General features: G+C 40.3%; 1 long non-coding RNA gene across 1 annotated transcript; it reads right to left on the bottom strand.

Annotated features, from left to right (window-relative positions):
* Positions 1-4,925: 4,925 nt before the first annotated feature.
* Positions 4,926-45,366, bottom strand: LOC116915202. The gene is made up of 3 exons (XR_004389854.1): positions 43,209-45,366; positions 7,095-7,166; positions 4,926-5,627 (listed from the first exon to the last, which is right to left on the bottom strand). It is a non-coding gene; the product is annotated as an uncharacterized LOC116915202 (long non-coding RNA).
* Positions 45,367-72,089: the final 26,723 nt, after the last annotated feature.

Below are 72,089 nucleotides of genomic sequence, written 5' to 3' on the forward strand. Positions count from 1 at the left end.
CAGAAGATCCTGGACTGATGTCATACAGACCCTAAGAGAACACAAATGCCAGCCCAGGTTATGATATCCTGCAAAACTCTCAATTAACATAGATGGAGAAACCAAGATATTCCATGACAAAACCAAATTTACACAATATCTTTCTACAAAACCAGCCCTACAAAGGATAATAAATGGTAAAGCCCAACACAAGGAGGCAAGCTACACCCTAGAAAAAGCAAGAAACTAATCATTTCGCAACAAAACAAAGAGAAGAAAAGCACACAAACATAATCTAACTCCAAATACGAAAATAACAGGAAACAACAATCACTATTCCTTAATATCTCTCAACATCAATGGACTCAATTCACCCAATAAAAAGACACAGATTAACAAACTGGTTATGCAATGAGGACCCAGCATTTTGCTACCTAAAGAAAAACACACCTCAGAGACAAGGACAGACACTACCTCAGAGTAAAAGGCTGGAAAACAACTTTTCAAGCAAATGGTCGGAAGAAGCAAGCTGGAGTAGCCATTCTAATATCAAATAAAATCGATTATTAACCAAAAGTCATCAAAAAACATAAGGAAGGACATTACATATTCAAAGGAAAAATCCACCAAGATGAACTCTCGATCCTAAATATCTATGCTCCAAATACAAGGGCACCTACATACATAAAAGAAACCTTACTAAGCTCAAAGAATACAATGTACCTCACACAATAATTGTAGAAGATTTCAACACCCCACTCTCATCAATGGACAGATCATGGAAATACAAATTAAACAGAGACATAAACAGACTAACAGAAGTTATGAACCAAATGGACTTAACAGATATTTATACAACATTCTATCCAAAAAAAAAAAAAAAAAAAGGACATGCCTTCTTCTCACCACCTCATAGTACTTTCTCCAAAATTGACCATATAATTGGTCACAAAACAGGCCTCAACAGATACAGAAAGATAGAAATAATCCCATGCGTTCTATCAGATCACCACAGGCTAAAGCTGGTCTTCAATAACAATAAGGAAACAATGTCCACATGTACGTGGAAGTTGAACAATGCTCTACTCAAGGATAACCTGGTCAAGGAAGAAATAAAGAAAGAAATTAAAGACTTCTTAGAATTTTATGAAAATGAAGGTCCCAAATTTATGGGACACAATGAAAGATGTGCTAAGAGGAAAAGTCATAGGTCTGACTGCCTACAAAAACAGGAGAGAACATATACCAGCAGCTTGACATCACACCTAAAAGCTCCAGAACAAAAAGAAGCAAATACACCCAGGACGAGTAGAAGGCAGGAAATAATCAAACTCAGAGCTGAAATCAACCAAGTATAAACAAAAAGGACTATACTAAGAATCAACAGAACCAAAAGCTGGTTCTTTGAGAAAGTCAACAAGATAGATAAACCCTTAGCCAGACTAACGAGAGGACACAGAGAGTATGTCCAAATTAACAAAATCAGAAATGAAAATGGAGACATAACAATAGAATCAGAGGAAATTCAAAAAACCATCAGATACTACTACAAAAGCCTATATTCAACAAAACTTGAAAATCTGGAGGAATTGGACAATTTCCTAGACAGATACCAGGTACCAAAGTTAAACCAGGAACAGATAAACCATTTAAACAACCCCATAACTCCTAAAAAAATAGAAGCAGTCATTAAAAGTCTTCCAATCAAAAAGAGCACAGGTCCAGATGGGTTCAGTGCAAAATTCTATCAGACCTTCATAGAAGACCTCATACCAATACTATCCAAACTATTCCACAAAATTGAAACAGACGGAACACTACTGAATTCCGTATATGAAGTCACAATTACTCTTATACCTAAACCATCAAAGACCCAACAAAGAAAGAGAACTTTGGACCAATTTTCCTTATGAATATTAACGCAAAAAAGCTCAATAAAATTCTTGCATACCAAATCCAAGAACACCTCAAAACAATCATCCATCATGATCAGGTAGGCTTCATCCCAGGTATGCAGGGATGGTTTAATATATGGAAAACCATCAATGTAATCCACTATAAAAACAAACTGAAAGATATAAAACACATGATCATTTTATTAGATGCTAAGAAAGCATTTAACAAAATTCAACACCCCTTCATGATAAAAGTCCTGGAAAGAACAGGAATTCAAGGCCCATACCTAAACATAGTAAAAGTCATTTACAGCAAACCAGTAGCTAACATTAAACTAAATGGAGAGAATCTCCAAGCAATCCCACTAAAATCAGGGACTAAACAAGGCTGCCTACTCTCTGCCTACATATTCAGTATAGTTCTCGAAGTCCTAGCAAGAGCAGTCACACAACAAAAGGAAATCAAAGGGATACAGATTGGAAAGGAAGAAGTCAAAACATCACTATTTGCAGATGATATGATAGTATATTTAAGTGATCCCAAAAGTTCCACCAGAGAACTACTAAACCTGATAAATACCTTCAGCAAAGTGGCTGGGTATAAAATTAACTCAAATAAATCAGTAGCCTTCCTCTACACAAAAGAGAAAGAAGCTGAGAAAGAAATTAGGGAAACGACATCCTTCATAATAGTCCCAAATAATATAAAATACCTCAGTGTGACTTTAACAAAGCAAGTGAAAGATCTGTATGATAAGAACTTCAAGCCTCTGAAGAAAGAAATTGAAGAAGACCTCAGAAGATGGAAAGATCTCCCATGCTCATGGATTGGCAGGATTAATATAGTAAAAATGGCCGTTTTACCAAAAGCGATCTACAGATTCAATGCAATCCCCATCAAAATTCCAATCCAATTCTTCATAGAGATAGACAGAACAATTTGCAAATTCATCTGGAATCACAAAAACCCCAGGATAGCTAAAACTATCCTCAACAATAAAAGGACTTCCAGGGGAATCACTATCCCTGAACTCAAGCAGTATTACAGAGCAATAGTGATAAAAACTATATGGTATTGGTACAGAGACAGGCAGAGAGACCAGTGGAATAGAATTGAAGACCCAGAAATGAACCCACACACCTATGGTCACTTGATTTTTGACAAAGGAGCCAAAACCATCCAATGGAAAAAAGCATTTTCAGCAAATGGTGCTGGTTCAACTGGAGGTCAGCATGTAGAAGAATGCAGATCGATCCATGCTTATCACCCTGTACAAAGCTTAAGTCCAAGTGGATCAAGGACCTCCACATCAAACCAGATACACTCAAACTAATAGAAGAAAAAGTGGGGCAGCATCTCGAACACATGGGCACTGGAGAAAATTTCCTGAACAAAACACCAATGGCTTATGCTCTAAGATCAAGAATCGACAAATGGGATTTCATAAAACTGCAAAGCTTCTATAAGGCAAAGGACACTGTTGTTGTTAGGACAAAACGGCAACCAACAGATTGGGAAAAGATCTTTACCAATCTACAACTGATAAAGGGCTTATATCCAAAATATACAAAGAACTCATGAAGTTAGACTGCAGGGAGACAAATAACCCTATTTTAAAAAATGGGGTTCAGAGCTAAACAAAGAATTCATAGCTGAGGAATATCGAATGGCTGAGAAGCACCTAAAGAAATGTTCAACATCTTTAGTCATTAGAGAAATGCAAATTAAAACAACCCTGAGATTCCTCCTCACACCAGTCAGAATGGCTAAGATCAAAAACTCAGATGACAGCAGATGCTGGTGAGGATGTGGAGAAAGAGGAACACTCCTCCATTGTTGGTGGGATTGCAGACTGGTACAACCATTCTGGAAATCAGTCTGGAGGTTCCTCAGAAAATTGGACATTTCACTACCTGAAGACCCAGCTATACCTCTCTTGGGCATATACCCAAAAGATGCCCCAACATATAACAAAGACACGTGCTCCACTATGTTCATAGCAGCCTATTTATAATAGCCAGAAGCTGTAAAGAACCCAGATGCCTTTCAACAGAGGAATGGATACAGAAAATGTGGTACATCTACACAATGGAATATTAGCTATCAAAAACAATGACTTTATGAAATTCATAGGCAAATGGAGGGAACTGGAAAATATCATCCTGAGTGAGGTAACCCAATCACAGCAAAACACACATGGTATGCACTCATTGATAAGTGGCTATTAGCCCAAATGCTCGAATTACCCTAGATGCACAGAACAGGTGAAACTCAAGAAGGATGACGAAAATGGGGATGCTTCACTCCTTCTTTAAAAGGGGAACAAGTATACCCTTAGGAGGGGATAGGCAGGCAAAGTTTAGAACAGAGGCTGAAGAAACGCCCATTCAGAGCCTACATATACAGCCACCAAACTAGATAAGATGGATGAAGCAAAGAAGTGCAGGCTGAGAGGAACCGGATGCAGATCTCTCCTGAGAGACACGGCCAGAATATGGCAAATACATAGGCGAATGCCAGCAGCAATCCACTGAACTGAGAAGAGGACCCCCGTTGAAGGAATCAGAGAAAGGATTGAAAGAGCAGAAGGGGCTTGAGACCCCATATGAACAACAATGCCAATCAATCAGAGCTTCCAGGGACTAAGCCAATACCCAAAGACTATACATGGACTGACCCTGGGCTCCAACTGCATAGGTAGCAATGAATAGCCTAGTAAGGGCACCAGTGGAAGGGGAAGCCCTAGGTCCTGCCAAGACTGGACCCCCAGTGAATGGGATTCTTGTGGGGAGGGCGATAATTGGGGGAGGATGGGGAGGGGAACACCCATATAGAAGGGGAGAGGGATGGGTTAGGAGGATGTTGGCCTGGAAACGGGGAAAAGGAATAACATTTGCAATGTAAATAAGAAATGCACAATTTAATAACGATAGAAAAAAAGGTAAAATAATAAATCATTTTCTAATTTAAAAAAAGAAAATGACTTTGCAACGAATCCTCAATTCTGCCATTTTCAGAATAGCAAATTATATGTATTATTCAGTCAAATATTGGTGATGTTAATATGTATCCACCTTTAACTGCCTTATTTTTATTTAATCAGCAAGATTTTATAAATAAATCCAATGACATAAAAAAAGAAAGAAAGAAACCTAACATCTTAATCCTTGGTGATAGGAGTAAGAAAGCAAGCATGTCTCAATGTCCTTCCTTTTATCACATCTCACGATCAAGATAGAATTACTCATTCTCTGCCTAGAATATCTGGCTTTAAGACAACAGTGCAACAACGTTAAGGGGTAAATTCTTATCATTGGACATGCATCCCTTTCTAAGTTCTCCACACTGGAGGCGTCAGCTGACCAAGAATTACAGATAGAACACTGTAAGTTAACAGCAAATGTAGAAAGGACCCTGATTCTAGGACAATCACCATTTATGCGCGCAAATTCTGAGCTTAAGGACCAAGGTCTTTGGGAACCTAACCTCTATCTCCTTCAGTGCCAGCCCTATACTTGAGGGAAAAGACTTCCAAAGGTATCCTTTGCCCATGGGCTGGTCTCTCTCAGGAATGCAGGGCTCACCGAAACGAAAGTAAAACAGAGGCCGGTTCCCCGCTGCACTGGCCGCCCGCTCCCGGGCCGCAGCTTCTCGGATGTCGCACACCCCGATGTGGGCAGAGCGGAAAGGTCTCCTCGGAACGCCTTCACCGGGCTGCAGTCTACACCGAACCACGGCAGCTCCATTCGCTGCTGTAACAAGTTGAAAAAAAACTAATTAATTCAGACTTTAGTTTTTTTTAAATTTGTTACAGCGCTGAGCAGAGCTGCCGACCCCATGCAGAAAGAGCACACAGACCACCAAGGGCTCCAATAGGTGCAGACACCCTCTGCCCCCAGCAAGTCCCAGACCAATGAAAGGCGTCAGAAATATCCCAGGTAAGCCAGTAACTGCCCTAGCTTCACTTGGGGTTGGTATGGCAAACAAATCAACATCCAACATCATCAGCAAAGATCCCAATTGACCAAACAGCCTTTCTCAAAGACAGGGCAGACACCCATAGACACCAGCGAGTGACCAAGCCTTTATGACAATCACAGCATGGGGAGACAATGGTGAAGAAATACCTTCCCCAACACTTTGCCTTAAGCCTTTTACCAGCCTATTTACTCTTTCTTCTTCCAAATAAAACCATGCTTTTTTCCTTCACAAGCCAGACCACAGGACAGCAATCCCTAACACACACAGGACCACTTTTCCATCTTCTTCCTTAAAAATCACATAAAAAGATACAAGCAAACACCAAAATCGCAGAACTACAAGCACAGCAGACTCTTGATAGCAGGTTCAGTTGCCACAGAGATTTGGTGTTGTTGTTGTTGCTGTTGTTGTTGTTGTTGTTGTTTTAATGCCAAGTCAATTCTGTAATACTGGGGTATCACAGCCTGGAGAACAGAAATGGGATGTGTGCGCATGCAGTTTAAGCTTTGTAGGTTTTCTTTCATTCACAGAGACTGCAGTTACAGTTCTCACCGTTAGTATGTGTGCTACTTGAGGTTAGACATTGCTCATGTTCCTTCTCCTTGAGCCTAGCAAAACCTCACGGTTATTTCCCTCCACACGAAGTGAGCTAACACAGGAATCCACACTGGAATGCCAGTGTATCTCCATTTTCTTAAAATCTGTACAATCAGCTCAAATGCAGGAATTCTCCAAAGCCTCAAGTGTAACAATAGTGGCAGGAGGTGGACATTGTACTCCACATGTACCAGTATGCATATTTCACTGGCACCACTAAAAACACCAAACCTTTATAACCATACTCCCATGTCAGGCTATCACAGCATTTTCTAGTTATATCGAACCTTCTATTAATTTAGATCATAATCCACAGCAATAATTAACTCACCAAGTCAAAAAATCATTTAAACCACAAATGCTCCTATTTTATGATTATAGTGTTTCAAAGAAATCAATATATTATTGCTCTCTACCTACAGATAAAATATATATTAAATTGTATTAGGTATGATTATAGTAAAGTCACGTATGCCTTCAACTTTTACAAAATCTATGAGTAATTATACAAAGAAGGTGGTGTGGAATGCAGATGTCAAATGTGCACTCTTTAGGCAGATTCCAGAATGAGAGAAAGCTTCTTTCGAACGTGGCTATTATCTCTTAAACTAGACAGCTAATGCTATTCAAGGTTTACGTACTTGGAGGCTGGGGAAGGTAGGCTCCAATTAATTTTGACCTCTTCTTTTCATATCCCTTTTGTGTAATGTCACCTGAAAGAGAGCAGAAAAAAAGAAAGCATTCAGAATAGTTTCAATGGATAAAGTTAGTCATTTAATGAAGTATGACAAAATATACTAATACTTGTAACTATCTTTTATTTGCTTTATAATTAGAGATTTATAACAACCACTGTATATCATTTACTGTCAATTTTCCTTTACCCTCAAAAAACTTACAGTACATAATGTATAAAAAAGTCATTTTCTCAATACATGTTCTTCTCTGACCTTCAGGCTGCGTTTCTACCCTGAGGGTCCAAAATTAGATCTGTGCAAATTTCTCCACATTTGCAGGCGCAGGAAGCCTGTTCAATCTTCAGGAGCTCTCATCAACTTAATCAACAATGGATTGCACAACTGTCTGGCCTGGGAAGCTAGCAACACCATTATAAGACAGGCATTGCCTCCCAGTAATGAGATTTTTTTTTCCTTCCTAATCAGGCATGTAAGTCTTAAGGACTTTAAACTGCTAGGGTATATTTGAAAAGAAATGACCAAGACCAAAGGAAGCATTAGATAAAACCAAGTGAAAGAACAAAGGACCCACAGAGATTTATTTAAAAGATGTTCACTGTTTAAATACAAATTCAAAGGTTAAAGCCAAAGATTCATATATAAAGCCAAAGGAAGTTAGACCTTTCCCTAAGATTTAGGTCAGTAAAGATACAACCAAAATTATATTTACATGTAATTGTATTTCCTAATTGTAAGCTCCAAAACACAATGCTATTTTTGCCCTTTGTTTTTAAAAGAAAAAATACACACATGGGCACATGCATGTGTATACACACACATACACACAAACATATACACACACATACATATATACATCACAGACTGTCCTTGAACTGGGAGGAGGGGTAGAAAACTGATATTGCCCTTTAATTTCTTGAGGGTGTCTTGCATTCTTACCTACCTCTTCAAAGAGAGAAAATATTTGAGCTTCCATGAAAAAAAAAAAAAAACCAAGGAATAATTAGTAGTAGGTATGGACGTTGGTAAATTAGCTTATTCTAAAGATATGTGCTTGACTATGACCAAATGAACGTAAGGTTTGAAGGTCAATTCTAGTATTCAAAGCTTGTTTGACACACCTTTGTTTAGGTTAAAAAACAATTAAAATGTGAGCCATAAAACAGTATGGAGATACAGAATACACATTCCCTTCTCAATTGCTAAGTGGTTTTATGTTAAGTGTATTTTATTTCATCATGATGAAAGAAGGGATTTGTATAAATATTACACAAAGACTAAGCTAGCATATCTGACTATACTTTGCAACCTCGACCATCAGCTAGGTGTATATCACAGAGGCTGTTGCATTAACGTTAAAAAAAAATTCCCCTAAATCCCACCTTTTACCACCATCACAAGTATAGGTATGTTGGTGTACTATGGGATATGTTTTGTAATTGATCAGGAATACAAGGGAATGAAGTAATGGATTATAGGCTGGCTGTGAAATTAACTTTTGCCTCCTTCACATTTGCTTATGCCTATATATTACTACAAGGTGTAAAGAAACGTATGGCTTTGAAAAATAAAAAGGTTTGTAAACAAAACAAAATCTCTAGTGTCCAGTTCTGTGACTTGAGAGCAAGAGACTAGGACCAGTACCAGAGGAGCACACCTCAACATTTCTGACAGGAAAAAGGAATGGGTTGGGCCCTGGCACCTATTGTGGTGGAGGCACCTCATTCCTCCTCACAGGAAAGGCAGGGCCTTCAGTTCCTAGAAAGTAAAGCAGAAGCAACCCCATATGCATAGATTCTTGAGTAATACCCAACACGGCTTATGAAGAGCATCGCAGAAGCACTGCTTTACAGCCTGTCTTCACATGGGCCATGGTAAGCCTGACCAGTAAGCAACAGCTTTTACTAACAGTAACCATTCTTTAAGCGTAACAGTCCAACTGAAGAAGCTAGTTTTCATGTTCATCGTAATGCTGCATAATCCATCTCGCCTGTGCCTGAGACAAAACCCAATCCACAGCCTGCTCAAGTAAAGGGGAAGGCAAGCCCATAAGAACATGAGAAGGAATAAGAAGAACAAATAGGGCTACATGTAGAAAGCCGCAGTGAAGAGAGCCTCATTTGAGTCTCAGGCAAGATGCCATATTTGCACTTTTCTAGCTACAGACCATGTCCAGACTAAGGAGCTGCTTTGACTCTTACTATCAAAATTCTAAGTCCTGGTAAACCCAGAGTCATTCCTCCTGTTGATTACGCCCAGAATTTCATTAATTTCTCAACTAAACACTTAACAACCAGAGAGATTCTTCTTTGATTTTTGCTTTAGGCCAACTTCAAAGGAAATGAACTTTGAACACTGTCCTACTTCAGAATTGGTGTTATTTAGTGAGGTTCCAAAGTCCCTGCTTTAAGGCTAATAAGATAGATCTAAGGACATTTTTCTCCCAGTCCTGAATTCTCTCCTAGACTCACTCTCACACACACACACACACACACACACACACACACACACACACACACACTCTCTTGCTCTCTCTCTCTCTCTCTCTCTCTCTCTCACACACACACACACACACACACACACACACACACACACACACACACACACACACACACACACACACTTCCCTAATCAGGATATTGAAGAATTCAAGGTAACCACCACCTCGAAAACCCAGGAGTAAAAGAAGACAATCCAGAATGATGTCTACCTGTACCTCACAGTAGCCACACAAGGGTCAGCAAATGGTCACCAAAGACAAAAGAAGTTCTCTGGTCTGTATACTTAAAACAGGCTTCAGTGACTGACAACCTGCTCCATTATCTAGGTCACTATGTTACTTGCAAAGCCACGTCTGTACATTAGGTGGCTCTTTAAAGAAAGTCTCGAAATACTGTGTCCCAAATATCCTAAATGATCTCTTTTATTCCTAACAACAACTCATTTTAGAAGGGGAAAGTAAATCACAAATACTATTTATAATTCTCTACTCAGACTTTGGATATAGGGAAAAACATCAACACCAATGTTTACTTCTTTTATAATCATGCCTAGTATTGCCGTGCTCTGGCCAAAGCTGGGGTAGAAACTGTCCCCAGAAGAGATACTGGCATTCCTGACTGTGCTAGTGGATTTTTTACTAGACCTCTGAATGTCTGTCCATTCTCATTTCTGGAGAACAACCCCGCAAACAGTTTCCTGTTAGACTCCTCCCAATCCCTATCCAAGGAGGATGGCACTTGCAGGCTCCCGGTATAAATGATGACGATCCAGTGATGCACTTGTCTATGCTTCACTTGTGTAACATATTTACACGTGGCTGATCCTCAAATCCAGAGTGTTAAGTTTTTGTGAAAGATTCCTTATCTTACAGAACTCAGTCTTGACCTCAGTATTTTCCCACTCAAGGACTACGAGTTGATCGATTTTTCACACAGGTAAGAGATGGTGAGAAACACCCGTGTCTATCTGACAGAGCTAGAATTGGCAGCAGCACAGAAAATTACACACAGACATGGGGTAGGGGCTGTTAACTGGTGATTCTGTGGGGCAAAGGGCAGAGGGCAGAGGGGAAAATCCATACTGACTTTGCCATTAAAGTATGCCACACAACAGATCAACTTGTAGTTTCCCCCCTCCCTGCCCAAAATGCCACTATCTGTAGCACTGAGACTGGACTCAGCTGTGGCCTCAAAGCATTGAGGCTAAAAATACCACTGCTATATTCTAAATCCAGAACTACTTAAGCATCTGGTAGCCAGAAGTCCAGCAGATTATGATCAACTTCCCCTGCAAATTTACAGCAAACTTTGCAGCTGAGCTTTCTGTGTCTTGTAGTTTTCTGAAACCAATGATTGTTGTACTAATGAAGATACAGACAAATAGCTATAGATTATCTGTGGAGATCTGGCTTCTGTTGTGGACTTAACCACTGCCAATGCTCTAGTGCTACTGGAGAAACAGAAGACTCTCTTGCAAGTACATGTAGTTTTCCATTTTATATCAGTTCAGGCTAAACATAACCCATTCACTGACCCCTTTCTCTCCTTCTCATAGTGGATCTGTGCTACATGTACAGTCTTCAAGATGAAGCCACATAAATCCGAGGCAGAAAAATGTTATAAGAACAAGGAAGCAAATCTTTAACTCGTATTGCTAAGTAAGGCTTCATTTTCTATGTCTCATTACAAAGCAAACCATCCCATGATTTAGACCAGATTAACTAACATTCCTTTAATTTGCAAACTAAAGCAGTATCATTCAAGGCTATTTTGAAAGTCAACTCCAATCCATAAAAGCTTCTTAGGTGATAAAAAAAAAAAATTTCACTGGTTCTAAGTGTATATCTAAAGAGGTTTCCTCCTTCAAAAAGTGGTTCCTTGTGCCGAAGAGATGGCTCAGATGTTAAGAGCACTGGCTGTTCTTCCAGAGGACCTGGGTTCAATTCCCAGCATCCACAAGGCAGCTCACAACTGTGTAACTCCAGTTCCAAGGGACCTGACCCCCTCACAGACATACCTGGAGGCAAAACACCAATGCACATAAAATAAATCATTTTTTAAAATGTGATTCCTCATATTGAGCCTTAAAGTATAGAATTCTTGTTTGTTTTCCACAGAAACTTCCAAGTAGCATACTGTTATGTTTTAATTCCCAAGATACTAATTTATTTACAAATAAAATAGGAAAGAAGTTAGTGCATAAATTTTAACCTCAGCAAGGATAAATTAGAAGTGATTTCTTGCAATGGTGGCCCATGCCTTTAATTCCAGCACTTGAGAGGCAGAAATGGGCAGATCTGAGTTTGAGGCTTGTCTGGTCTACAGAGTGAGTTCCAGGACAAGTGATGTCTTGAAAATTCAATTTCAAGAACAAGATTCCTTGTTATTTGTATGTTCCCCAACACTTGAGATTCAAGCACTGTGGATTAGGGTTTTTTGTTGTTTGTTTGTTTGTTGTTTTATTCTGTTTTTTTTTTTTAATAAAGATTCAGCTGGGCTTGGTGTGCAGGCTTGGAACTTTAACAACCCAGGGAGCCAAATCAGGAGAATAACAAGTTAAACCCAGCCTGGGATACGCACACAGTAAAGACCCTGTCTCAAAATAAAAAAGTGAAGCAAAACCTGGGAATAAATCTAAATGATAAAGTGCTTGCCTAGCATATCCAAGGCCAGTACTACAAAAATATAAGGTAAATCCCAAATTCACAGACAAAAATACAAGCAAAAAACATGTAAGGTTGAACAAAGCTCTGAGAAAAGACAATTTCTCTCCCCACAAAGAGAATTCTCTTATTTTGTAGACTAGTGTTTAAAAAAAAAAAAAAAAATCAAGTCAGAAAAGTAACAGCCTCACAACTGCAAAAGTTACAGTGACCAAAGGGACAGTGTCATTGTGGCCACAAAGCAAGTTTGCAAACTTTGACCCCATGAAATTGGTGCAGAAGCAGCCTAATTGCTGCCTGGCTCTAGACATGAAGTCTTCACGAGCCCCTTGGTTCTCCAGGATAAAATGTGTACAACTGAGCTACTTTCAGGGCTAGGATTAGTTCTGAGTAAACAGACAAGTTTAACAGTGATCATTTCCATTCTTGGTGTTGGGAGTTTATTTTATTATTTAATGCTGGAACGAATGCTTTATGTAACAAAGACATCATTTCCATGTTTGGAATTTTATGGTTGTCAGAAGCCTTCCTAAGGCTCCCCTCTTTAATCAACTACTTTATACAGCTTTAGAGGCATAAAGGCTCCAACCCTCTTGTACAATTAGAGTCCTTAGCTCTATAAGCTTTTCTCCAGAAACTAGAATTGATGACAACTTTTCCATCATTATCCACCTGCCTGGGACCTCTTCTCACCCAAAGCAACCACACTCAACCTAAGCCACTGGGTAGACCACATAGTGTTTCTTGGTTCTCACTAACAAGACAGAGGTGATGTATGTTAACTTCCCATCAGCTTTGGAAATAGTAATATGCAAAACCTCAAAGTGGGGGGCCACAGAGATGGCTCAAAGTTTGAAGTACTTTTCAGGTAAGCATAGGAATCTGAGTTTGGATCCTCAGAAGTCACAAACACCCAGCTACAAGATCAACCCTTTTAATCAGTACTCCCACGTAATATAAGACACAGGTACTCCCAGAAGCTTACAGGAGACTAATCTGCCCTGTAGAAGTAATAGTAAATGATACAGAACAAGACAAACAAAGCAGAAGTCTAGGACCCATACCTGAGACTGCATTCCAACCCACTGTTTGCCTCAGTACATGTGTGTACTTGCGCGCGCACACACGCACACACACACACACACACACACACACACGCACACACAAACAGGCACATATGCAGAGACATCATAAACACACACATACTTTTTTCAACAAATAGTTCAATTAGCTATGTCATATTCTAACTTACGACCAACCTTACAATAAAGTAGGAGAATATGTGCCAGGTACACTAGTAAGTGCTAAGCATAAAGGGACCTACACAATTATATTGGTAATAGACCAGTCCCTTCGGGGTATAAAGTACAAAGAAAAGCTACCTGAATACTAGGAATTGTGAAGAAGTTTAGAGTCCTGTATTTCTTTGGTGCTGCTACCATCCCTGGGTGTTACTTATTGTTTACCTTGTCCTGTACTTTCTACAGGTCTAGCAATTGTAGGCTTTCCCATACATCCCCACTCAGACAGATAGAACACTTTCAAGAACGGAAATGTGACATTTACCCAGTTTACAAATTAGCACCTGCAGGCTTCCCCAAGCATCTCCACTTATCAGCCAGAGAGAGATTTTTCAAGAACAGGAATATAAACATGGGGACTACCCAGACCTCTCACTGCTGTGACAATGACCCCTTTAGAGGGTCACAAGAGCCTACCCTACTGTCTCCTTGGTTACTGGTCATAACAAGTCACAATCTACCACATCTTCCCTTTACTTTCACCCAAACCGTTCTATTTATCACTGAATTCTTATACTCACACCATATTCCCAATGAGAAACAGGTACATTAAAGGTAACGAAGGACATTAACACCTGTGTTAAAAGGAGAAAATTACCAAAGCTCACCCAAGAGGGAAGGAAAAACATTCACAATCACTACAGATGAACAGGACATGAGACTTCTGTGTGTGTAAGTGAACTAAGAGAATGTTCTCCCTAGCACTTAGACAGACGCAGAAAGGAAACATTTTAAATATGCTACTGGGTGCGTTTTACTTTAGCCAGACAGGTCCAAAACCACCTATGGTTTATACTCTTTATGATTATCCTTTTGTAGGTCTCCGGGGACATTTCTCTTCAGTATGTCTAAAACGCCAGTTATAAGAGGAACTTAAGGGACAGCTTGTGCTCCACTTTGAGTAAAGGGACAAGTGCTGTGAAAGGGAAAAGTCTGCACAAGTTCCATTACTAGGTGGGAGACTTGAAGACAAGCTTCTTATGACTAGGAAGTAATTCTGCACCAAATCCCTACAGATCCTAAGGTAAGAATTCCAGTAAAGCGATTTCCAAATACCATTAGGGCTGGTGGAGTTACAGAATGGTGGTCTGAGTTTGTACTAACTTGCACTATTGCTGCACCAGGCAGTATTAACGTTTAGCTTAAGGATCCTGAAGAAGTTAGAACAAAAGGGGCTCTTTTATTCATTTTCTATTGCTCTTTAGGAGTGTGTATGTGTGTAAGTCTTGTCTGTACATGTGTGTATGAGTTTTTGTGTTTGCATGTATAATCTGTGCATGTGTACATGAGTGTACATTTACATGTATGATCTGTACATTGTGTATGAGTGTATGAGTATGTATTTGTGTCTCTGACCTATATATGTGTATCTAAGTGTTTGTGTGTATATGTTTGTCTATGTAAGTATGCATATGTGGAGGTCAGAGATTGACAGTGTCATCTTCCTCAGTAGTTTTTGCCCTTATATATATATACAGCTTTCAGATTCAGGTAGTCTAGCTAGGCAGCTTGCTCTGAGACTCTCATAATTGCCTTCTTAGTCCTAGTATTATAGGCAGGATGTCATGTTTACAAAGCGACCCTTTATCCACCTGACCAATGCCCCAGCCCTGAACAAGAGGGGCTTCAAACAAGGCCCATGAGACATCCAGTGGCCACTTGGCTAGTCAGTCCAGAAGGTTTTTAAGTGATTATTTCATAAGAACTGCTACAGTAACTTGCTCAAAACCCTATAAATATTGCTTTTTAATATTGACAGAGGTTTGGATATACTCTCTTTAATCTAAAAGAAATCTATAGGGTTAGAGAGATGGCTCAGTGGTTAAGAGTACTTGTTGGTTGGGATCTCAGCATTCACATAATGGCTCATATCAGAAGTCTCTTCTGACTTCTATGGGCACCAAGAACATACCTGGTACACAGACATACGTACAAGTAAAACACTTATATATAAAAAATAAAAATAACTAAATCCATCGCTTCTCAGACTTTTTGCTAAGATCAAGCATAGTAAAAAATAACTAAATCTTTTTATCCCAAAGGGAACCTACTACTACCACTAGCCCAGCCTAGTTTCTAACTAAATTCTAATACGTATCCTCATACCCACAGACAAGTGTAGCTCTCGCCCCTCATTAAAGAAGCTTTTCCTTACAGTAAATGGAGACCATTGTGGAAAACCACAACTGGACACAATGCAGACTGAGATCAACAGACCCTGGGGAACCCAGCCCCAATCGATACTTTCATAACACAACACAACAGGGAATATATTATGGAAGAAGGGAAACATACACTAACTGTAGTGAGTATTTTACTTTAGCCAATCCGGTTTAAGACCACTTATAGGCTTACTATTCTGTGTGTTTATCCTTTTGTATGTATTTTGTGACATTTTCTCTTTTTTTAATGTCTAAAACTCCAATTTTTACTCAAAGATATACTTAAGAAAGGCGGGTCGTGCTCCACTTTCAACAAAGGTGTCAAGGAAAGGGAAAGACCTTTTTCACAGTAAGAGCCAGAGTACCAGGAAGTCAGCTGCGAGACGCTGTTTCCTAGAAACGTCTGCCTAAACAAGATCTGACAGTGACCGACCACATCAAAAGGGGTAAGATCTCATGGTGTCCAGTTCCTAGACAAAGACGTAGATACAACCAATAACCACTGAGAAAGGGAGTATTAGCCTCGAAGGATTACCCACTAATTGGTTATCCAATACAAAATCATCAGCCCTGAAATTATATACATATAACAAAAATGGATACAGCAAGTCATATTTATATATTTGTGTGTAAGACACACACACAACATGGGAGGGACTGGAGGAAAGAAAGGGAAGAGAAGTGATATATTTTAATTAAAAAATGTATTAAGAAGAATTTAAAAATCTAACAATATCTGTAATTTTTAAGAATTTAGAAGGCCATGGAATCACTGTCCTCCTTTCCAGTGTGGCATACTGAATAAAACTCTAAAACCACCCCTTTCTGCTTTTCACTATGAATTAGTCTAACTGGCTTATTGATAGCTGTTTCTCAGGGCTTCGAGGACATGGGCTCTGACACTAATAACTCCTGTAACCAAATTGCTTTGTCATCTAATCACATAGAAAAAGAGGAAGATTGCAGAGTTTATCAAAAATCTTCATCACCCTGACAACAGGAAGAAATAGGCTAACACTAGTAAAGACAAAAGTTCATTACAATCCAGAAACTCAAACAGTAAGAGTGCACATCTGAACAGAGCACTGTGGATACTATCTGTAAATGTCAGGGTAAGGAATGCAAACAATGGCTGTAACCTGGCCTCTAATTTGATGCTGCTTAATTAAAAATGTCTACTGTATATGTGAACACATTTGTACTTTAAACAACATGTATTCAAACCACGTTTTCTCATTAAAGAAAAAAATGGCACCACCATAACCTGCTGTGAATTTTAATCCTACTCACTGGTTAAAATGATACTTGAATGAGCACACACAACTGTGAATGCTCATAGGAAAATGTAAGATACTTTACAGAACAGGTTGGAGACTTTCTTTTAAAACCAGAACAAAGATTACAGGTCAAAGTCTAAATCAGAGTACTAATAAAGCTTTCAACACGTAGTAATATTGCCAAGTCATTTGTATAAAGAACCATTTCAGAGAAGTGAGGGGATTCATATCAACATTTCAATGGCATTTAACACAAATCTCAAGCAAAAAACCCTAAAATACTTAGCAAATTATTACATGTCAGGCACCATTTCAGGTATTAGTATCAGAAAATAAAAAAATAAACAAGACCCATGTGCTTATATTCTAGTCCTCGTGTATTAAATTGCTTTTAATCAGTGGTAAAGCTCTACACCAACCATCTGCTTGATAATTCAGTTACCGTTTGCTGGTCAGGGCAGAGAATTAAAAATATTATGAAGCTAATGCAGGACATAGATCTGCATAAATTTAATATTATGCTTTCTCTTAAACCAAATGTACTATGTAGCCTTAACTAGTTTCAAACCTCTTACTCACTCGGCTTCTTCAGTGCGGAAGTTATGGACATACTTGAACAAACCTAGTTACAAGGTCTCATTTTGATCAAAATGTAAAATGAGACTTGAATGAGCTATACTACCAACTATGGTTCACAAAGAAAACGATATTCTCAATTGAACAAAAATACAAAAGAAAATTTCATATGCAACCAATCAGTATGTAGTAATAAAGGTTGACATATGAAAAACAAGACAATCAAACCATGAACCACACTAAAGCCAAGAATGAGAAGAATGAGACAATATCAAAAAAATTTTAATTGAAAAAATAAATATCAGTAATACCTAAACCCTACATAAGATATCCTAAGGGACTTGGCAATATTAATGTCTAGATCTAATCACTGAGCTTAGCAAGGTCAGGGCACACAAAAGTAAAGTCAAATTTCAATATGCTAGCAATTATTTAGAAACACAACTAAAATCATTATCACTGAGAGAGAGAAAGCTCAGCTATTAAAGGGCACTTGCCACAGTTCCACAGGACTCAGGTTCACTTCCCAACACCCATAACACAGGCCCACTTTAAAACTCCAATTCCAGAAGATCTTCTGGCCTCATGGGCATTTGCACACAAGTGGCATACACTCAGACACACACACATATACATATAAATGAAAAAAATTAAGTAAAAATAATATCATTCACTTTACAATAGGAAGAACAAGGCACCAACATATCAAAGACGTGCAAACTAGTTACAAGATATATACATCTGTGAGAATAAAAAGCTGATGAAAGTCAGATCTACATAAATTAGCATAACTATGTACAAAGATAAGAAGACAACATAATAAAAATGCCAAATTTCTCTAAATTGGTCTACAACTTTAAATATATATCCAATAAAAACCCCAGGGGGACTTCTGAGAGATACAGACTAGTTAATTGTAAAAGTTATAGGAAGAAGCAAGGAAACTAAAGACCATCCCTGGCCACAGAGCGCACACAATGTAGTAAATTTGGTATGGCATACAATGCATGATTTAATATTTACTATAAAGCTGTAAAAATCAAAACAATACGGTATCAGCAAAGAAACAGATGAAAAAGCAGAGAATCTAGGAGTAGACCTATACTAATATAGTTGATTTATTTTTGACAAGGGTAACTGGAAAATATATTAAAAGGAAAAAGATCCATGCCTTATACAACACTAAAATAGATGCCAGGCCTAAGTAAGAAACACAACTATTTAGACAAAGTACAGGCTAGTAGAAGGGTTTGGCTCACAGGTAGAATTGACCAGCATTCATGAAGTACCTGTATCCTCAGGTACAGAAAGAAACATTTCCTTTGAGGCTGGAGAGAACACTAGGCAGTTAAGTATGTATACGGCTCTCTCAGAGGACTGAAGTTTAGTCCCAAATACTGACATTGGGCCACTTACAACGACCTGTAACTATAGCTCCAAGTGATCTGATATCCTCTTTTGGTGTTTGTGTGTGTGTGTGTGTGTGTGTGTGTGTGTGTGTGTGTGTGTGTGTGTGTTATTTTAATAATAAACTTTTAAAGAAAATACACATTAAATATTACCTCAACTTGGGAGTAGGTAAATAATGTCCACTGCAGGAAAAGCATAAGCTATTTAAAAAGAGAAGAAACTAAATGAACTGAACATAAGGACTTGAAACACTTGGAAATATTTCCTACAAACTGCATCATTAAGACAGTAACACCAAAGATGGGGATGAAGCTCAGTGACAGAACATTTTCCTAGTATGAGCAAGGACTGGAGGGGAGGGGAAGAAAGTCAAATTACTAACTGGCAGAAGTTATCTTCAAACCACATATTGGCACTAAGTGCAACACACATTCCATTCCAGAGTTGCAGATACACTCTAATGAGGTAACTAAATGCTTTGTAAATAAACATAATAAAAACACACTGTTCACTCAAAGTTGATTTTACAAAACGTAGATTTTAAAAGAAAACCAGGGAAGAGCAATGGAAAGGGAAGCATGTGCTACAAAGCACAGATTTTAAAGATGAGCAGGCAGCTGTGGAAGGCTACCATCCATCTCTCCCCTCCTCTCATCAAGGAGGGGAGATTACCAACATCTGAAAATGAGAGCCACTAACTAAAGCTTATGCACAATGGAGTGGTGGAGGAAAAAAAAAAAACATCAAGCGAATAAAATGCTAGGGAGATGGCTCAGTCAGTAAAGTGTCTGCCACACAAGCTCAGGATCACTTTAAGTCTCACAAGCTCTCATATAAAGCAAGGTGCAGTGGTGCAGGACTGTAACTCCAGCCTTGAGGGAAGAGTGGGTATATGGAGAGGTGGGTCCCGGAGCTCACTGGCTAACAAACAAGACCATGGAGTCAAAGAGATGTGCACATATAGACATTTGTAGACAGAGGTATGAATATTTTCAACTCAAAATAACATATACTCTTTATCACCACTTCCTATTAACCTCTTGGTAATTTATAAATGTGTCTTGGAAAGTATATAAACAGGCTAAGATTCTCTCAGGCAACAAACTTTGGCAATTCTTCCTCATAAGGAAACACTATGACATGATCAGAGCACTTCTAGAGTTGGGCTGTAATATCTAGGAGCCAAGAACTTCATTAAAAAAAATACAGTGAAAAAAATTAAACTCACTTTAACCCCCTAAAATACTTTACTAACTCTGTCCCATAATTACTGTGTATTGGGAACCATAGTGTTTTAAGATATGAAAAAGAAAAATAAAGCAACCATACAGCCTATTGGCTATACTATACTGTTGCTGAGTTCTGCTTGGCCAGGAAGGGACAGTGTGATATGGTTTCCTGCCCCTAGAACAAAGCCAACAGGGTGTGGGTCTCCAGGAATGTTGATGATTGCTGGGTGTGAGGTCTGTTTGTATAAATTTTATATAACTTCATGTTCCTCCCTCAGGAAATATTCTCCCTGTCAATGTTAATGACACCATGATAATCAAAGATAGCTGAGTCTGCAAGGCAAGGCTGTCTAGTATCTCAGCAAAATGGTAAGTGCTGAGACTTTAAGGACAGCCCTTAAGACTGTGAAAAAGAACTCTGAAAAACCTGAGGTTAAAATATATCCTATCTCAACTATGCAAAATATAAGGATGCAATGTGAATTGTATAAGGAGCTTCAAGGTCCTAAAAGACAAGAGGCAGTTGCACTATGAGCCAGTTGGTGAGAAAGATACTAACAGAGATTTGGGGAATGGTCGCCAAAGGGCAAGATCCCACCCAGCTAAGTTTATTGTTTTTGCTTACAAAGGCAGGCAGATTCCTGATGTCCAAGTTTGCCTGGGATAGAGTGAGGTTAGGCCCAGGTATGATAGAAATGGCAATCTCAGGGTGAGATCCCATACAACTAGCATACTGTCTGGTCTTAAAAAGGCAGGCAGATCTCTGAATTCATTTGCAATGTTAAGAAAAAAGAATGTACTTGCTGTTTTTTTGTTTTGTTTTGTTTTGTTTTGTTTTTTCTAAAAATCAAGAGGAGGCTGTGGTCAGGGATGCTGATTTGTGCAATAATCCAAGTGGAAACTGGGCTGAACAACTGAATTAATAAGTAAATAAAAGACTGGGATTTTGGTGTACAAGAGATGAGCTATCTAGAGAGTTTTTAGAATTTTTTTTTTTCCAACAAAAGAGTTCTGCCTCGGGGCTGGAGAGATAGCTTAGCAATTAAGAGCACTGACTGCTCTTCCAGAGGTCCTGAGTTCAATTCCCAGCAACCACATGGTGGTTCACAGCCATCTGTAATGGGATCTGATGCCCTCTTCTGGTGTGTCTGCAGACAGCTACAGTGTCTATACCTTAAATAAATAAATCTTAAAAAGAAAAGAAGAAGAAGAAGAGGAGGAGGAGGAGAAGGAGGAGGAGGAAGAGGAAGAGGAGGAGGAGTGCTGCCTCAAGCAGAACACAGGCCATCAGCTTGTACCCCATGATTGACTTCAAGTCATTTTTTTTGTCACTTTCAAACACTCCTTCCCTCAGAACCCCTTCTCTAAGCTGAGGCTGGTCCTTGGCACACCATCAAAGTAAATATACCTGAAAATGGAAGCAAGGGATACAAAGAGACAGCCTACCCCTCAGTGAGCACATTCACCTCCCCAAGACCTAGAAAGCACTCAGATACATGAGCATATGAGCACACATACTAATTCGAAGCACATTTTTGAAGGATTCTATGAAATAATTCAAGAAGTTCAAGAGCATACTGATAATAAAGGCTGAACCATGACTTACAAACCAAGCTTAATATTTTTATATATTTCTCTGTCATATCTCTATGTATAGCACTCTAAATAGAATAACTTTTGCTTAAAAGAAAAAGTCAAGATATACTGGGTTATCCCAACATTGTTAGCTGTGATAACAAGGAAGGGAAATAAAGTGCAGGAGAGGAAAGCTCCTGTTAAAGGTCTTCCTGCGGAAGACACTGGAGAGTCAGAACAGGGAGATGAGCAATGCAGGAAGTCAAGCAGAGAGGACATAGGAAAACAGTTGTGGGTGAGGACATGGAGCTTCAATTTTGCTGTGATTGTCTGGTAGCTGATGAATGTCTTCCCTAGAGCCTCAGTTCGCCCTCAGAAAAACTCATCAGTCCTAGAGGATGAGGTGGGAGGGGAATGGAACAGCCTGGCCCTAAATGGAGCTCCATTTTGGAAAAAATAACATTCAGGTGGCAAAGCTATGTGCACACACCTATATACTCCAATAAGTACGTCAATCTCATCACACAGGCCAGTTCCACCCTACTCCTGTCATCTGTAAGCTGACTGTAGGAGTGTCAGGGGATGGAGGGGACTAGTCATGGCTACTGCCATACACATGGACAGGCCGTGAGTTCAATCTCTACCACACACTGCATTTGCATGTAGACGTGTGTGAGTGGGCGGACAGGCAGGCAGGTACACATGCATGTACCCCCCAACACACACCTCAAGATTTCTTTGTTACAGTAATAGTAAGCATCACAACATTTATCTCCTATAGCCACCTAAATTAGAAAGGAGGATGCCACATAACTAGTAGATGGATAAGAGCCGTTCAAATGGTAAATAACCCGATTACCAATTCAGGGCTCTCAGCTATAATGGAGTCACCCTTTCCCTGAAAGAGCTCGATTCAATGTTTTTCTATTTAATAATGTACATAAACAAAAATCACATCAGAACAAGGGATGTACTTGCTTTAGCATTGGTAAGAAAAGATGTTTTCATCATGCTATCAGGATTTTTCTTACACCCAGAACTATGAAGCAGGTGGTGATACAAATCACACCCACACAGCTGTCACTAGACAACGACTTAAATGTATAAGCTTATTTAGTCTCTCCAACCAACCCATTCTGGAAGTGCAAGTACCACTAGTACCTTACAAAGAACATCCCATGAGGTTAACAGTAGAAATCTTCTATGAATAATAAGTAATAAACACAGAAGGCAGGAATGGAGACTGATGTTAATACAGTTAACCAGCAATCGCCCACCTAACACACTCTCTTGAAGACTCTGGCTCCCACTTGTTGCATCCTACATGTGTTTACGAGACAACCTGCCACTCCAGTATTGTTAATCTTCCTCACAGGAAACCAATGTTCAAGGCACTTTGTACCTCTGTAATCAAATCACCAAGGGTCTCAGAACCAGGTTCACCTCAAAAGGGCTCAGGCTCTATGTTCTCCTTTCCCAACAAGGCAGTGTCCACCATTCTTGACGGGAAATGCTCTATTAAAACAGCAAGAGCAGTATTTTTCAATCCCCAGCACAATACAAACTAGGCAGAGTGGTAACTTGCCTATTTTTTTGTTGGCAGAAGCAGGAGGTTTAGATGGTCAAGGTCATCTTTACTACAAAGTATTTTGGAGACTTGGGTTACATGAAAACATCTCAAAAACAAATAATAAAAACTCACAAGCAGTAAAAACTCAATAGGTCATAATTATCCATGATTTTTAAAAAGATAATTTGGGGCCAAAAGGTAGCTAAATGATTAAGAGTGCTTGCTGCTCTCTTGGATGACTCAAATTAGATTACCAGAACCTACATTAGCTGTCTCACAACCAGCTCAAGGGGACCCTCTGTGAGCCAGCTTGCTCTCCCTCCTCACTCACAATCTCTCTCAAACACAGCATAAACACATAGACATACATATATACATAGATTTTAAAATGAAAGAGATGATTTTTGAGAATAAGATAATTAGGAACTTTCATTTTAACTCTGAAGGTAATGCTAACTTGTTCCTGGAGACAAGTTGCATATACAAAACCACCACTAATTTGCCTCGTTTTGACAGTTTCTGTCCCTTGTATGTTTACCCTCAACAGCTTTTCTCATGTATAGCCAGGCCTGAGGATCATACTGCAATACGTACAAGTCATAGGAAAGACCATTTTTAAGAATGGAAGCATACTGATCTATTTATAGTCCCTTATTCCACCCTTTCCAGAGCGTCAGAACTACACAGCATACGCAGTCTTCTCACAGCGACGTCTTTCGTCCCTGCAACTGTGCTGTTAGAGAGCTCTTTCCTTCGTCTATTTGAACAGTACTGTGTTACACGGGGGCTGCAGTTCTGGTAGCCATCCACTCATTGAAGAATATGTCAGTTAATTTGGGGCATTTCTAAATAATATTCCTACAAATGTTTACATTAAAATTTTTGTGGCTATGTCTGCCAATTGCTTGGGTAGCTATCCATTTGGGGTTTAAGAGCTATCTCCTAAGATAAAGAACTTTTAATTTTATGAAACAGAGTCAGCATGAAAGGCAAGTTAAATGAAGAAGCCCAGCAAGTGTAACCTTCAAGTAGTGGGGAGTGTCAACTTCCTTGCTTATTTAATGTGTTGACAGATACACCCTTGATGTAATGAAAAGGTCACTTGGCTTCCATGGCCTTCCTCCCCAGAATCTAGAATATCAGTCTGACCACGAGTAAAATACTCATAGATTTCTATTGAGAAAACACTATGTTCTCAAAACCATCAAGTCATCAAAACAAAATTTAGAAGTTTGAGAAGGACCTGAAGAGATGAGTCAGGCTATAACAAATCCTGTTCTTTCAGAGGACCCAGGTTCAGCTCCCAGCACCCACATGGTAGCTCACAACAATCCATAAACTCTAGTTAAGTAAATCTGATGTCTTCTTCAGACCACCATGGGAGTCAGGCATACATAGTCTGAGAAATTGTCACAACTCAGAGCAGTCTAAAAGAAGCAGTGTTATGTAAGACCCTGGGTTGAAAAGAGCTATCAGGAGAAAAAAAAATCAAGAAAATCTAAATACATATAATTTGCAGTTAATAACATCAATTTTGACTTCTCATAACAGACATATATACAAACATAAAATTTGAGTAATGGGGAAAATTGAATATGAAGGAGGACCATAATCTCAATGATTTTACAACTTTTCTCTAAATCTGAAAGTATTCTGAGTTCCATTCTGGTTGGGAGGGTGTGAGAAAACGTATCACATAGCCTGTACACTTTAACCTCAACTCCCATGTAGCTGAGAATGTCCTTCCACTCCTAATCCTGACTCCATCTGAGTGCCAAGATTACAGATACACACCTCTACACACGGTTTTTAAAATCTCAACTAGTCTAAATTTTTTAAATATAAAAATTTATTTCATATGAAAATGAAACTATTTTAATGAGTTCTTTGTGCTTGACTCTAAAAATATTAAAGAGTCAGTAGTAGAGGTAATAAAAAGCAAGAATGACATAATCTACTGTGTCTATTTTATGAAGTCATGGGTTCCAAAGGAAGGGTCTTTGAAAATAGGATGAAATGGTAATCATATGGTCCTGTATGCTCAAAAGGAACTCACTAGAAAGTTTTAGAAAACTCAGGAACATTCACTGACAAGTACATAATCTCTGAGGCCATGGTAGACAGGGACAAGCTTCAGGTCCCTAGTGCTGCCCTCCCAGCACTGGCTCAGGCTCCTTCGGCATCAGCAGAGTCAGTCAGGGAAGAGAAACAATGTAGGTGCTCTAAGAGTCATGTCACAGGGATACTCATCTACATTGAGACATCCCCAAGTCCACATTCCAGAACTATACCCTTCCAGTTGGGGCATGTCCTTTCCTATAATCACAAGCCTCCCATGGGAATATCTAAGTGTCACCCTGTGGTAGTGCATCTTGATTGTCAATACGCCACTGGGAGATCTGTAAAGCACAGTAGGCTATGTCTATGACAGTGCTTCCAGAGACAATTCAACCCAGGGCTGGGATCTAATGAGATGGTTACTCTCTTGATGGATATGAAGGCATTATTTGGGTGTGGAGGAAGCTCAGAAGCAGGGCCTGTTTGGAAGAAGTGGGTAACTGAAAATGGGTATTTGGGGCTACACCTTTGGCTGGCCTCTTCCTATTTCACCATTTCTTTGCTTTCATGCCGCCATGATGTGAATTGCTCTGTTCAACTATGACTCTCCTGTATGGCTGATACTTCTGAAAATGTACACCGAGACTGACTCCTCTTCCCTTCATTTCATGCCAGGTATTTAACTGTGATAAAAAGCTTAGTTCCTCTCTTTCCTTCTTGGACATTTATCTGAGCACTAGCAGAGTACAGGATGCTGATGTGGCCTCTACAGGTATGCCACCCTTAGGTTTATGCCTTGAAAAATCATAATGATGCCTTCCTAAGGATGGGACCTAGCAGATTTCATCATCCACAAGGACCTAGAAGCTCGTCTGACATGTGCCTGCAATCCAGAGCACAGCAGCTTCTATCTCCTGGATCCACTAACAATGGCCACTGTCAGACAGGTTCACAATGTAAATTTATGATTAAATTTGACCCAGATGATCAATAATGTGCTACTATGCCACAGAAGAATTACCTAGTTCTCATGGAAGGAAAGTGCCAATGGGGAGCCATCTAAATATGAGCATATGCTTACATATTTGTGTTTCAGGGCTGAGTGCAACATTAAGTTAGTCCTTAGCCCAAGAGGTACCTGGCTACCTCCTTCTATAAGTATCCTGCCTCTGATACATGAAATACCCTCAAACCTTAACTACCTCAGGCATACCAGTCCTATAGAGTTCAAAGCCAACTCTCTCGGGAAAGCTTACATCACCAGTGTTCTTTCTGTTTCATACCAAGGGGGATCTTCTGTCCTTCTATATAGTTACATGTACTGAGAAGTCAGAACCATGAGGGCAAGCTATGGCTCCTAGGCAAGAGAAGCTGTGACTGCATGCAAAGATGAAATGCACTACCTCGGGCTCCCTGCCCCCATGCAACGGTCTCTCTTAGGAACAAAAGTGAGTGAGCTACATATGATTCTTGAATCCCTCTCATCAAACAAGCTTCCCACCAGCTGCAGCGTCATATCCACATGCAACTAGAAACATATGTGATTATAGCACTGTGACCTCTTGTCAGAACTGTCTCCGTGAACATCTCCAGAGGGAACACTTTGTGCTCCCTCAAGAACTTTTAAAATCTTCAGATATTAAAAAAGAAAAAAACCCGTTCCCTCTTAAGAAATATTATAGTGCATACACATTTGTTTTAATACACAGTATAGAGAATCCTAGAGTGGAGAGCTCTTCTTCAGCCTCCACCCTCTGTTCTGCAAATAAAACCTTGAACAAATAAATTTCAGAAACCACCATCAGTCCATGGTAGACCTAAGTCAGAGACACAAATGAGATGCTAAACTGATAATGTCCATAAAGTTACCCAAACAACTATAAAGAAATTTAATGTAGGCCAGTGAAATAACTCACAGTAAAGTCACTTGCTGCCAAACCTTGCAATCTGAGTTCTATCTCCAGGACCCACATGTTAGGAAGGAAGTGACCTCAGACGACCCTCTGACTTCCACACATGTACTGTGGTATGCATGAACACACAATAGATAAATGCTAAAACTTATTCTTAAAAGAGCTTTGTGCTTGAAATTTTAAGATTGAAACTCGGAGACAACCTGTATTGATCTCAATCAAGCGAATGCGGGGGGCTGACAGAGCCCAGCTTCATCCGGGGGAAGTGGTCAACCCAAAGCATCTGAGTCCATCCACACCACAGATCAGCAACCCTGATCTACCACTTCCTTCCACACACTGCTCACAGCACTCCAGAGTCATGGTGAACAATCAATGGGTGCGGCATCTCAAGCAATTTTCTATTATGACACTACAACTCTCAACACGACATTTAAGACATCAATTCTTTCCTCCCATCCTGCCATTCCCAAAGAAGAGGCAGAATAAATTCATTTTCTTTCCTAAGTAGCTGATATTAGTGCCAATGACCACTGGTGCTGTTCCATGTGCACTTGATTGGAGAAAACCAATGAATCAAAGCCCCGGTTTCCATAAAAGCCAATGCTTTCTGACATAAATGTGATGATGTAAGTTTAAATAATGAAGCAACATTTTACTTCCTTTTTATTCTTTCCTTCTTACAGTGGTGCTGGGGTTTATATCCAAAGCTTTCAATATGTTGAGCAAGCATTCTACCACTGAACTCTTACTTTAAAAGGAGGTATATTCCATTCATTCTACCACAGGCATTCCTGTGGTTAACCTGTGGAAGGTTAACTGTTTGAAGCCTGGAAGCCCAGGCTCCAGTGTTGAACCAGATATATTACCTTGCTCCTCCTGACTTCCCATGGTGTGACATTCTCTCTACTCACCACACAACATCCAGTCAACTCACCCAATCCAGCACTCCAATCCCAGCCCCTTTCAGCACCTTCCCCTCAAGGGGACCCTTCCTGCCAACCACACAAACTCACTCCCTGCCCTCAATCACCCTGTGCCATTCCTCTACACTGACACCTCTTCTGAGAACATCCATTGTCTACGACAGATTCCGCCCTTTCCCCAGAGTCCACAAACCACCTCAGACTACACACAGTCCTGCTGCAGCCAAGCCTTGCTTAACTCTTGCACCACCTCTCAGCAGCCACGAGCTGGGGCCTAGTGGTATCCCTCCACCTGCTTGCATTCTGTGTCTTTTGTTCTGGCACCTTTCTTCTTTTCTCTCAGAATTAGTGACCACAAGCTGCAGCACTCACCTAACAGGGAGCTATTTAACATATCATCTGGCACAGAATATTCACCCAATTAATGAGCACCATTGCTGTGATGTTACTGTTTGTATATGCTCTTTGATTGCCTATGAGCCTTCAAGCTCTGTACAGAAGAGGCTACTCACAGAAGTCAGCTGAGGGCCCAGTACAGGGCTCACCCTCCATGTACTTAGTGGACAGACAAGTAAGTGTCTGACAGCCACACGTGGTGTATAATGAGATTACACTTGATAATTCCATTTGCTTTAGGCAATGGTCAGAAGTAATGTCTCAGGTGCTTGGTGTCTGGTGGTCCCAATTTCCAGGGGTTTAGAGCCATTCACATCTATTCTACATACTTTGCAATCAATTATAGAGGGCCCAAGATAGGTGAAATACACAGGTATTTGGGATTTATTAATTCATGAGACTGCACAACTTTATTCTACAAGTGCCATCTTGGAAAAGAAAAAAAAAAAGGCAATGGTTGAGCTGGAGGGAGGAAGACTACTGACTGAAGACATAAGCCTTGCCCCATATTCCACTCAAAACCATCCTACTCCAGCATCGTGTTTGGATCCAAGTGTCCCACACTCAAGGTCAAGTGTTGTCTCACTGAGACAGATACCAAAGAGCACTGTGACTGAGATGGCTTCATGTTCTTTGTTGGTCTGAGCACCCTTGGTAGAATAAATAAGTTCTCTGCTTTCAACCTCTCCTTCCCAGAAATCCTGATATCCATACTTCAATAGGCCGAGCTAGCTCACTGAAGGAGGCACTGTAAAAACTAAAGTAGAACAAAGGCCAACCCATGGTGTTTCTTGGAAAGGACACTGTGTTTTATCATAAAACCAGGAGTGAGGGTGTGCATTGTTGGCTCAGTAACATTTTAGTTGCACCCACATATCATGCTTCGCCTAATGGATATGAAGAAGAAACTGGAGATTTTGAGCACTTTCCAGCAGCCAAGCTTTTCCATACACACTAATAGCACTGGAGTTAGATGATGAGATTTTTGTCTTATAGGTGAAAAAAGTGATATTCATGAAATTTGGACTGAGTCCAAAATCAGCAATATGTACTTGAAGCTACCAGGATTCATTGAGGGGTTTCCATGAGCTCCTCACACACTGCAGCAGTTCCTAACAAGCAAATAGCAGCTAAATATTTACACACAATGCAAATTATGGACAAGAGCTGGCCCTACAGGTGCAAACCAAACAGAGCCTGCTTCATACTTGGTGGATGGCTCAGTGACTCCATGTATTCAAATTTGCAAGTGTGACTTCATTTCAGACTCAGAAACCTGGGCTACCTACCACGTCAGTGGAAGAAGGGCACCTGAATAAACACATTCAGAATGAAAGGCCCAGACCCACCTATTTCTTCATGAACTGTGTGGAAGCTCAAAAAAGGACTGTTCATTGAGCCTTCATCAACCATTAAGCTCCTGAGTCCTCCAGTTCTCCATCACCTTCTCCTCCTAATCTAGTAGCCTGATAGGATATTGTTACTCTCATAAATGGGTCATAGTTGATAGGAATGAACTTAGTGAAGATGGTCACGAGTAGGCTTCTTGTAAATGAAATTGGAAGGTCACTGCCATTAACTTTGCACCAACCAGATGCACATCACTGAATAGTGGAAAGAGCTATTGGAAATCCTGAGATGGTTGTTATGGGCTCCTTAACTCAGGGTTCCTGACAGACTCCTTGCATCAGTCTCTTCCTGGGTAAGGGTACTGTGCACAAAAGGTAGGGGTGGGAGAGACATAGATAGTGCATTGTGAGGAAGATCCAATGTGCTTCTTGGTGACCATTATCTGTCATAAGATGTCACTGAGTTAACTTGCATTGTCTCTGCCCAGTCAGTATACTGGGGTGTAAGACAAAGACTAATAGGAGTAAGGATGAAGGCTCTTTAATAGAAGGTTCTATAAAGGACAATTAAATACAGTACTTGGCACCTGAGAGGACAGTCTATAAACTTCACAATTTTACTCTTAAGATTAGAAATCATGTAGGAACAGAGAGAACTAAGACAAGTTCACTTCCTGCAAGTTTACAGCCCTGTCAGAGGCACAGTCAAGTAGATCCTTCTGTTCTACTACAGCATTTTCCTGTTCTTTACCCCAAAGTGTCTAGAGAGGAAACATTTGAAGTCCACTACTTCCTGGGGCCCAGTTTTCTTATTCAATAGCTTCAAGCACAAATGGTAACCAGTTAGCTTAGCTCTAAAAATCCCTGTAAATAAATCCAACCAACTGAAAACCGAGTTACCTGTTTAACATTCAGTGACATCTTGTAGATGGACACGTATGTAGCATTCATGGGTTTTTTAAAGATTTATTTATTTATTACATATAAGTACACTGTAGTTGTCTTCAGACCCACTAGAAGAGACCATCAGATCCCATTAAGATGGTTGTGAGCCACCATGTGGTTGTTAAGGTTTGAACTCAGGACCTCTGGAAGAGCAGTCAGTGCTCTTAACCACTGAATCATCTCTCCAGCCCAGCAATTGTGTTCTTATGGGAATCTTTAAAACATTAACAATAGCAAACCTTATTGACCTCTTACCTTGGTTCTAGGTGCTACACTCAACCATAATTACATCCATGGCTTCATTCAACAACTATACAAGTCACAGTGACCTCAATGTTACAACCAATAATTCAAAGGAAAATAAACTGGAGTTTGTGCATAAAAACTAAGTCAGATTTGGATTTTAACCTGCTCACTGTGTTCTGGAGTCTCACAAGGGTTGGTTTGGTTTTATATTCTTAAAAAAAAAAAAATTTCATTTAAATTTCTACCTTTGTAAATATCCCATTTAACCTGAAGTTCTTAACTTTCGGTTCTTTGAACTAGATCACAGAAACCCTGTGCCCTGCCATACAATTGTACCAGGCAAGCTTGGAAATACATTGTAGTAAAATCACCATGGTGTCAAAGCTCAGTGATGTCTGGAATTTTAAAGTAGAATAGAACTGCTTAAGCAAGGATAAATTGGATAAAAGCTTTTGTATTTTAGTGCAAACAACGGTCTCAAATATGTAAACGAAGTTACCACAGAAAAGACACACATATGCTAAAGATTCTACAAGGCTGATTAACTAGGAGAGTTGGTAATGTTACAAATCTGCCAAAGTTTCTTGAGCTGTGCCTATCATTTAGTAGCATTGTGTCTGACCTAACAGTGCAACTGTTAGGTAAAAACTTTCGGACTATATTAATTTACTAGACCAGTAGCTTCTGAGCAACACAAAAGCAAAAAAAAAAAAAAAAAAAAACCAAAAAGTCATCAGACAGCATCTTATTTGCCCAATTTGAGGTAGACCAGTGTATCTGAAAAGTGCCTTGAGAGGCAAAGTTTAGACCAGAGGCTGAAGGAACACCCATTTAGAGCCTGCCCCACATGTGGCCCATACATAAACAGCCACCAAACTAGATAAGATGGATGAATCAAAGAAATGCAGGCTGACAGGAACCAGATGTAGATCTCTCCTGAGAGACAAAGCCAGAATACAGCAAATACATAGGCGAATGCCAGCAGCAAACCACTGAACTGAGAACAGGACCCCTGTTGAAGGAATCAGAGAAAGGATTGAAAGAGCTGAAGGGGCTCGAGACCCCATATGAACAACAATGCCAACCAACCAGAGCTTCCAGGGACTAAGCCACTACCCAAAGACTATACATGGACTGACCCTGGGCTCCAACTGCATAGGTAGCAATGAACAGCCTAGTAAGGGCACCAGTGGAAGGGGAAGCCCTTGGTCCTGCCAAGGCTGGACCCCCAGTGAATGGGATTCTTGTGGGGAGGGCGGTAATTGGGGGAGGATGGGAAGGGGAACACCCATATAGAAGGGGAGGGAGATGGGTTAGGGGGATGTTGGCCTGGAAACCAGAAAAGGGAATAATATTTGAAATGTAATTAAGAAATACCCAATTTTATAAAGATGGGGGGGGAAGGGGCCTTGACTTAAAATCTCTTGTTGTAAAACTACAAACAACTTCATGAAGTTGGTAACGATTAATGAAATCTAAAATGATCTAATGACCATATTTGGATCATTCAGAGGCAGTACACAGAATCATAATGGGTGGTCCTCAGTCATCTGGTAGAACAGAACACATGCCACTATTTTGTCCCTATTTTCTTCACATCTGCTTATCAAAACCTACTTTTTCTCCTCAATGTTAACTGCTAGCATAGTTAAGTCTCTTTTTCTTGACACATTTTTGTATCAAGTTGTAGTAAAGACATTTAAGACTACTTAAAACTATACATGTGCACACACATGTACACACCCTGCCTACCTTTCTTTTACTGAAATCTAATGTTTGGGGAGGAAAAGCATCATTGCTCCAACAGGCAACCCAAGAAGTTAGTTCTCAGTTAACCACCAGGGGGCAATAAAGAGCAACAGACGCTAGCGCTGTGTCAATAGAAAACCACTATGGGTATTTTCTAAGTGTTTACAATCACAGTAATGCCACAATCCTCATGTAGAAGTTCAAAACCTACAGAGTGCTCCTACAGAGGTGAAGGTAGGGTTCCATTTCCTAACATTTTAGCTGTACCCTCATTAGCTATTGAACTGCTTTCAAACTGCTCTGCTAATGCAGCTTGAATGGACTTCTAGATTCAGTGTAAAGTAGCCGGCCATAATATGCTATTATCATGTTATCCTACAAAGCTGGTTAAACGCAGAAAAGAAAAATCAGCATGGTATTTACTTAGAAAACATCTTTCAAGTTCTTACTCTGCCTAGGTCATCAGTATTTGCCATTACGGGTCTTTTTGAGAAGCAGACTAGGAAAACTGGATTGTAAGTCTTATCTAGATTCCTGGGTAAGATACTTTCTACAAAGGATTATACCTACTCAAAGCTCTGCCACATCGGCGTGACAACAATTATGTCATCACTGTCAATCTCCTTGCACAGAATTTCAAATTGGAGATGGAGAAGGAGGGGTGCTGCTGACACACAATTACTTTAATCACTAGCGAAGTGTAATGAATTGGTTTTCTGCATATTTTTCTTGGAGAAATAATACAAATTGTGTGAATGGTGAATCTTGGTAAGGGTGGCTATTTCTGTGTTCTGTGGTTAGGTTTAACTTTCAAGATGTAGGAGTAGAATAATGTATAGGATCCAAAATGTAAGAGATATAAATTTTGCTTTTTTGTTGGAACAAGTGGTTAAAATCTGTATACAGGGGCCTACTCCTTCTGAGCCCAGGATTATGAATCTGCAGGGAACAAATACAGAACAGAAACACTCTTCTAGAAATCATCCTTTAAGGTGAGGGCAGCACTCAGTGAGATCTTCAGTTTTCCTGTCATTAATTCCTTAGTGTATTTCTTTTATCAAAATCTAATCACAAATTCTAAAATCAGTTTCTGAGAAGACACTTAACTAGGGTGCAACTGTTCCTGAAGGACAGTCTGCTGACTCGCATACAGACCCAGATGACTGGGCTTAAGACCTAGGCTAGCACACTCTTAGAGGGTACAGATGCTGCTTATGGTGTAAGTACATATAAATGATGTCTGTTTTCCTCTATCTTCTTAGTCTTGTAAAAACTCGCAATTGGTTGTAAGGGTTCATACCTGTCATCCCAGAATTTTACAAATGCTATGCCAGGGGAATTGTGAATTTGAGCCCAGCCTGGGCTGTATTTTAGGCCAGCCAGGGCTTCTTGCCCAGCTAGTTCCAGACCCTACAGCTAAACAATGCAACACGCATGTGCAAGAAATGTTGTTTGGTTGCTTTCTGTTTTGTTTTCCTATGTCAAGGTCTCAAAGATCCCCACAAAACAAGCATCCAAATACTAAGCTCCAAGAAAATATGTTGTTATGATCATTTAGCCTGATCACTATTAAGCAAGAATTATCCCAAAGATACAAGTTGATCATGTTATCATGCTCACAAATTAAGAGGCACATAGAAAAGAACATTTAATGGAAGGGAATGTTTCATTTTCTGGTTTCTAAATGAAAAAAAAGTTGCTTTCTGGCAAACCAACAAACATTAATTAGGTAACTATACATAATGCCTCCAGAAGATTTAACAAATAATATAATCCAATTAGTTCTATAAAGTGCTATGAATGTGCCTGAGTTGTAATGGTAATTTGCCCATAATCAAAACTGTTACAAAATCATTTAAATTTTTAATCCCAAAGCAACCATAAATGGATGGTAATACAAACAAAGGTGTTAACATTTGGCACCATTTTGTCTGGTATTTTAATGCTCGGTTACTGTTTTCTTGCAGAAGGATATCCCTGTCCTAGGTATTTCAAAAGTGATTTTTCAAACACAGGATGACTTTTAGTATGTGAAAGCAGTTTTAAAAGATGTCTATGGCATCTGAACATAAAAACTTAGCCCTTAAATAATTCAACAAGCCTCTTCCCAGGAATCAGCCTGCAATGAAACCTCACTGCCTTTGAATACTAAGGCAAGCATTCATCATCAATTAAATACAAAACACAGAATTAAAGGCCCTGGCTGAGTTGAATTAAGAAGCTGTGCCAGCATAGACTATGCTCAATATGAGGATAGGGCAGGCATAGGGCAGGCACCTCAGAGATTCTAACCAAGCAGAACGGCTTCCATTTCCCAAACTGAGTAGATGTTCTGAAAACGGCTAAGACTGGAGATGGAGCTCCTGGTCTGTTCTATGGCCTCCTTGTAACAGGATGACAGTGTGAAGAATTAGATGAATATGAAGGTGGCTTCCTTCTCCAGTATCCAGGAAGGAGTGACAGAGATAGCAATTCAAAATGGTTGCTGGTTCAAGCTCTCCATGTTTAACAATTCATGATAGGTCTGGTGTCCTTGAAAATGGACAAGCAGTGCCACAGTCAGGTGACAATCCAGAAGAGTACATGACAGGATAAAAGGGCACCAGGATCATGTCCATTGCTGTGTAGGTTTGAGCCAGTTGTGTTTTGTGCCCAGACCTCACACTGCTATGTAACTGGTGGGTGGCCAGAGTTGACCAGTAGCTTTCAATCTGAGAACCAAAAAAGACTATCCAAGGAGAAGTGCCATGGCAACCCACACCCCTGCAGAGCCTACCATGAGACCCCAGGAAGCACACATTGCTTCTAGCCCTCCTGCTGCCAATGTCCCCAACTTTTGAATGTACTTCTTTGTAGCTTTAAAAAAAATTCTTAAGGCAAGAAAACAAATCTAAACACTAATTTTTAACATGACTCTAGATCCTACATGAGAATCATACATTACTCGATAAACTACATGAATAGATATTTATCCTTATTACTAGCATGCTTCATTTGAAAAGAAAAGTCTCCAAGAATCTTGAATCACTGGCAGCTGAGCAGCTCTGAGCCCTTCATCACATGCATGAAGAAAAGAGAAATGGGAAATAGGTAGGTCTGAGCACCATACAGTGATGCAGTCTCGGCCACCCCTGACAGATTTTTAATCAAGATATTCTTAACATTTTATATAAAGCAATACAAGTTTACCCACTTCCTGAAACACATTGGCTCAAGTGATGGTAACTGCATAGCCACTGTAGGCCCAGTCAGCACCGCCACTGCACCTATTCACATCACCCCCAGTGGCTTCCCTTACAAGTTGAACCTCTGTTATCTCCCAGCTTCTCAGCCTCTTGCTACTGCGCTCCATCTTTCCATAATGAGCAGAGCTGGTCAGAGTATGTAATAGCCATTCTTAACACAGTACCACTTTCCACTCGATGAAACCCAATGGAGCTGAAGGAGCTGTATAAGGTTTACAGCTCCAGTGTTACCTCACACACAAACAGAAAGCCAGTCATGTTCTCAATCTTTTCATCCTCACAGGAAAAACTTTGAAATGTGAGCCTTCTATGGTATCAGGAGGCCAGGGGCCTTAAAAGAGGGATAGGTCATGAGGGTAAAGGGCCGCGCCTGTACTAGTTACTTTTCTGTTGCTATGATAAAATGTCATAACCAAAGAGACTCAGGGAAGAAAGAGGTTATTTTGGATTATGGTTTTAGAGGGTAAGGGTCTACCAAGTAAGGAAAGCATGTAGCAGGCAGGCATGGCAGTACAGCATGGTGGCCAGAGCAGATAGCGGAGACTTTACATCCTCAACCATAGCACAAAGAAGAGAAAGCAAACTGAAGTGTGGTGAAAGGCTTTAAACTCTCAAATCCTATCTCCAGTGATCTACTTCCTACACAAAGCCACATCTAAATCCCCCAACAAATTGCCACTAACTGGGGACTAAGCTCAAATGTCTGAGCTCATGGGGAATGCTGTTCATTCACAGTCCATGAATGGAATCATTACTCTCACAGAAAGATATCTAGTCCCTGCCATATTTCCACATAGCAAAAGTTAGTCCACCTGACCTGGAAGATGCTCTAAGTCATCCACAGCCCTCTCAGGCGTCTACCCAACTTCTGGTGATTTAGTCATATGCCCATGCATATATCTGGGTACTCCGTGCTTCTTTGTTACAGAAGCCTCAGCACATAAGACCTCTGAGTTGCAGTATTCTGAACATGGGACATGACTACTCTTTCCCAGAAACTGAGACCTTAAATAGTTTAAAACCCATGTATAGGGACTGTGTTTTGATTAACCCATACCCACATCTGGATGTGTACAATCCTTTCAACAAGTATCTATTAAAATCTACCAGAATTTAAATTTTCTGTTAAAATATTTTAGTATGTGTGAGTGTGTGTGAGCATGAGTGTGTGTCACACATATGCATACATGTTCATATTAGGCAAGCACATATGAATGTATGTGCACATGCACGTGGAGGCCAGCAGACAACTTCTGGTGTAATCCTCATGAATGTCAATTCACCTCCTTTGAGATAAAGTTTCTCACTGGCTTGAAATTCACCATTTAGGACAGACTAGATGGCCAGAGGGCCTCAGTGATCCTCCTGTATCAACACTGGGATTGCAGATTCACACCACCACAGTCACTCACTCACACCACCACACACACTCACTCACTCACCACCACACTCACTCACTCACTCACACACACCACCACACTCATTTTTTATGTGGGTGCTGGAGGACTGAACTCAGTTCCTTGTGCCTGTGCCATCTCCCCATCACTAAAAGTTTTTAGCAAGATTCAGAATTAAGTAAGTTAATAATTTATAACAAAGCCCTTCTAATGTTACAATGATATCCAGACTTGGCCTTCATCTTTACACTCTGTTGGCAAATGGCTGTAATGATTAATTGAAAGAGAGATCATTTAAGACCAATATACTGTCTAAGTCTAAGGAGGGTTTCATCATTTCTGCCTATGTCAATAACCTAATGCCTATGCTTGACACATGGAATTAACAGTACATGTTTAATTGCTCATGCAGTGCCTACTTATTTCCTATTTTGCTACTAGCATGCAAATTTTCCTAAATATACATCATCTTCTTGCAGCCAAACCAGTCATAGTGAGGCTAGTCTGTAACCATAGGAATGGCTTCCCATACCCAAGGCAGTATAATGAAGCACCTAATGTTCTCTTGGCCCTAGTGCAGGCATGGTCCTCTGTCTGGCACTAAGCCCTCCTCCCCAGTCTACTTCCCTGGGTCCTTGGAGGAGACACAGACAAAGCATGTTGAGACTGTTGGTGGTATACCATGACAGACACGGGTGAGCAGACCCCAGGGAGGGAAAAACAAAGTTAAGTGCAACCTCAGAGATTGAGGGGTAGGTGTTGAGTTACTGGACAGTGATAAACTATCAGTTCTGAATTTGCCAAGGTCATGAATCGATTTGTTTCTATCACTCTTCACCCAGTGAGTGTTTCTGGATGGCCCACCTTCCCCAGGCATCAGGAATACAGTGACAAAATGAGGCTTGCATCCAACAGAAAGACAACAGCTACAGAGCCATGTTTGCTGCTCCCTACCATCACAGGGTGCTCAGGAGGTACAGTATCACACAGTGCTGCTGTCCATGGCCTCTGCAAGGAACCTCTTAAAGCTCCTCCACTGTGAAAAGTTCAACCTGAGTCAGGACTCCATACAAATCTGTCTTCTCTAGTATACAATGGAGAGGTTAAGGACAAAAACTGGATCTTATTCTCCCTCTGTGCGTGCGCCAAGTTACAGACTGATGCTGCAGCTATGAGTGCTTATCTTGAAGAGTCCAAGTCTCTTCAGTGCTGCTGTCTGATGCCATTTTAGAGCTAAATGGCATGTGCTGACACTGGAACCTAGAGTAGACAAGACATCTGTCAATTGTTACTTCTGCCTCCATGGTCTTGTTCTAGACTTGGAATGTTACAGATGGAAAGTGTGAAATTCAATCCAGGATGGAAAGAGATGGTTTTTCCTATAGTAAACACACACACATAACAAGGCCACGATGAGCACACATCACGAGGTAAAATTACATTAGTAAATTATACTGAAAGGAAATGGCCATGCAGTAAACTTCCAAGGCCATATGACATCTCAGTGAGCCCACCATTTCTGATTAGATAGAGCAGCAAGGACTTATACCCAGCACCTGCATGTCTGCACAGCAGACCCTGGCTCACGCAGACACAACTTACACTGACATCGGAGTGGGCGATGTGGAAAACCACACAGAAATTTACCACTGACAAAATCATCACAAGTCAAACTGAAAAGAGGAATGAGAGTTCAGTAACAGAAAAACTAAAAATTAAAATTCTATTTTTGTAATATTACCACATATGTGCCCCAAATCATGTGATGAAAATGAAAACAGAAATAAGCTTATATGTGACATAATGTAATTGATAATCATAAGGGAAGTGCACTGGTAACACTCAATTGTGAGCACATTTGACATTTTAAATTGACTGAATTTAGGCAAACAAATTTAAACTTCCTGAGAACTATTAATTAAATGGTTGTAATATACTTATCAATAGTTATAAAACCCAGAAGAGTTTAATATAAATAAAGCTTTAAGAATTTCTACAAAATGAATGTACAAATTTATCCACGAATGCTTAAACTTCAGCTTTTTTTTTTTTTCTGGAGCTGAGGACTGAACTCAGGGCCTTGCACTTGCTAGACAAGTGCTCTACCACTGAGCTAAATCCCCAACCCAAACTTCAGCATTTTCAAATATTTCAACCCCAATTATCTAACTTTTATAACTGGAAAAAGTGAATATTTGCATACAATTTTCAAAACTGCAGGATTGAATGGTACTTAATTATCAACAGACCAACCTGGTCAGTATAGCCATGAAACTTGACTAGAGACCAACTATCCTTCTGTAAATACTTGCTGAACATGAGAAGGTATAAACGGCCTTTTGTTTCTAGGATACTCCTAAAAGTAGGCCTCCCAGCTGGCCAAGTCAGAACGTCCTTCTAAAGCACTCGCTGCTGCTGTGGCAGGAACTAGTGGAGTCAAAGACTGGCTCATCTAATTAAAATAATAAAACAACTGGCTATCGATTTATTCCTGACACACAAGGAAAGCTAAGAGTACTGGCTGCATATCCGCCTTACCCTCAGTACAGTTCTACTGCAGCTGGCCCTGTGACAAAGAACGTCACCTGAGCGGTAAGGTAAGAGGACAAGAGAACAGCATCTTAGCCTGCAACAAATCTGAAGCAAACTGATACTGTGATTAACCTCTCCCTCCATTAGTTAAGGGTCAGGTTCAAATGATGAATAATTTAAATATCTGTATGTCAACAGAGAATCCTGCACACACTGGCCACATCCACACAGATTTTATCTGGCTAGCACTATGGTCATACTTTCCTTTCTAAATAAACTTTATTTTTAAAGCAGTTTTAAATATATAGCAAAATTTACTTCAAAGTGCACAGTGCCCATACCAATCTTGTGCTATAGAACAATTTCCCTGGTAACCCACACCAGAGTGGGGTTGTGTATAAGTGACGAGTTCACACTAACAAGCATACCATCCCTGCCTGTAGATTATATCATAGCTGTTGTTTAGCTGTTTTGTTGTAGTAGTAGTAGTAGTAGTAGTAGTAGTAGTAGTAGTAGTAGTAGTAATTTGAACAGCCCCTGAAGAAAGAGAAGGGCTCATTCAAGATTCAAGAAGATTATGGAATTCATAAACATCAAGAATTTCCTGGAAGTTACAAGATCAAAAGTTGTATAAGCAATGACAATGGCTGAGGAGAGGAGACTCTCCACCAGTCTTGCAGCCAAGCTTTCTACAAATCATGCAGCAGTTCCAGGAGCCAGATTTTACAAGTTGTCACCGACACTGGGGTGGGCTTTCTTGGATGTAGGAACCTTTGAGTCATCTCTGCTCCTGTAAATAATCCTGAGAAACTCACTAGGCCAACATGGTGCTATCATTTCTTTGATCAGCCATCAGTGCTCTATGAGGGATGAAGAAACATTTGGTTCAACATTCCCAAGGAAACTCATACAATAAGGGCTCGAAAACCATAGTAAATACACAAGAGTTTTCTTCATATTCTCTAAAACTTCCTGGATTGAAGGCTTGGTCACAAGCTTTAAGTATTATTGTGAAGTGGTACAAACTTTAAGTAGAGCCCAACTGGAGAAGATCACTGCGGTCATGGCCTTGGAGAGTATATTGGCCCCATTCCCTCTGTTTTTTGTTTTGTTTTGTTTTGTTTTTTGCTTGCTAGCTTCCTTATAAGATGCACAACTTTCCCCTCACAAACATTTCTGCTAGCATATACTGCCAAGTCATAGACCTTAAACCAAACGAGACGACTGCCATGATCTAAAAGCATGCATTAAGGAATTTTCTCATTTAAGTTGATTCCTCTGGGTATTTTATCAGTGCAATAGAAAACTGATAGCGCACTGCATTGGTGTGGGCAAATGTACAATACCAAATACAATAGCAAAACAATAGTTTCATAGTCATAATATTCCACATTTGACTTACTCAATCCTCTACCCCATTAGTTCACAAAGCCACTCATCTATTGACTGTCCCTGTGTACTTCTGCCTCTTTGAGAATGTCACAAATAGTCACAGTTACTACACTGCAGATCTGATGAAATATTCCCTTACTGCTATGTGCTGGGATTACAGATAGACCTGAGCCACCATTCCTGGATCCAGAAGTACATTTTTTTACTGTAAGTTTTATAAAAGACAGAAGAAATACAAGAGTGGATTCATCTTATTAATCTCATGAATGAAAATACACTTGTGATAATCACTTGAACAGATCAGGTGAAATCTACATATCCCTCATGCAGTGAGTGAACCTATTACAGGAAGAGTCTTACCAGCTATGAGAGCAAAGGAGACAAGAACAGGACACCCTGAAGACCTTGAATGCTTCCAGGGGACTTTAGCAGTAAATCACATTAAGCATCTTGCTGCCTACTTTAGACAAGAGTTACAGCAACAGACACCTTGCTTTGCAAACGTGCTGAGAACCTGTGAGTGCGCCCACCTAGCTACACCATTTAATCTTCACTATAGTGGATATTAAGTTCTTAGAGGAGATAAACACTAAGGTTTAAGTCATTTGTCTTGATTTTGGATTCTCATACATGGGGCAGAATTTTCTGGAGGGGAGTAAATTTAGTGCCCTCAAACTCCACCTCAAATTGCAACCCCTCAGGGGTCTACATCTAGGAATCTGCATCCCCAAGCTGCTGCTGCCAGAAGCTCTGATGGAGGTGGCAGGAGGCAGAGTGAACACTCCCACACACTACCTCCTCCCTGCAGCACCCGGTACTGTGATCCCCTTAATTGCCTGTACCACTCTGTTGAGCTCCTACTACTCTTTCCTGTGTGCACTGAACTTACAAATAAAAGCAGAAGTGAATGCAGACATTCTGTAAGTTTATAAAAAGAGGGTTCACCTGAAGGAGAATTAACTGGAACTAGGATTATCAAGAGCAGGAAAATGCAGTAGAATGTACCTCACGAACAGCTCCCTGCTGTTGAAGGAGTCAGAGCCCTAGTTATCACTGTTACCCTACAGCAATTTAGCTTCAGTTTGCAAAGCTCACTGTTGGGCATTAAGGAGATGCCCTTCAATTGTTTTTATGCTAATAAAGTTTTATTTGTTATATAAATGAGTTATATAAGTAAAAAGTCTACTTAGCATGGAGATGTGAACATGTGTCTATTTATATGCTAATTCGGAAAAAAAAAAGCCCAGGTGTTTTAAGTAATACCACTGTGAACATGATTACATTTCCTTTCCATGCAAACACAAACTGCCGATGAACCAGCATTAAACAGATCCGTTACCATATCCACAATTTTCCAATCAATCTCCAGCTCTAACCACCAAACTGAAAACCATAGCATTTAATACAAATACTTATTTAAAAAAAAAAAAAAAAAAAAGCAGGTTTGCAACATTTTTAGAAATAACCCTGCATTCTATCTAGAGACTACCCCATACAGTGCATGCCAAGTGAAATTATTCTATCATATCAAGAATCCAACAATATGGCTTTGACTATTTCTACATGAGTAATTTTCCAAAGGTATTTCATTTCATGTAAATACCTAAACTCTGAAACTTTCATTCTTGAATAGTTCACAACTCCTTACTTTCCAACTCCCCCAGGAAGGCAGCTCAATGCTGATGCTCTGAGGTGTGACTCATTCAAGTGGTTCAAGTAACATTGTGTCAGGTGAAGGGCTCAGATGCTAGGTTCTAACACTGTCCAGCTGGACAGTATGAAACCAGAAACCTCCACATAAATATCTCGTTAAGAAGCACAGTCCTGGGACACCTAGAAAGTGAAAGGAGGAAGGTCATAGAGAACAGGGATTAGACAGCATGATGCAAGTCAGTGGGGCAATGAAAGGGTCCCCTGGCAGGCAGGCATTCCTTCCATAGTAACTTACCATGGCATGAGGACCCACCCAAAGTGCTGCCACCTCACTACATCCAGTCCTCTGATCCCAAGAAGCCTGGACTCTTTTGCATCTTTGTAGCCTTCACAAGCTCACTGCTTAGCTCGCAATGACCTCTGAGGTGTGCTAAAGATGGCTGCTTATCTTGTGCACATTTATCTTGCCTTCCAAACGTACTTAGCTCTAGTGGAGCCAGTCTTCACCTCATAATGCTTCGGCTTCTGGGATTCTCAGCATGTTGCCTTGCTATACACATAAATACCGCTGATTGTCAGAATCAGTTCCTACTTTGTTGACCAGATTTTGCCCACACTTCCTGGTACTAGATCAGCTGCCTGGTTCACATTCCAGAATAGCTAAGAGCTTCTGGTGACGCTCTGTCATACTCATCTCAGAAATTCTTAATCTTCATCTCTATCACTATCTTTATAAACTTCAGTATACTTTCTAATTTTAGTGTGACTTTTGAAAAGAAGGATTTAAAAACGAAAATTTTGAAATATCATGTTACACTTGCTTTTTTTCCCCCTATTCAAATAGTAGCAAAAATTTAGTGGAAGTAACTTCCATAGAATAGAATTCTACAAATACTCTATTATACTAGTAAATTACTACATAGATACATATACAAAGAGAGCTATATAACACAATAGTTAAACCAATTTAAGAAACATACACGTTTCTTGCTCTTCTAAAACTGGTGCACAATCCAGACTAATCATAACAGAATTCAGCAAGAAGATTAAGTCAGTTTTGAAAGAAAAAGATAGCACATCACAGCATATTCAATCTTTTTTCCCTTTCCTATCCACTAGACCAACTGTAAGAGATGTTGACAGATGGTCATCAAAACCTACTACCTGCCCAGGGACCTGAAGAAATAGTTCCACAGCCAAGGGCTTGCATATAAGCATGAGGACCTCAATTCAGATCCCCAGCACCCATTTTAAGCCAGGCATAGTGATGGGTCTCTGTGATAATAGAGAGAGAAGGGTCCTGGGGTCTCTCCTCAGCCAGTCTAGCCAACAGTGAGCTCCAGGTTCAACGATAGGCTGTCTCAAGAAAACAAGATAGAAGGCTAGAAAAAAACAGCTCACCAGTTAAAAGTACTTGCTACTTCTTCCAGAAGGCTGGGATTTCAATTTGTAGCACCCACGTGAAAGCTTACAACTCTAACTCCAGGCCTAGGGGATCAGGCTTCTTTTGGCCTCCCATCGGCATTGTATTCACATAGTGAACAGAGTATTCAGGCAAATACTCACATACGTGTGTGTGTGTGTGTGTGTGTGTGTGTGTGTGTGTTTTCAAAGTTTTAACTTATAATTATATATGTAACATATAGTATTACATATTTTTATGTATGTACAAATCCCCCTCCCCCCAGCGAGTGAGTGGGAAGCACATCTGAGGGTTACCTCTGCTCTCCATACTCACATGTCTGCACAGCAACTGTCCCATCCTCCAATGCATGGCTATTCTTTATACCTAAGCTATTTGATGGCTCTGGCTATATACTTTCCATCCATGTTCTTTTTATTCCTACCAGCATCAATGGAGCCGTCTACATTTGACCACACAAATGATAAGGGTACTCAGCTCTGACCTTAGGAATGCAGGGGAGGAATCTCTATCTTTGGATAACATTAGAAAGCAGAGTCGTGACCTAGAACACGCCCTTCAAACAATTTTGATAGAAAACTTCTGTTCTTTAAGCTACTATACTGGTACCGTTCTAAAGGAGCCTTTTGCTCTAACACAGTGCTCCTTTATTTAATAATGTCAAAATTAAATAAAAATATATTAAAGCCTTCATGCACACTAAAAATTTGTCACCATGATTCTACTGCTCATATTTATCAAAACTCAACCATAGTTAACATTTACAATTTTAATGACATGGCTTTTGCTGTTTTGTTTTGTTTTTGTTTTGCTTCATTTAATTTAAACAAAGTCTTACTCTGTAGTGCAGCATTCTAAAAAAAAAAAAAAAAAAAAAAAATGGCTGCTAGGCGGAATTCCCTCCCAGCCCCTGCCCCTTCATTCTTCCCTGTACGAGATGCCCACCGGCTGAAGAGCATGTGTGAAGTTTTTGTGTAAATACTTGCAATGCTTCTTGGCTAAAACTTTTCCTTTTCCTTTTAATTCTGACTTACAGAGAAGGAAATATCTGTGACACAGAGGTGAGAAAAGAGGAAACCTGCACCTGCACGTTCTCAAGGCAGACACTCACTGCTCACGTGCTTTCTTTCTGCTTGCTTTCTCGTTTGTTTCCATCCTCAGACATGAAAGGTTATTTCTCAACACAGTCTGCTTTACTGACACCTCTGTATACAGCATCTATAACAGAAGTCCAAGAAGCGGGAAAGCAGGGAAAAGAAAAGAGAAGATCACCAACGTACTTGAGAAGACTCCAGCTGGGGAGTCTGCCTGTCACTTCTATTAAGTTCACATAATCCAAGGTGACTCAACCTCAAAAGTAGTAAGGTTTTCATCGAAATGGCTTAAACCTGGTTTGAATGAAAAGGTTTACAACATCTTGGCTATCAAATTCCTAATGCATAACTTCACATCAATAGGTGCTTGTTTTCTAGTTATCCTCCTTGTTTCTCCCCCTAGCCCACCCTACCCCCAAGCTATTTAATCTCTACTGATGTCATTTACACTATATAGCTCTGTCCAAATTTGGCTAACCAACTCACCAGCTCTTCAAAGTCACATGGCCACTTTCAGTTGAGTCTGAATACCTCTGCCCAGCTAAACAATAGCCCAAAATACGCCTTTGACTTGCTAATGCATGTGGTATTTTACCCCATAGTCCCACTTCCCCTGCAGGATTAGATGTGACGCGTAGGAGAGACTAAAGGTGTTAGATAAGCAAATACCAAACAATCAGAGAAAATCTTAGTTCCCTGTGTTTGCTATGGTCTTGATTCAAAATAGCTTTCCAGATTCCCAGGGACAAACAATTGTCACTACTCAGGATCCCAGCTTTATTTACAGAAGAGTCATCAAGCGCGTAACTCACAACAGCTGTTCCCATCAGAACTTAAGGCCAAAGTGAAAAATAAAAAGGGGGCAGGAGAAAAAGTCTGAGTTTATACGAGGCTGACCGGTGTGCTTGAGGGGTGTCAACTTTAAAGTATGGCTGTACCAGAAGTAGTAAGAAGGTAAACTCAGATTCAATTAATACAAATAAAGCTTCGGACATTATGAAGGTAACAAGTAACCATAAGCTTCAGGAGCTCACAGTCCAGCACAGTGTCTTCTCACTGGCAAGAAAAGAGGCATTAGACAGTAAGGGCAAAGCTTTCCTCTTGAACTAATATAGTGGAATTCAGGAACATGAATATTGTGTCGGTTTATAGATATTTCTAAATCTTGATTTTGTTATTTTAATGTCCACATCTAAGGAAGGATCAGAATTGACTGTCCCTCAATAAAGTCTTAGAACAAACAGAGCAGATCTCATGATAGCTAAGCAGAGGAAAGATGAGGTAAAAGCAAGCATATTCAAATCTTATGCTAAATTATGCTTTCAAGTGGAAGAGGATAATATAGAAAGTGGAAAGGATGGGGCTGGAGAGATGGCTCAGCGGTTAAGAGCAATGACTGCTCTTCCTGAGGTCCTGAGTTCAATTCCCAGCAACCACATGGTGGTTCACAACCATCTGTAACGAGATGCTCTCTTCTGGTGTATCTGAAGACAGCTGCAGTGTACTCACATACCTAAAGTAAATAAATAAATCAGAAAGAAAAGAAAGAAAGAAGAGAGAGAGAGAGAGAGGGAGGGGAGGAGGAGGAGGAGGGAGAGGGGGGGGGAGGGGGAGATGGAGGAGGTAGATTGGCAAAAACAAGAGAATTCTAAAATAAAGTAAAAAAAAAAAAAAAAAAAAACCAACCTCAAATGACCCCATCTTGAGAATCAATAATGTCATAAAGCAATTATATTGTTTGTGTGCTGCAAGAAAGAAAAAAAGAAAAAAAGAGAAGAGAAAAGAAAAGCAAGAAGAAAAGATGGTTGCCAGATAAGTGTGATTTAATCCTAGCCCTCAGGAGGTTAAGACAAGAGAAGCAGATAGAATTTGAGGATGCCAGCATAGGTGGGTTGCAGTGAGAGATGAGAGTCTTTGTTGAGCATCATCCTTCCTTAAGAACAGATAGAAGCTACAAATAAAGATATGGAAAGCCATTAGGACACTAGAACAAAAAAGATATTAAAGACAGCCAACCTCTTTTTCTTTAACACATGAGCCCTTTCCGAATTAAATTTCCAACTGGTTGTCAGACCTCAAATCAAATTAATTTATTCAATGCTCAAATCACTTACATCTAAAATCCCTTAATGAGGCTAGCACGTGGTTTTGGAACTATGTAGTGATTGGCTTAAGAGTATCCTTGTGAATCTGTGTATTTTCTCCTCACATATCTTACCTTAAGCTACCAATGGTTTGTTTACACTATCGTGATGAGACACATATCAGAAAGAATTTAATGCCATAGTATTCTCAGCAGACTTCACTCTAACTTCTTCTATTTACTGTTTTTTTTTAAGATGAATTTTATGATTAGCCCTAATAAAATATCAGAGGCTATGTTGTTTGGGGTCAACTTGAACAACAATCTAACATTCAACCATGTATTTGGCGAGAATAATATTTGCGGGGTTGGGGATTTAGCTCAGTGGTAAAGCGCTTGCCTAGCAAACGCAAGGCCCTGGGTTCGGTCCCCAGCTCCGGGGAAAAAAAAAAAAAAAGTCTGCCAAGAAATAATATTTGCAACACAAAGAACGTGATGCTGTGTATGACTATAATGAATTAACCTCAGAAGCCTTTATCAAAAGGTAAGAATATGTGAGCATCTGACACTGTTAACATTTTCTCCCACCCTCGTGGAAACTGTGGTACCAGGTCATGATTAGAGGAGACTCAGATGTTTTCAGATGCACCACTTCCCAAGGGCCTCTGCCACAAACCAGGCGGCAGACTAGGTGTTAACACAACAGAAATGCCTTTTCTCTCAATTATGAAATCAGAAATCCAATGTCAAGGTATGTGCTTTCTTTGAAAGTCCCAAAAAATGGTCTCTTCTGATCCCTTTAGCTTGTGACAGCATCATTCAATCTCCGTCCTCCCAGATCCTTTTTCTGTCTCCAGTTATTCTCACAAGAACTGCAGCCTCTGTGTTTACATTCACTGTGAGATACTCACACATATGCACGACCCCTCTCCCAGCCTACACCATTTCTTAGTAAGAACAGCAGTTCTAGGAGGCAAGTTTTAGGAGGATTTGATTTCAGGACAGGTGCTGACACAGCTAACCATGAGATTTAGAATTCAGGGACTGTAATCCTGGAACACTGTGGAGGTAGAAGACATGAGGAAAGAGTGTGGAAAGACAGCCATGTGGTATTTTTAGAAGTCAAACCTATGACTCAGTTTTGATTAAACCTTCTCTCCGGTAAATGGTTTCTGCACAGACAGGAAAGAGAAAGTGTTAAATTTAAACAGGGAAGGTGACGATCTTAAACCATTCCTTTTTCTCAAGTTACCACTGGGTTCTGTCCTCTATCTTGAAGTGTTTTCGAAAATACCATCTTCAAAACCACTGGCTAATACTTAAGTTTTCCCATTCTCTTTCTCAGAAAGAATTACAAATGCTATGGTAAAACCACATGTTTTGTAGTGATAAAAGACAAACACCACCACCTCAAAAAGAAAAGGCCAATTTTAGTACAACTTAGTACACAGTACAACGGTTTGTGTTTTCATTAAGCATCCACACAGTGAAATAGACGCATTCATCCAGGTTGAAGGTCAAGTATCATTTTCTACAATCAAGTAATGAGGGGAAAAGTCTACTTGAGATAAGCCTGACCATTTCAACTGCAAACAGGAAAGCCATCTAAAGGGGGTTGTAGGAAAATAGGAACCATCAGGTATCTCTGTCTACTCTGGGGAAGAAGACCCTGCTTTTAAGGAAGACAAAGTCTCTACATTGGCAAGTGCATTTGCTCTTCTTAAGGGACATTCTCATGATTTTCAGCATGCATTCATTAAGAACTGATACCTTGGCATCCATTTTCAGTCCTCTTAACTAATGGCATGCTACATAGTAACTTGGTTGGTAAAGTGCTCTCTTAACATGATAAGTCCTGATAGGTTTCAATCACAGCATCATAAACTAGGCATAGTGACACACTCCCATAATCCTGCCATTCCAGAGGCGAAGACAGGAAGATCAAGAGTTCCAGGCCACCTTAGGCTGCATAAGATTCCATCTCAAACAAAACAAATCAATGTGTACAACATATTTGCTTCTCAAAAACAGCTCTCTAATTCACAAAGAAGCTACAAAATAAAAGAAGCATTTAGACTTCCTGGCTGTAACCACTCCACATGCCTCAGCTTATCAAATGGGTCATGGCATCCCAGGAAATAATGTCATTCTCCCATTATAACCAGGTTTCTTACTCTGCCTGAGCTATAAAAAAAGTGAGAGAACATGAGAGGTGATGCTAAGAAAAGCTAAGTAACACACCAGAGGCACGACTGAGTAAACAGAGGCAGTCTGCTGCACTGGCTACAACTGTTTCCCATGTGATAGGGAAGGGTCATCTCAGGGTTGAGCTTACTATCAATTTTCCTGGTCTTTCTGTTTCCAGTTTGTATATCTAGGGATAGAAAATGTTTCCTGAACTTTCATCATTAAACAAGGGCTATGACTCCAGATTTTCTTCAATATCAACCCAACACAGGAGCTAATGGAAAGACAATGACTTGACGCTCTTGAAGCTGAAATCATCAGGCCTTCCTCCTCTCCCAAATCCAAGTCAATATAGCCACTCTCTTGCAATTCATAGTTTTATTTGTTTTGTCTTTTTAGTTTGGGGGAAATGGAATAGCCTCTAACCAAACAACCGTATAAACCTTTATATTATCCAGGAAGGACTAAACTTTTTAAGATTTTTAAATTTAATTAACAAGATAATGGTAGTCATTAATACTATCAAAATACTACATCAATATGAAGACTTTGAAATGTGCATTATAAAAACTTCTAATTATACATGCAAAAACTACATCACGGAAATACAATGACTGTTAGGAAGACAAAAAAATTCATGTTAGTGAATTATACTATCTCTGAATCACCTTCCATGGCATTTTGCACTCTATCTACTGAAATTTAATAGCATTTCTTAACTAAAATAAAACCTTTGCAGATTGATTATATTAACCATTTAATTGTTTGTGTATTTTATCATTTTAATGATTTCATCTGTACTTGAAAATAATCTTTTTTAAACTTGCATAATAATTCTAGATAGTATTAAGAATTCACTATTCCCCTGAGCATAGTAACACAGGCAGAATGATTATGAATTCACAGCCTGGGTTACACAGCAAGTTCAAAGCCAGCCTAGGTTGCATTAAAAAAAAAAAATAAGTATCAAAAACACATATCCCACCAAAAAAATAAAATTACTGTTGATCAGGTGTTCTATTTTTCAAGTCCTCCTTAATCAGCAGTTTGATATAGCCTGTTCTTTCTGTCCATTTCCCTAAAAAAAGCATCCACATAAAAGATTACTGGTGGTAAAACCTTTTTTAAAGATAATTCTCAAATACCCAAGCTAGCCTTGAACTTCTCTATAGCTAAGAATGGCCTTCAATTTCTGATTCTCCTGCCTCCATTTCCCACGTCCAGGGATTATACAACCATTGTGGCTTTGTGTGGTGACTATGACTGAATCCAAGGCTTAGTTGATGCTGAACAAATTTACTCTACCAGCTGAACTACATTCCAGCTACTAAAACTAATTCTTACAAAAATTACATTTACACTGTAAGAGTTACCTTTTTAGAGAAATAACACTTGAAAATCAGTTTCTGAAATAGGCTTGTGGAATGAGGCATATCTGTAATTTACAAAAATAAATGATTTCCAGCTAATCACACTGTAAAACAAAGTATAAAACCCTATCTACTAAGTACCACAGCAAATACGTTAAAGAAGTACAAAACAGAAAAAAAACAATCAAACCCCAAAGTGTCAAGATCCCTCCTGTGGGAGCCTTGTCTGCTGGTTTTGACACTGTCTCTCCAAGGACCAGCGTTTAGCAAAAACCCAGAATTAACGTCTACACAACCACTACTACCACAATCCAGAATGTAGACAAAGTAAGGTAAGAAGCAAATACCTCACTGTGTTTGTGGTAACAGTTATAAACCTCCTGTGTGACTTTTGAAATCATCAGTGTGTGTGAAAACACAAAACTCATTCTCCATTTGAGCTAATAACCAACACTTATGTCCTGGAGAAGGTAGATTCCACCTGGAATTTAACAATAGCATGGTCCTCACCTTTTCTGAGACACTGGTTTGAGGAAATATGCCTCAACTTTATCAAGGAAGCTGCCCAATCAGACAAGCACTAGAGTCCTGTGGCGCATCAGTAGAACAAACTGACGAAGACAACTTTAAATGCTTCAGCCAAAAAGACAGTTTCCTGTATCTTCCTCCTTTATAGAGTAAAGGTTCTGATTATAAACAAAGTTTGGAGCAGAGACTGAGGAAAAGGCCATCCAGAGCCTGCCTCACCTGGGGATCCAGCCCATATATACAACCACCAAACCCAGACAATATTGCTGATGCCAAGAAGTGCATGGGTACAGGAGCCCGACATAGCTGTCTCCTGAGAGGCTCTGTCAGAGCATGACAGATACAGAGGTGGACGCTAGCAGCCAACCATCAAACTGAGAACGTGGTCTCCATTGGAGGAGTTAGAGAAAGAATTGAAGGAGCTGAAGGGGTTTGCAATCCCATAACAACAACAATACCAACCAACCAGAGCTTCCAGAAACTAAACCACCATCCAGAAAGTACCCATGGACAGATCCATGGCTCCAGTTGCGTATGTAGCAAAGGATAGCCTTGTTGGGCACCAATGAGAGGAGAAGCCCTTGGTCCTGCCAAGGCTGGACCCACCAATGTAAGGAAACATCAGGGTAAGGAAGCAGGAAGAGGTGGGAGAATGGGTGGAGGAACACCTTCATAGAAGAAGGGGGAGGAGGATGGGATAGAGGGTTTATGGACAGCAAACTGGGAAAGGGAATAACATTTGAAATGTAAATAAATTTTAAAATTCAATAGAAAATAAATAAACAGCTGAGGTAGAAGACAAGAGTTGGTATTCCTAGCTTCTGAGGAAAAAAAATGTAGAGATGGTGGTGGTGATGGCTGCACAGTAACAAGGCATATCTAATGCCAAATTGTATACCCTCAAATAGTCATTTACCAAAAAAAAAAAAAATCATAAAAAGTAAGCTATACGCCTTTTCTCCAGTTTCTTGGAGCCTATAAGATACATTTGCTTTTAAATATATTTACTTTCATAATGAAAGATAAACACCACTACAGTCTGTAAGATTCAGGAAAAAAAATCTTAGGTGTTAATAGACTTAATAAACTGTATGAATAGTGCCTGGATCTAGGCCACAGCATTTGTGTTTGGTAGCTCTGGAAACAGTTCGCTTAGAAGCTCACATGAGCACCATCCCCAACTCAGGCTTGCTTCATGCGGGACATACTCAGCTCTTCCCTGACATTGGTCTGAGATACAAAAGGCCTTATTAAATCCCGGAGCACTTGGGGTATTGCTACACGTTGCCAACAATCTTTCTGCCATCTCTATTCTTCAGGTTCTCCTCTACAGGTTGCTCCTTTGCCTTTATCAGCACATCAGGACCAAGTGTGTAACAAGACTGCACTTAGACCCTGGCCCTCTCTACTGACTCTAAAGATTAGCATTGTGTCTAAGCCAGACACTGCTGAGACCATCCAGAGCCATAGCTGGCCTGTGTTCAAATTCCACAGCTGCCACCTCCAATCACTGTGACAAAAGGCAAAAGACTTCATCGCCTGTATTTTATTTTCAAATGATTGAATTGAGGCACGTTTGTAGAATTCTAAGAAAACTCAGGGCCAAGAGTACATCCCTCCACAGAGACCCAACCCCCCTCCCATGCAAATATGTACTGTAAGGAAGCGACTTCCTCAGTTTTACACTTAAAAACCCCCAAAACATACAACTTCTAAAAGACGAGCATTTCCGAGACCAAGAATTAACTATTCCCAAACTGAACAGAAAAAAATGAAAGAAGACTGTAATTCCAGAACTTAAATAATAAAAGTGTTCCAAAGGCAAATAGCACCCAATGACTAATTGGGGGAAGGGTGCTCTTACTGTGTTCTGACCTTAGCAAAGGGACTCTATGGTTGAGCGTCTATGTGAGCATGGGAGCTGGTGCACAGAGAACCCAGTGGTCAAACTCAGGTGTTATTCCTCAGTTGCTGTTCACCTCGTCACTTGAAATAGCCTCTTTCACTGGCCTGAAGCTTACTGGTTAACTGGGCCGAGTGCTCCAGGATCCCTAAGGATCCACCTACTCCCACATTCAAAGCACACACCCTGAGTGTGTGTACCACCACACCTGCTCCCACATTCACAGCACACACCCTGAGTGTGTGTACCACCACACCTGCTCCCACATTCACAGCACACACCCTGAGTGTGTGTACCACCACACCTGCTTGTCTTTCACAGCACACACCCTGAGTGTGTGTACCACCACACCTGCTCCCACTTTCACAGCACACACCCTGAGTGTGTGTACCACCACACCTGCTTGTCTTTCACAGCACACACCCTGAGTGTGTGTGTCCCACCACCACACCTGCTCCCACTTTCTTTCACAGCACACCACACCTGAGCACACACCCTGAGTGTGTGTAACCAGCACACACCCTGTGTGTGGGTTCCATAGCACACACCCTGAGTGTGTGTACCACACCTGCTCCCATTTCACACCTTGAGTGTGTGTACAGCACACACCCTGAGTGTGTGTACCACCACACCTGCTTGTCTTTCACAGCACACACCCTGAGTGTGTGTACCACCACACCTGCTTGTCTTTGTTCTTGAATTCTGGGCATTGAACTCAGGCATCATGCTTTCGTAACAAGCACTTGACTACCTCCCTAACTTTTATGTCTACCCATAAAAAGGCATCTTTGCTCCAGAAAAGTAGAGCCCTGAACAACTAGCCTTAGTCAACAGAGGTATTTTTGTCAAGCAAATCACAAAAGATATGAGCTATTTTTATCATGCCTGATAAACAGTGGCAATGTTGATGGCTGTGCTAACACAGAGTTAGCAGGAAAGTGAACTGGCTGTGGAGATCCACCAGAGACCTGTGACGTTGTGGACACAATCAGTCTTCAGAAGATTTTGCTCCTGCATGTATGTCACTGAAGGTGTTAGAAGATTCTCTAGAGCCATGTTTCCTGGCTCCTGCCCATACAGCTGCTTCCCTAGGGTCCCTTTCTCCTTTCTATGTCAACAGCTGGACAGGTTCTCAAACTTACTTCCATAAAGGAAACATACAATATACACACTACACAGGTAGACAGGTAACTTCGTGGGAAGCCCTGCAGGAAAGCACAAAGTGACAAAATGTACTACGCTAAGGTTGCCATGGAGATGAGGCAAACGCAACAGGACAGCTCTTCTTACTACAATACACAAAGACCATCTGGGTATGAGAAATTTGATTTTGTAGGACACTCAGCTCACACTTCGGTCAGTTTTTCCCACACACAGTTGGTTTATGAACGGTAACTGTGTGGTTGATATTGTCTAATATGCTCAAGCACAGAGCTTAAGGTTCTGCAGAGGAGTAAGAATGTGATCCAGCTCAGTGGAACAGCACTCCGCCTACCACGTGTGAGGCGCTATTCCACAGCGCTGAGAGACAGAAAGAAAAGTTCCAAAAAATTGGGCATAGCCTAGAAGTAACCGACTATTGAACTAAATGGTTGTGTCGCCAAACTGCTTTCTAAATATTTCTGCTTAGTCCCTTAGATTTGTGCTGCTCTTAACCTTGGTTAAAGAAACTTCTTGCAATGAATAGTATCCATGCAAGTTCAGAACAAGTCAGTGCTGAGAATAAATGCCTAAGTTAACATCTTGGGAGAAGGGGCAGAAAGACTTAGAACTGCAGCTGAGAGGAAACTTATGCTTTCTCTTTGGGAGTCTGGGTTACCTCATTCAATATAGTCTTTTCTACTTCCATCCATTTACCTGCAAATTTCCTTTTCCTTTACAACTGAATAACATTCTATTATGTGGATGCACTACATTTTCATCATCCAGTCACCTGTTGAAAGACATTTAGGTTGCTTCTGAAACTTCCTGGCTATTAGAAATAGGGCTGAACAAACATCTGAAATAGGATGCAAGGCCCTAAGGCATATGGCAAGGAGTGGTATAGCCGGGCAGGGTAGTATACTTAATTTTAGCTTTTTTAGTTTGTTTGTGTTTTGAGGATTCTCCACGGTCTCTCTCTCATCTATGGTTTCTAACTCCAAATCCTAAGATTTGAGCATACAACAAAAAGCAACCAAAGAAGTTATAAAGGGAATATAAAGAGGGGCTTGGAAGTCTGAGAGAAGAACAGGACACAGGCAATATGAAATAGGAAAATGGAATGACAGGGTTCCAAACTGGGCAAGGAGGAGGGAGGTCAATAATGCTCAGGAAACATCTTGGAAAGTATGCAAAAATGTGGGCCAGAATACCAGGAAGTCTGTTGTGAAACAGTCTCTCCTAGAAATGGCTGCACAAACAAGATCAAAACCAAAGCAATATCAATGGACATGGTAACATGAAAGAGGAAGTTTCTGGGTGTCCCAACTCTAGAAAAGTAACTAAAGGTGGCTACTGACAGCTGGGAGAAGAACTGTCCTCTCTCACGGATGAGTCCCTTACTCATTGCCCAAAGCAGACTGAGACAGCCCCAACAAAATCGGACTCACCGGCTTGTATTTATATGTGTGTTTATATGTATATTTATATGAGCATGCACACATACACACATATAAACATGTGTAGTACTTAACAATTATCAAAGAAAAGGAGGTTATCTACCTCAGTGAGGGGAACATGACCTGGCAGGTCTAAAGGTCATGCAAGGGATCTAGAGGAAGGAAGGGGTGAAATTGCTATAGCTCCATCACAATTAAAAACATGTTAATAATCAATTCCAGCTGGGCAATCGTAGCGCACACCTTTAATCCAAGCACTCAGGAGACAGAGGCAGGTGAGTCTCTTGTGAATTGAAAGTCAGCCTGGTCTACAAAGGACAGTCAGGGCTACATAGACAAACCATGTTTCAAAAGAAAAAATTAAACTATTGTTAGCTGGGTGGTGGTGGTACTCTCCCAGCACTCAGGAGGCAGTAGCAGGGGAATCTTCATGAGTTCAAGGCCAGGCTGAACTACAGAGATAGTTCCTAGACAGCCAGGTCCACACAGAGAGACCCGGCTTGAAAAACCCAAAAGAAAACTTGAGTTGTCAAGCACCATAGAACAGGGAGGAGTGCTGTAAAAATGTCATCTTCTGGATAGGACATGGTCATTGCACTCCAGGATTCGCAGAGCTGTGGCTGACAGCAAAAACATGCATAATATCAAGCCTATTAAAATTCCAGCATGGACAGGGGGTTCACATGACTCCAGCCCTAGCCAAGAAGCTACTATTAGCTGATCGCTGCTGGGAGGCACAAGGCTGCCCACACCTTTCATACAGGTTTCACATGTGACTGAAAGGAGAGAGGTGAAGTTGAGAGGGGAGGACATGGTGGTCGTTAGTTGGGGAGATGAGTTCTAAGTGGTAGAAAGGGGAGTAAGCTGTAGATCTGACCAAAATACATTGTATATGTGTATGAAATGCTCCAAGAACGAGAAGTATTAAGAAAAATAAAAAGTTTTAAATAGTCTCTAAAGATATACAGATGTGCCTAACACATACACACGCGTGCACAAAGATGATCTGTAATTTGTCATCTTAGAATACAAATTAAAACCGCAAAATGCCACTTCACCTTTCAACTGTTTTTCTAGTCACAAGAGTTGCTTATAACCCAAATATGAGGCCTGTATCGTATACATAATTTGCAAATAATGTCTTATATTCTTTAAGTCAAAAGTATTTCTTTTTGTAATTTGTTTAATCTATGTTTGATTTGGTTTTCATGTGTTATCAAACATGCTGGCTAATTTTATGTCAACTTGAGACACATTAGAGTCCGTAGAGAGGAAAGACCATCAACTGAGAGAATGCCTCAGTTAAGATCAGCTTGCAGGCCTCTAGGGCATTGTCTTAGTGATGGGTATGGTACGGGAGGATCAAGCCCATTGTGGGCACAGCCCCATCTCCCTGCCCTGGGCAGGTGATCCTAGGTTTTATAAGAAAGCAGACTGAGTAAGCCCTCGAGAGAAGGACAGTAAGCAGCATCCCTCCATGGCCTCTGCATCAGTGCCTGCTTCTAGGTTCCTGCCCAGTTTGAGTTCCTTTCCTTCAATAATGAACAGTGACATAGAAGTTTAAGATAAATACACTCTCCTTCCCAGGTTGCTTTGGTCATGCTGTTTCATTACAGCAATACTAACCCTAGACATCATGGAAGAGTGTTTAAAGCTCAGTCTTACACCCTAACCTCCAAAGTCCCTGGGAATGGAGTTATTGTTGTTAACCACGTGGGTGCTAGAGTTTAAACCCAGGTGCTCTGCAAGAGCAACAAATACTCTTCATCACTGAGCCACTGCTTCAGCCTTCATTTGATCCATTTTGAGCTATAGAGAATAGAGCAGAAATCTCTTTTCCACTGAGCTATTTAAAGGTGTTAATGACTGACTGTCCCCTTTTCATCCAATAGTCTTGGTACATTTTTTTTTCATGTCTGAGGTATATATGCACACATGCACTGTGTGAGCATAAGTATGGCAGTCAAAAGCCAACATCCAGTTTCTTCCTTAGCCCTCACTTGGACCCAGGGCCTAGGCTAGCCAGCTTAATCCAGGGATTCCTGTCTCAACTCCCACAAGCAGATTACGGGCAAACTGCTATGGCTGTCTGGCATTTACTTGGGTATTTAAGATATAGACTATGGTTTTTAAACTTGCATAATAATTACTCTACCTGCTGTGCCATCTTTCAGGTCTCAATAGTCTTGGTATTTCTGTCCCCAATACCCAACCCCACTGCCACAAAAAAAAAAAAAAAAAAAAAAAAAAAAAAAGAGCTAATTTCTAGACCCAGTTATAGTATAGTCCATATCTGTTCCTATAGAAGCACTATACAGTTTAAATCGACAAAACCTGGAATTAAATCTTTAAATCATTAAAATGAGAGCCTTAAACATGTGTTATTCTTTTTCTAGACTGAGAAGATATTTTCTTGCATTTTTTTAGTAAATTCAAAAAAATCTGTGCTATAAAATATTAACATGGTCGGAGAAAGGTTAGGTTTGACACGCTTCAGTCTAAGAAGGTAATCACTAAGTCTTTAGAGTGCTTTGCTTGATGAATAAGTCTCTGGGCCACACCACATGATCTATGATACTGTATGGTTTAACTGTATGAGCCTCAAACCATGCAGAATGATCTTTATCTACGTAAAGGGATAGAAACAAAGGATGTCCACATGGGAAGCCAACTTGTGAACATGATTAGCCACCAGTAAAACTGTGCATCTTAAGGGTCAAGTGAATTTGTTTAGCAATAGTTCATGCATGCTAATACATATAATTGTTAGAAGGAGTACTGTCCCACATGCAAGACAGCAGAAGTCATACCTGGAACTCTTCCAATCCAGCTCCTCCTGTCTCCCTTTGCATGTTTTAATACCCATTCAATGAAATCAATTACAAACAGGATTAAAACAGCTTTGCTAGTCTGCATTCAAGTAAATTACTGAATCTGAGGATGGTCTTAGAGAATTCTAACTTGCAAAATCATTTAAAGCAGAGAACATTTGCCAGGTAGTAATGATCTTTTATTCCCATGGTTTTTTTCAGTGTATCTGAAAGCTCCAATTAGGTTAATGGCTGAGTTCTGTGGGCAGCTGTCTTAAAAATACAACTACATACAAGTGAACCTTCACTGTTGAACATGGTTAGCAGGTTCCAAGCCATAGCCAATAGAAAGTTTCCAGTAAGTGGCCTTTATCAGATTAGCATTACTCAAGGTATATTCAAAGTATCCAATATCCTGGTCTGTCAAACAAGAGAAATGTAACAGTTGCAACCATCCTTCCAGCAATAACTCCAAGGGTGGACTGGAGAGGGTGAACATCTCAGCACCAGTTTACATAAGTGATTTTCTATTTAGGGTGATCTCTGGAACCCTTTGTATTCTTACAAAATTATTGAAATGTCAGAAAAAGTGATTCTGTGGGTTACACCTATAAAACATATACCATAATGGAACATTATAGTTTATTCACTTTAAAATAATAAATTCTGGAGATAGCATGATAACTCAGCAGTCCAGAGAGTAAATAGTGGGGTTGGGGATTTAGCTCAGTGGTAGAGCGCTTGCCAGCAAGTGCAAGGCCCTGTTCGGGTCCCAGCTCTGAAAAAAAAAAAAAAAAAAAAAAAAGAACAGAGTAAATAGTGCATGAACACAATGATTTGATTTCAATCTCTGGAACCCATATATATAGTGGGAAGAAAAAACCAACTGTATTAAGTTGTCCTCTAGCCTCCATGTGTATACCATGACATGCATGCACATATATTTACAGTATCAAATGTATTTACTAACATAATCACTTTTAAAAAACAAAAGGATTGTTTTCTAAAATGAAGACTGAGTAAGCCAATGTTTTCCTTGGACTTCCTTATATCTCATTTCATACTAGACAGAGTTCTCACACCTGCCGCCACACTCAGTTCATCGCTTTGCAGCTTTCCTAATATAGGAAAGGGTTGGGGTTGGGGATTTAGCTCAGTGGTAGAGCGCTTGCCTAGGAAGCGCAAGGCCCTGGGTTCGGTCCCCAGCTCCGAAAAAAAAGAACCAAAAAAAAAAAAAAATATATAGGAAAGGGTTCTGGCCTCACGGTGATACACAGCTGAAAACTGACTAAGAGTTTTCTTCCAGGTGACTCAGGTCTTTTTTTTCCCCTGCTATGTAAATATAAAAAAATGACATTCCCTAAAAGGCTACTTGGAATATGGCATCTGCAATCTCAGCCACAAGCTTTCAGACTTAATTCCTTTCAAATCTATTGTCCACCTTGAACTTTAAGTATTATTTTGCTGGCACATGATCTCGAAGCACATACCAATCATTTGGATAACACTAGTCTGCTTCTAATGTTGACAGTTTTAACACCAAAAATTACAACTATACATTTTTCACCATTAATCGCATCATTAGTGGGTATAATATTTCTGAAAATTTTCAAATTCATTTCAAAGATCAAATATCTGTGGAAGGAAAGTAATGTAAAGGAGTCAATCTTTTAATTTCTCAGAAGACGTGTAAATGTGTACAACCAAAAAAAGCCAGAGCATGTAATTCATTCTTTTAAATGAGAGGCAGTTCCATGGAAAACATGGCTCCGAAAGGTCAGCCCATGAGCAGAACACACGCACACTTCTTCTATGCAGCGGCGACTGTCAGACCTCAGTCTCTGTCCTCACTCAGAACTTAAAGAGAAGCACACCCCAGTACAGCTAGTACTTTCACTATCTCACTAAGCACATGCCAAGTAAAATTAGCCTTTTCTTCTTTCAATTATGAGATTCACAGTATGAACATGAATCTGATGGACTGATATTATTGCCCAAACTTTGCCCAAGATAACTTTGTTCCAAATTTCCTGAGAGAGGCCTGTATCCCAGCCAGGAAACTCCCAGAGGTCACAGCAAGGTGGGACCCCGTGGACACATGAAAATCTAAATAAAGGTTATAGTTGAAAATCAGAGAAGCCACATCCTAGGAAACAGACATGCTCTAGGATCTATTCATATGCCCAAGACTTGGGGACATGGAATCTCTGCACACAGTCAGAAGAGCAGTCTCAAGGGCTCTAGAGCCACTTGGCTACCATTCACCTACTACAGATGGCACAGCCATTATAGCATAAGTGGTCAGAGGAGTCTAGATCATCACTACCTCTACTACAGCCACCCATGGTTTACTTATGTCTGAAGAGAATTATCTTGATTTTTGTTAATTAAGCAGGAAGACCTACCTACTAGGAATGGTACCATCACCTGGCTGGAGTCCTGGACTTTGGAAATAGAAAGGGGGGACTGAGCAGTGCATGTATTCGTTGTTCTGTGCTTTCTGAGTATAGATAACAATGTGACCACACATTGTTATCCTGCTTCTTCCACAATGTCTTCCCACTATTATGGACTATAACCCTCTGAAACTATAAGCCAAAATAAACCCATTCTGAAACTGCTTTTACCTGAGGATTTTTGTCTTCACAACAGGTGGGGGAAAAAAGAGCACGTAGCTTGAGATTAGTGTTTGTGAACAAAGACCAAGAATTATAAGAAATTCAGGAGATTTACTACTCATATTTTCTACATGACACTTAAGATAAACTCATCATGAAGTTTCAGTATGGAAAAAATTATACAATCTGTCTCATCATGATAGAAAATTTAGCTAGGTTTTTAATAGGATCTATGCAATGAAACAGATGGGCCTATTTTAAGAACAGTGCTTGCTGACTTTAGAAACATAGTAAAGCCCCTGCCAAGTAAAGGGTTGTTTATGCCTTTGCTTTGGAAACAGAGGGAAAGTTCTCCTTTAGTACTTGGACATATTAAGTATTTCAGGATTCTGATATACAAAGTATGCTTCTATTTGATCTACTTTAAATCTAACTTTTAAAAAGTATAGCAAAATAACCTGTCAGCCCAGGTTTGAGCAGGTCTGTATGAAATGGACAAAAGTATTAGAAATATCCATTCTACTTATATGGCTGTGATGCTCAAATTCAACCTATGATGTAAGTGGCCATGAGATGCAAGCCCACATTTGTATTTGACTGATGAGGCTCCATGAAGACATTTCCCTCCCGTTCATGCTAATGCATTTTGGATTTGAATCTGAGTAATAGTTGCACCAGCTTTTGCCAACTAGACTACATACAGCTCCAGCTGACATGGCTCAATAAACCAGGCACCATTTTACATGACCGATCAACAAGCTGGAGAAAGCTTTTCATCACTTGAACTCTACTCATCACATCGATCAGGTGGAGGGAATATGGCCAGAGATGGTTTCTACAATGCCAAAGCTCACAGCCAGTCTTGCTCTATGCTATCACAGCCCCAGTGTAAACTGGGGTGCCAAGAACTGCATTCTTCACGCTCATACCTGTACCTAGTTTGCTCATGGAAACCAAGCAATAGCGGCATGTCATTTGTGAGAAGTCCCTATGCAGCAGTCAGTTCCAATGCAGGACTAGGTACACTCACAATGGTCACACAAAAGGATTTGCAGACATCCCCTACTGGGGGAGGTGCTACCACTCATGTTTCAACTGTCTGATTTTTTTTAACCACCTTAAAATTGTCCTGTTTATCTAGAAAACAACACAAATTTAAATACAGAAACTTAAGTATTTGTGGTAACACCTTTAAAATTCACACAGAAAACCGGTGCCACTATTTGCATCTTTCACCAGTCCATTCATTCATCAGAGAACCACCTGGAGGAGAGCTACTAATTCAGCCATACACAACCTTGTACGCCTCCCCTCATTTTCTTTTCCTGGTAACTAGATTGTGGAAACTTTGTAGCTGACAGTGGCACATCAGACTGTTTAAAGGTTGGATATATATGTATGGTATATAGCATAGAAATCAACATGAATACACTTAGTCTAACACCATGTTTAAAGCAAGAGAGCCTCACAGGGTTAGTTGCAAAGAGCTTAAAGAGAAAGTGAAAGCTACTTATTTCCACTTGTGGTAGACCAGATATGTCATTGAGAGAATAACATTTTTAAAGTGATAATCTTTTACAGTTTGCTTTGTCAAATATTTAAATTACCACATTTTACATGATGTTTATATAAAATGCACCATGCTTAGAACTGTAAATTGTCATAAAATAACTTAAAATCTTTCACACAACTTTTAACTAAAACAGATTAACAGAATGAGACCATGTGTTCCTCAGCACTAAGAAACAAGAAAGGGATAAGAGATCTCTTCTTCCTCCCTTCCTCTACAAGGGGAGACACAACAAGAAAATGTCTCAATCCACTTGTCTCAATTCTAAAGAACCATCCAATACCAGGGTTCTTAGCGGTCAGTGCAGACTCTTCTCATTCTAGGAGAGTACAAGGCTTAAGAATAAGTCATCCTATTACCAGACATTACCAGTAGGGAATCTTTCATTTAAACAAAGAAAAAAAAAAACTTTACTGCAACAAGAGAGGACAAAGCAGGAAGCAGGAAAAAAACATGATGTTCGGGGTTGGGGATTTGGCTCAGTGGTAGAGCGCTTGCCTAGCAAACATAAGGCCCTAGGTTGGGTCCCCAGCTCCGAAAAAAAAAAAAAAAAAAAAAAAAAACATGATGTTCCCCACAGGACCCACAGGAGATCAGTCAAGGAAGGAAACACTAGTGATTAATAAAAAGTCTTCTGAAATATAGCAGCAACTCCCCAACACTCAGTGTCAGAGCTGCTCTTCCAAGCAGAGCTTTCTTACTTGTAATTGAACCTGGACAGCTCCTACTCATCTTTAACTATGAGGACAGGAGCTCTTCTGCAAGGTTGTGAGAAGGAAACAGCCTGACACCATCTGATACTCACATACACCTGCACTTGGAGCCATTCATCTGGACAACAGGACACCATCTGACAGCTCACTTACCACACTCACTTGTATACAGTATGCTTTATTTGCAAAAATCTCAAAGATTTTCCCTGATATAATTTCTTACTTTCTTGTGTAAAAAAAAAATTTTCTTCTATAATAAAGTGATAACCTTGAATTTGTTGGATTGCCTTTTCACAGGGAAAAGACATCATACCACTTTTATTACCTGGATTGATTCTGGATTTTTGCATTTTATAGGGTTTTCCCAAAATACAATACTTCACAGCTTATTCACTAGCTACCATCTTTTCTACAGTATGGATAGCACTATGCTTGATCGTCTTTCAAAAGTCTTTGTCTTCTCTCAATTTTCAGTAACAGCAGCATCTGTATGCTATCAGGAAGTTTCCAGAAATACTAAATGTCCACATTTACCTTTTTAGTCAACATGGTTTTGCTGCTTTACTTTTAGATTTCGGTTCTCTTATAGTATTCCTAAATTGTGTTGATGCAATATATATATATATTTTTTTAGATATTCCAATAACCCCTGTTTCCAGGGCTGAGGCCCAACTGGGATAGTTTTTTCATAGTTAATCTAGCAAGCAGAAATTAAATGACATAGCTTTACAGCATTAAGAATAAACTCCTACCTGATTTGATGGCACACATCTTTTATCCCAGCACATGGAATTTTTGTTCATAGTATGTACTGGGACTGCCCTAGGCAATTCAGTAAACCTTCAAAACATCTCAAGAGGCAGTTAACTAGAAGATATGACATTGTACAAGCCTAGAATGCCGAAGACAGACCATCACAGTACCTACAGGTTGCATGGAGGAAACCTAGCTGGGGCACACATTCACATAGTCTTCCCTCAGTCAATATCCTTCCATGGAATTCTCACAAGACAGAAAACTGATTTCAACTCATGTGAGATTGTATAGGCAAACTTTCAATTAGAGTACCTTACGCAAACTTTGTCTAAAGAAGGATTAATTGAACAAAGCATGGTAAACCAGTCTTAATGTCAAAGAAGTCACCACTGGTCTAGCAATTTTACGACTATGGAAAGAAATGATGGTTCTCTCCAGGATGTGAGATGCCGCCAGGAAAGAGTGAGCTTTTTCTATGCTGATTCAGAGAATAAATCAGAAAAGTTCCAGGAAGCCAGCCTTTAAGTTACACATAAAGCAGAACTCAAGAAACTGAAGGACCAGACCTCAAGCTGAATGACTCTAACAGTCCCATCTCAGTTCTACAGTCTGATATTCTATACTGGCAAGAGAATCGAGATAATAGCCTGGGAGAGACTCATTTAGACCTGATATTAGGAGTGCAAAGCCAGGTCTAACAACCTGCATATGCCTACAGACCAAAAGCTTTTCTTTACAGCATGCAGAGTAAGGAAGTTCTTACCTGCTTCAACTTTTAAAATGTCATTTTACAAGTTGAGTTGTCACTATGAAAGTAGTCCATTTTTTTCAGTTATGCTTGAAAGACTTGCACAGTGCCTCTGTTGCAAGAGTTCCTATACATAAATGACCTGCATTATAAGCAAGACTTAACAAATTCCTTGGTAATCTATCTCAACAAGTTCTGCTATTATCTTAACAGCTCATCCTTTCATGACATTCATCCCCTGCACCAGAGTTCTACCACACAGCATGAGGCCCTATCTTGAAACATGATCCACAGGAAGCTATGAAAGGACATGACAGGAGATTGGGAGAAATGTCTCATACCTAGTGTGTCTCACAGCATGCACATAACATACAGTCTCTAGGAGATCCTTCAAGATCTATCAACAGGACAATTAAGAAAAATCTGTGCTCACTGGGGAAAATATAAGCAGCTTCCTTTCTTGAAATCCCAGGGAAATCTAGAGATTAATTTCCTGGACTGAGAGACTTTGAGCAGACTGTGGGGTCAAGGACCTTTCACCAGCCCTACTCGTGTCGCATCTAGCAGGATGGTAAACAGATGTAAGCTGATGTGACTGAGCAAACAGCATCTCTTCCTTTAGACAGCATTCCACAAGAACAGAGATCCTGGAGATGCTGCACACCTGCCAAGATCCCTGAATGTCATTTATCACTCCAGCTATTTCCTGCAATCGTTTAGGACCACAATAGATAACAAAAGGTCAAATTCTATTGGAAATATCACTCAAGAGAGAGTAAAAACAACCACATTCCAGTTCCTATTCTGACCCATTCTCCCTCTTTTCCTCCTGAATCAGGAATCTGCCAAATGAAGTCCAACATCACGTGCTTCCTCACGAGCTCACCAAGCTTGGCAGGACATGCACTGCCACCCAATAATCAAGCAACACTTCCCACCCTCTCTGAATGAGCTGACCACGGGACTTAGTGCTAGCCTGTGAAAGATAAGGAAGATATGGCTCCTGGCACTTCTTGGTATAGTCTGAATCCTCCTCATACTCCCGAGAAGGGGGAAATGTATGGGAAGAAGTGACATTCAGGATAGAACAAAAACAAAACATGGCAATAATCAGGAAGCCAGAGAGTAACAAATCTCTATTCTGACTAGGCCACTCCTAAGTAGGATTGCAGTCACCTGCCATTGAACATAATTCAGATAAAGTGATACCCTGAAAGGCTAAAATAATAAGTGAAAACTATAAGGCACTGTGCTCAGCTTGGTACACATAAGGAAAGAAGGAGAAGACACTGGGGTGGAGGGGGGTATAAAATATGCGGGGAACACTTAGGAAAATATGGAGGGTCAGGTGGACAGTATGGAGGGTAAGGACAACACTAATACGTAAGCTTCAACCATTGACTTTGACTTAATCAGTGGTAAAATCTCAATGTCTGCCTTTGAAAGTTTCCAAGGCCACCCAGAAATGTCAATAGCAAAAGGCAAGTAAGGCAGATTAAACACGCTGCCTGACGAGACACAGGGTTTAGAGCTTGCTCCAAACACAGTTTCTTTTGAGCAGCTGTTTCATCTTAGGAATTAGAGAGATGGCAAGTTGACCATTATTCTACAGACACAAAGTTCCTGTGTACCTTCTCATGAAGCACCCTGTTCTCATCATTGTCTTCTTGATCTAAACACTGAGCTTCTTCCAAGGACAAATGACTACAGAGTTCCCTGAGAACTTGTCCCAAAGGGAAGGATGCCAGGACCTGCCAACCCACAGAAGCAGAATCTATATTTTAAACAAATGCATGTAGTACCATCAGTGGTCCTTCAGATATGTCTTACCAAAAAGTGGGCAATACACACACACACACACACACACACACACACACACACACACACACACACACACACAAAGCAAAATTCAGAGATAGGCAGAAGTTGGTGACAAAAGGTCCAGGCGTCAACTTGGACAAGGCCAGCATTACTAAAGAATCTTTGCAACTGTCCCCTTCAGTTGACACACAGAGTAGAAGTCACTTACACTGTTTGTTTTGTTTTGGTCGTTGGTTTTTATTTTTGAAGCAGCCTCTATGCAATTCAGGCTTGCCTTCAAATGATTGCATTAGATGTGTGTATCACCACATCTAGTTAAAAAGGTACATTAAATGCTACCTTATAGGGTTGGGGATTTAGCTCAGTGGTAGAGCACTTGCCTAGCAAGCGCAAGGCCCTGGGTTCGGTCCTCAGCTCAAAAACAAAACAAAAAAAAACAAAAAAAACAAAAAATGCTGCCTTATTCAACCAGGCCAGGGTACACATAAGTAAGCCAATTCCCACCAAAGTCTATCCAAACTAGCTCATTCCCTTGGCCCATTACTTTTTGTTTCATTGCTAATTCTTAAGGAACTGTAGTGTAGTGGGTACTATTACTGGTCAGAAGTTTCTCCAACTCAGGGGAGAAAAAGAAAAAAGAACTTACTTCCTTTTTAAATCAGTTAATGCACAAAATGGAAAAGATGGGTGTCATTTGTGTTCCTTTTTCAGGTAAAGAAACTGAAGAAAGCAGCACATCAAAAGGCCAGAAGAACAGCAGAGAGGCGCTCCTCCCTTATTCACCACCACAGCCAGTTTGGCCAGCTGTGCATAGCAATCCCAGAGGCAGTTGCTCATGCTGTGACTTTTGTTTGGGATGTTACTCTTGTTGTTGTTTCCTCTTGTTTTAGACAGAGCCTCTGTCTACCCTAGAACTCTGGCTACCCTGAAACATACTACCTGGGCTAGGCTGGTTGTCAAATTCAGATGTCAAATTCTGCTTCTGTCTTCTGAATGGCAGGGTTAAAGATACAAGCTACTATTCCCAGCAACTTTTCTTCTAACACTACGATCTATGTTATCTGTCACTCTTGTAAATCATTCACAAAAGTCTCTGAACTTTCTGGACCCCTGGTCTGCCCTCAACAGCTAGATGCTATCTCAGCACACCAAGACACACTTCACTATTAATTCTTCGACCTGTGGCCAAGTCCAGCAGCTCTCATTTGGTCCCTCCCTGCCAAATCAGCTACCATTGCAGATCTGAAATGCAATCAAAGACACTGAGATTTCTCTGGAAAGCCTCGCTCACTGAAGAGTGTGGGTGTGGTTAGTCATTCAGCTGAAGGGCATGAAGCAGAGTACCTGGCCCTCTCCATGAAGTCACTTCCACCTTTAGCATACAGATGATGGCATGTGTCTCTTAGCTGGTCCACACACCTTCCAATCCAACTCACTTGTTACACATTTGACCCTCATATCTTAGATATGGGAGGTTCCATCCCACTTTGTGATAGAAACAGAGACCAGCCATGGGTTAGCTAAGGGAGGCAGGATCAGTCAGAAGTCATTCACATATATATCCCCAAACTTCTAATTTACTGAGCAACTAATTACCTACCTGGATTAAGTACCAGTGAGGCAAAAGGAATAAGAGATCCAATTCCCTGCCCTCACTGGGCCCTTCTGCTTCAAGGCAGAATAGTCTAAATGAAGCAACATTCATAGTGTCCTGGTATTAAGTAGCCAGTGTTGTGAAGCGAGCCACAGCAGAGGAGGAGAACACACAATCAGTTCAAATAGCATTTACCAGAGGTACATTTCAACAAGGTCAGGCCCTTTCCTAGAGGGAAGAATTGAGAAAAGAGCTCAGAAGCCTGCGGGGCTCGATTAGACACATCAGAGAATTTATTTGGATTGCAATACACAGGCATTGTGTGTGAAGTCTTGTCACTGACAACCCGTTTCAGCTTTACAAGTTTCCTGTGAGGAGGTAATGTAGGTAGGTCCCAGAATCCCCACTTTCAGCTAATAGTAACTCATCAAAAGTACAAGTGGGGCAAGGCTGAATTACACTACAGCCATGGTGTTCTGGGTCCTAGAAAAGATGAAGAGCTCGGCTTCCAGCCGGTTTCTCAACCCTGGGAGCTCTCTAACACACACAGTATCATCCCAGCCAGAGAGAGTCATTCAGCATGGTGCCCCACTTCTCATACCTTCAGATGCTATCAGGGATTCTGAACATGCTCAGAGAGGTCCCAGACACTGAAGACAAGACTTCCCACTGACAAGGGCTGCTGCACCACTGAACAGAGGCAGATGGGGTGAGCTTCACCGTCAAGGTTTCTTCAAACACTTTTAACCTCTGTGAGCTACATTTTCTAAAAGCACTGGCATGCATGTCAGTAACAATGAGAAGACTGTAATGAAAAAACCAAGGACACACAGTGGTACACATTTCAAGCACACAGTGGTGCCACTGGTTCACTCATCCCCACTGTGGCCTAACTGGTAGGATATACTGGTACAAATTTAGACAAAATTAGGAACGTCTCCAACTGTCCTCCAAAATGAGCTCGCAAATTTGACTAAACCAACAAGTTGCAACCCATTTTGCTGTAAATAATAAAAAAAAAAACAGAATCTGATTCCCCTCAAAGCAATAATGCATCTTTCAACACCCAAGCCATCTCTTCCTATTGACTCATTCATCTACTCTAATTCTTCAGTCTGTGGTTTGGGACCTAGAGGATCAAGATCACAGGAAGATGGCTTGTTTTCAATGTTCACTTTCTCTAAAAGGTCTGTTTCTAAGGTGTGCCTGACACCTTCTCTCTCTTAATAATTTATAGCACATTTGTGTCTTACCTCTCTAATTTAAGAGTAAGCTCTCTGTGAGAAATTATTATATTTCTTTACATTCCCACTTAGGACAATCCTATGCAAAACAGAGTTTTTAATGTATTAATACTATGAAAAAATATCTAAAACCTCACTGATATATTAATTCCTTCAAAATAACTTACTCAGCACTTACTATACCATAAGTCTGTGTGAGGCACTGTCAACCTAATGACATTTAAAACATCTTAACCTAAAAGCATTAAGTCTGCATAAAGACAAGGCTAAAATACTCAATGACCCCAAGCAAATGGCTTATAAGTGTTCAATAGTTTACGAAAAGAGAGACTGCATGCTATAAAAACCCAGAATGAAGGTCATTTTCCATGATACAGACAAGGAACCACAATTGGAGGAACACACTGCAATACAAGTTGAAGAAAACTGGCAGGGCTACACCCCCCAAGCAGAACTTCCCACAAAAAACAAACAAACAAAAACAAAAAACAGAAAAAAAACACTTCAGGTCTAGTTTGATTTACCCTACTTACAGGTTAGTGATTACTGCTTCATGGATGCTAGTAAAAGACAGGAAACTCTTGGATCTGAGACAACGACTTGACTTCTCAAGGCCCAATGGGTGCATGAAATTTACAGTAATGTCCATTGGTCCAGTTGATTCAGTACATATAGGTTTGCATGGAGAGGAGAAAAACATCCACTGGACATGAAAATGGCTGGACTGCATAGGCCACAAAAACACATGGGCAGCACTGAATCCATACACAAACAAGGGTTCCCTAGGTTGGAGGACTGCTGAAGAGGGAATGTGAAGCAAATGAAAACACACTGAGCTCCTAACCTGTGGTATCTACACCTCCATGGGCCGATTCCACTTCACTCAAGAGTAGCCACACATTGGGGATCAGCAAATACACTTGACCTCTCCATATCCTAACATCCTTTGCCTCCCATGCTATAACTGATAGGTTATGTTTCGGCCATTGAAATGAGCCGATTCAAACAAGATTAGATTATACATATTAAAGGTAGGTTTATTAGGAAGTTGCTCCTGGACAAGTTCACTGGCCCCAAGGATTGAGGGCAGGGGAGTTGGCATGGGGAGAGGGGTAGGGGAAAGAGAAAGAAGAGAGACCAAAATGTCTGGATTACACAGGGAAGGGCCTCTAGAGGAAGGGCAGCCCAGCTTCTGGGCTGCAAAGTTCAGGGTTGGGGGCAGAGTGTGTCAGGTAGGGACTAAGAGGTGCTGGGAGAACCTGGAGGCCAGGTCTGCTTTGATATGTAAAATACACACCTCAGTCCTTTGTCCTGGTCTGGAAACCAAACAATAGTCCTGGTATCTCCCCACCAAACATCCAACTATATTCCTATCACTTTATGTCCCCCAAAGATACCTACATAACTTGGTTCCCTTAATTCTCTGCTTATGGTATCAGTGAGGATCCCCTGGATGTTCAACTCTTCAGCCAATGTACAGGGGCTTAGGATATAAAGCATTGATAGAATGCGTGTCTACCATACAGGAAGCTATTCCCATCACCACATACAAACCAAGCATGGTGGTGCACACTAGCAAACCTAGCACTTGGGAGGTGGAGCAGAAAGATCAATCAGGAGGTTTATATCATCCTCCGCTACACAATGACTTTTCAGGACCAGCCTAAGCGATGTCTCTAAAAAAATAAAATCAACGTATATGTCTACATGTATACACACACACATACACAGTAGGCACCATCTCCACAGTTTTCCAACCAGTTACCTATCCTGTATTCTCCTTATGCTTGCTTGCCTGTTAAATAACAGATTCA

This window comes from Rattus rattus, chromosome 14 (assembly GCF_011064425.1).
Source record: "Rattus rattus isolate New Zealand chromosome 14, Rrattus_CSIRO_v1, whole genome shotgun sequence".
Lineage (NCBI taxonomy): Eukaryota > Metazoa > Chordata > Mammalia > Rodentia > Muridae > Rattus > Rattus rattus.